This window comes from Oncorhynchus gorbuscha, linkage group LG04 (assembly GCF_021184085.1).
Source record: "Oncorhynchus gorbuscha isolate QuinsamMale2020 ecotype Even-year linkage group LG04, OgorEven_v1.0, whole genome shotgun sequence".
In the NCBI taxonomy this organism is placed as follows: domain Eukaryota; kingdom Metazoa; phylum Chordata; class Actinopteri; order Salmoniformes; family Salmonidae; genus Oncorhynchus; species Oncorhynchus gorbuscha.
Genome location: NC_060176.1, coordinates 17949134 through 18021222, shown reverse-complemented (window position 1 = coordinate 18021222; position 72089 = coordinate 17949134). Strand labels below are relative to the sequence as shown.

At 44.3% G+C, this 72089-nt stretch overlaps 1 protein-coding gene and 1 pseudogene across 4 annotated transcripts; one reads left to right on the top strand and one right to left on the bottom strand.

Moving 5' to 3' along the window:
- Positions 1–22210: 22210 nt before the first annotated feature.
- On the top strand, positions 22211–27263 carry LOC124033785 (annotated as a pseudogene). Its single transcript, XR_006838453.1, has 8 exons — positions 22211–22306; positions 23691–23887; positions 24045–24357; positions 24537–24639; positions 25258–25378; positions 25576–25773; positions 26111–26221; positions 26333–27263. The product of XR_006838453.1 is annotated as a BTB/POZ domain-containing protein 10-like (transcript).
- A 628-nt stretch (positions 27264–27891) lies between these two features.
- Positions 27892–63188, bottom strand: LOC124033784 (aryl hydrocarbon receptor nuclear translocator-like protein 1). Of its 3 annotated transcripts, XM_046346076.1 has the most exons (19): positions 63078–63188; positions 46003–46086; positions 37340–37408; positions 37008–37152; positions 36817–36837; positions 35454–35516; positions 35145–35302; positions 34915–34994; positions 34708–34800; positions 34153–34270; positions 33566–33715; positions 33140–33386; positions 30411–30517; positions 29979–30129; positions 29491–29567; positions 29211–29319; positions 28936–29029; positions 28649–28742; positions 27892–28547 (listed from the first exon to the last, which is right to left on the bottom strand). In XM_046346076.1, the coding sequence occupies exons 3-19, from the start codon at positions 37350–37352 to the stop codon at positions 28390–28392; spliced, it is 1878 nt and encodes a 625-aa protein (XP_046202032.1). In that variant the 5' UTR covers positions 37353–37408; positions 46003–46086; positions 63078–63188; the 3' UTR covers positions 27892–28389. The 3 variants fall into 3 exon arrangements, with proteins under 3 accessions (XP_046202032.1, XP_046202033.1, XP_046202034.1); XM_046346077.1 differs by lacking the exon at positions 36817–36837; XM_046346078.1 differs by lacking the exons at positions 36817–36837; positions 37008–37152; positions 37340–37408; positions 46003–46086; positions 63078–63188 and adding an exon at positions 35844–35922.
- Positions 63189–72089: the final 8901 nt, after the last annotated feature.

The window sequence follows — 72089 nt, the reverse complement described above, 5'->3', positions numbered from 1 at the left end:
CAGCTGTTCCTATTCCCCTAATCATCATTTAGTCTTCCCACACCTGTTCCCGATCCTTTCCCCTGATTAGAGTCCCTATTTATTCCTTTGTGTTCCGTTCCTGTCCCGTCGGTTCCTTGTTTAGTATTCACCATGCTGTGATTGCGTTTCGCCCTGTCCTGTCGTGTTTTTGCTGTGATTGTGTATCGCCCTGTCCTGTCGTGTTTTTGCCTTCATCAGATGCTGCGTGTGAGCAGGTGTCTCTGTCTACTACGGCCTGCGCCTACCCGGCGACCTGCAGTCTGTGGCCGCTTCTCCAGTTATTCCCCTCTACAGACTAGAGGATTTCTGTTATTCCCTGTTTGGACTTAAATAAACTCTGTTTCTGTTAAGTCGCTTTTGGGTCCTCTTTCACCTGCATGACAGAAGGAACCGACCAAGGAATGGACCCAGCGACTTCAGACGCTCGTTGCACTGCCGTCGAGATCCAAGGAGCCATGCTCGGCAGACACGAGCAGGAATTGTCTGCTGCTCGCCATGCCGTGGAGAACCTGGCCGCTCAGGTTTCCGACCTCTCTGGACAGTTCCAGAGTCTACGTCTCGTGCCACCTGTTACTTCCTGGCCTGCCGAGTCTCCAGAACCTAGGGTTAATAACCCACCTTGCTACTCCGGGCAGCCCACTGAGTGCCGCTCCTTTCTCACGCAGTGTGAGATTGTGTTCTCTCTCCAACCCAACACATACTCTAGAGAGAGAGCTCGGGTTGCTTACGTCATTTCACTCCTTACTGGCCGGGCTCGAGAATGGGGCACAGCTATCTGGGAGGCAAGGGCTGATTGCTCTAACAAATTCCAGAACTTTAAAGAGGAGATGATTCGGGTTTTTGACCGTTCAGTTTTTGGTGGGGAGGCTTCTAGGGCCCTGGCTTCCTTATGCCAAGGTGAACGGTCCATAACGGATTATTCTATTGAGTTTCGCACTCTTGCTGCCTCTAGTGAGTGGAACGAGCCGGCGCTGCTCGCTCGTTTTCTGGAGGGACTCCACGCAGTGGTTAAGGATGAGATTCTCTCCCGGGAGGTTCCTTCAGATGTGGACTCTTTGATTGCTCTCGCCATCCGCATAGAACAACGGGTAGATCTTCGTCACCGGGCTCGTGGAAGAGAGCTCGCATCAACGGTGTTTCCCTGCTCCGCATCGCAACCATCTCCCTCCTCTGGCTTTGAGACTGAGCCCATGCAGCTGGGAGGGATTCGCATCTCGAATAAGGAGAGGGAACGGAGGATCACCAACCGCCTGTGCCTCTATTGCGGAGTTGCTGGACATTTTGTTAATTCATGTCCAGTAAAAGCCAGAGCTCATCTGTAAGCGGAGGGCTACAGGTGAGCGCAACTACTCAAGTCTCTCCATCAAAGTCCTGTACTACTTTGTCGGTCCACCTACGCTGGACCGGTTCGGGTGCTACATGTAGTGCCTTGATAGACTCTGGGGCTGAGGGTTGTTTCATGGACGAAGCATGGGTTCGGAAACATGACATTCCTTTCAGAGAGTTAGAGAAGCCTACGCCCATGTTCGCCTTAGATGGTAGTCATCTTCCCAGTATCAGATTTGAGACACTACCTTTAACCCTCACAGTATCTGGTAACCACAGTGAGACTATTTCTTTTTTGATTTTCCGTTCACCGTTTACACCTGTTGTTTTGGGTCATCCCTGGCTAGTATGTCATAATCCTTCTATTAATTGGTCTAGTAATTCTATCCTATCCTGGAACGTTTCTTGTCATGTGAAGTGTTTAATGTCTGCCATCCCTCCCGTTTCTTCTGTCCCTACTTCTCAGGAGGAACCTGGCGATTTGACAGGAGTGCCGGAGGAATATCATGATCTGCGCACGGTCTTCAGTCGGTCCCGAGCCAACTCCCTTCCTCCTCACCGGTCGTATGATTGTAGTATTGATCTCCTTCCGGGGACCACTCCTCCTCGAGGTAGACTATACTCTCTGTCGGCTCCCGAACGTAAGGCTCTCGAGGATTATTTGTCTGTGTCTCTTGACGCCGGTACCATAGTGCCTTCTTCTTCTCCGGCCGGGGCGGGGTTCTTTTTGTTAAGAAGAAGGACGGTACTCTGCGCCCCTGCGTGGATTATCGAGGGCTGAATGACATAACGGTTAAGAATCGTTATCCGCTTCCCCTTATGTCATCAGCCTTCGAGATTCTGCAGGGAGCCAGGTGCTTTACTAAGTTGGACCTTCGTAACGCTTACCATCTCGTGCGCATCAGAGAGGGGGACGAGTGGAAAACGGCGTTTAACACTCCGTTAGGGCATTTTGAGTACCGGGTTCTGCCGTTCGGTCTCGCCAATGCGCCAGCTGTTTTTCAGGCATTAGTTAATGATGTTCTGAGAGACATGCTGAACATTTTTGTTTTTGTCTATCTTGACGATATCCTGATTTTTTCTCCGTCACTCGAGATTCATGTTCAGCACGTTCGACGTGTTCTACAGCGCCTTTTAGAGAATTGTCTCTACGTAAAGGCTGAGAAGTGCTCTTTTCATGTCTCCTCCGTTACTTTTCTCGGTTCCGTTATTTCCGCTGAAGGCATTCAGATGGATTCCGCTAAGGTCCAAGCTGTCAGTGATTGGCCCGTTCCAAGGTCACGTGTCGAGTTGCAGCGCTTTTTAGGTTTCGCTAATTTCTATCGGCGTTTCATTCGTAATTTCGGTCAAGTTGCTGCCCCTCTCACAGCTCTTACTTCTGTCAAGACGTGTTTTAAGTGGTCCGGTTCCGCCCAGGGAGCTTTTGATCTTCTAAAAGAACGTTTTACGTCCGCTCCTATCCTCGTTACTCCTGACGTCACTAGACAATTCATTGTCGAGGTTGACGCTTCAGAGGTAGGCGTGGGAGCCATTCTATCCCAGCGCTTCCAGTCTGACGATAAGGTTCATCCTTGCGCTTATTTTTCTCATCGCCTGTCGCCATCTGAGCGCAACTATGATGTGGGTAACCGTGAACTGCTCGCCATCCGCTTAGCCCTAGGCGAATGGCGACAGTGGTTGGAGGGGGCGACCGTTCCTTTTGTCGTTTGGACAGACCATAAGAACCTTGAGTACATCCGTTCTGCCAAACGACTTAATGCCCGTCAAGCTCGTTGGGCGTTGTTTTTCGCTCGTTTCGAGTTTGTGATTTCTTACCGTCCGGGTAGCAAGAACACCAAGCCTGATGCCTTATCCCGTCTGTTTAGTTCTTCTGTGGCTTCTACTGATCCCGAGGGGATTCTTCCTTATGGGCGTGTTGTCGGGTTAACAGTCTGGGGAATTGAAAGACAGGTTAAGCAAGCACTCACGCACACTGCGTCGCCGCGCTTGTCCTAGTAACCTCCTTTTCGTTCCTGTTTCCACTCGTCTGGCTGTTCTTCAGTGGGCTCACTCTGCCAAGTTAGCTGGTCATCCCGGTGTTCGAGGCACTCTTGCGTCTATTCGCCAGCGCTTTTGGTGGCCGACTCAGGAGCGTGACACGCGCCGTTTCGTGGCTGCTTGTTCGGACTGCGCGCAGACTAAGTCGGGTAACTCTCCTCCTGCCGGTCGTCTCAGACCGCTCCCCATTCCTTCTCGACCATGGTCTCACATTGCCTTAGACTTCATTACCGGTCTGCCTTTGTCTGCGGGGAAGACTGTGATTCTGACGGTTGTCGATAGGTTCTCTAAGGCGGCACATTTCATTCCCCTCGCTAAACTTCCTTCCGCTAAGGAGACGGCACAAATCATTATTGAGAATGTATTCAGAATTCATGGCCTCCCGTTAGACGCCGTTTCAGACAGAGGCCCGCAATTCACGTCACAGTTTTGGAGGGAGTTCTGTCGTTTGATTGGTGCGTCCGTCAGTCTCTCTTCCGGGTTTCATCCCCAGTCTAACGGTCAAGCAGAGAGGGCCAATCAGACGATTGGTCGCATACTACGCAGCCTTTCTTTCAGAAACCCTGCGTCTTGGGCAGAACAGCTCCCCTGGGCAGAATACGCTCACAATTCGCTTCCTTCGTCTGCTACCGGGTTATCTCCGTTTCAGAGTAGTCTGGGTTACCAGCCTCCTCTGTTCTCATCCCAGCTTGCCGAGTCCAGCGTTCCCTCCGCTCAAGCGTTTGTCCAACGTTGTGAGCGCACCTGGAGGAGGGTGAGGTCTGCACTTTGCCGTTACAGGGCACAGACGGTGAGAGCCGCCAATAAACGCAGGATTAAGAGTCCAAGGTATTGTTGCGGCCAGAGAGTGTGGCTTTCCACTCGCAACCTTCCTCTTACGACAGCTTCTCGTAAGTTGACTCCGCGGTTCATTGGTCCGTTCCGTGTCTCCCAGGTCGTCAATCCTGTCGCTGTGCGACTGCTTCTTCCGCGACATCTTCGTCGCGTCCATCCTGTCTTCCATGTCTCCTGTGTTAAGCCCTTTCTTCGCACCCCGTTCGTCTTCCCTCCCCCTCCCGTCCTTGTCGAGAGCGCACCTATTTACAAGGTACATAAGATCATGGACATGCGTTCTCGGGGACGGGGTCACCAATACTTAGTGGATTGGGAGGGTTACGGTCCTGAGGAGAGGAGTTGGGTTCCGTCTCGGGACGTGCTGGACCGTTCACTCATCGATGATTTCCTCCGTTGCCGCCAGGATTCCTCCTCGAGTGCGCCAGGAGGCGCTCGGTGAGTGGGGGGTACTGTCATGTTTGTCATTTATTATCATGTCTTGTCCCTGTGCTCCCCATTCTGTTCGTTTCCCTCTGCTGGTCTTATTGGGTTCTTTCCCTCTTTCTATCCCTCTCTCTCCCCCTCCCCTCTCACTCTCTCGCTCTCTCTTCTCTCTATCGTTCCGTTCCTGCTCCCAGCTGTTCCTATTCCCCTAATCATCATTTAGTCTTCCCACACCTGTTCCCGATCCTTTCCCCTGATTAGAGTCCCTATTTATTCCTTTGTGTTCCGTTCCTGTCCCGTCGGTTCCTTGTTTAGTATTCACCATGCTGTGATTGCGTTTCGCCCTGTCCTGTCGTGTTTTTGCTGTGATTTTGTATCGCCCTGTCCTGTCGTGTTTTTTGCCTTCATCAGATGCTGCGTGTGAGCAGGTGTCTCTGTCTACTACGGCCTGCGCCTACCCGAAGCGACCTGCAGTCTGTGGCCGCTTCTCCAGTTATTCCCCTCTACAGACTAGAGGATTTCTGTTATTCCCTGTTTGGACTTAAATAAACTCTGTTTCTGTTAAGTCGCTTTTGGGTCCTCTTTCACCTGCATGACAGCCGCTTTCAAGGAGCGGGACTCTAACCCGGAAGCTTATAAGAAATCCTGCTATGCCCTCCGACAAACCATCAAACAGGCAAAGCGTCAATACAGGGCTAAGATCGAACCGTACTACACCGGCTCCCATGCCTGTCGGATGTGGCAGGGCCTGCAAACTATTACAGACTACAAAGGGAAGCACAGCCAAGAGCTGCCTAGTGACACAAGCCTACCAGACGAGGCAAGTAACACTGAAACATGCATGAGAGCACCAGCTGTTCTGGACAACTGTGTGATCACTCTCTCCTCAGCCGATGTGAGTAAGACCTTTTAACAGGTAAACATTCACAAGGCAGCAGGGCCAGACGAATTACCAGGACGTGTACTCCGAGCATGCGCTGACCAACTGGCAATAGTCTTCACTGACATTTTTAACCTTTCCCTGTCTGAGTCTGTAATACCAACATGTTTCAAGCAGACCACCACAGTCCCTGTTTCCAAGAACACTAAGGTAACCTGCCTAAATGACTACCGACCTGTAGCACTCACATCTGTAGCCATGAAATACTTTGAAAGGCTGGTCATGGCTCACAACAACACCATTATCCCAGAAACCCTAAACCCACTCCAATTCGCATACCACACCAACAGATCCACAGATGATGCAATCTCTATTGCACTTCACACTGCCCTTTCCCACCTGGACAAAAGGAACACCTATGTGAGAATGTTATTCCTTCATCCTCAACACCGGGACCCCTCAGGGGTGTGTGCTCAGTCCCCTCCTGAACTCCCTGTTCACTCATGACTGCACAGCCAGGCACTACTCTGACACCATCATTACGTTTGCTGAAGACACAACAGTGGTAGGACTGCTCACTGACAACGATGAGACAGCTTATAGGGAGGAGGTCAGAGACCTGACCGTGTGGAGGAAGGTCAACAACCTCTCCCTCAACGCAATGATTGTGGACTATAGGAAAAGGAGGACCGAACACGCACCCATTGTTAAACAAAAAAAATTCATACAGAGTGAGTCCAGGCAACTTATTATGTGACTTGCAAATGTTAACTCCTGAACTTATTTAGGCCATAACAAAGGTGTTAAATACTTATTGACTCAAGACAGTTCAGATTTCAGAAGTTTTTACATTTTTAAACATGATTCCACTTTGATATTATGAGGTATTATGTATAGGCCAGTGACAAAAAAAATCTAAATTGTATCTATTTTCAATACAGGCTGTAACACAACAAAAAGTATAAAAAGTCAAGGTGTGTGAATACTTTCTGAACGCACTGTATAATAGCTTGCTGCAAGATAAATTAACCTGATGCTGTGAATACCAAGAGTAAACGCAAGTGGATGCTATGCTCTTTCACCCTCACATTGCTACCTTTACAGGAAGTGTGTAGTGAGTGACGGAACACTCTTGATGGGTCTGAACTCAGAGTGCAAATTTTGACGTCACGGCCTGGGCACATCTCTCTAAGCACATTTAGCTTTCTAATGTGTTGAAATACCAACGACTGTCTCCAAGGAAATGTTCTCCTCGCCAAAGTTACCAATAAATAGTCTGTGGATGGGTTCCATTGAGCCTTTGCTTTTGTGGTGGTCCAACAGCACTTTTTCACTTCAAGGCCTCATATACCCTTTACATGCTTGAAATAAATAAACAGCCTTGTTTCTATATTTATATGACAGCCAGAGACAGTAACTCTAGGTAATTTGAGGATAGCAAAGCTCTGTTACGTACAGCAAAAAAATAAAGACATCAATATCAAAAACTTTCATCACATCCCAGGTTTCTGCAGTTAGTAGATGAATAGATAGAGATTTAATTGAAGTAGACCCTCTTGTTCAGTGTCATGTCATGGACAACCATGGAATAGGTTCAAAAGCAGTGTGATCAGCAGGGCCCTTGGCAGACGACTGAAAGCTGAATAGTGGTGAGTGTTGGTGGAGGTGTCGTCATGCAGATGCCTGCACTGAAGGGGTGACATCAACATCAATAATGAAAGTGTCTCATCAATGACCAGGGGAGGGCTACTGTATAAAAAGGAGAGAGAGATACTCTAAGCACTTATAAAAGACTGATCAACCAGCTAGACTGGCCCCTCCAAAGCATTACAGAAAAACATATTTAGACTTTGTGGAATACACTCAGGCAGAAACTGGTAAGTAAAAGTTTGCAATAAATGTTGAAATCTGGTATTGACAATCTAAGATACATTTAATAACTGTCTTAACGTTACGTTAAATGTGTAGCATTGTTTTACCACAGAGTTAAAGAGATAGACATGTTACTGACCTTTATGGAAAACAGATTACTAGTAATGAGTTAAACAAGTTCATAGGAGATTGCTGAGACGTGTTCTTAATTTTTCAGGCAATCAATATGCTTTCCATCAAATCTTTGGACAAACTTGTTTTAATAATTGTCCTCTGCAGTTTACACACAGAGGCGAGACCAATGAGGTAAGTTGACCAACTTATCTGTCAAAATGCAATTTTGTGTATTGCGTTTCATACCGTGGTTTATTCTTCAATGGCATTTCATTGCTTTGTTGTATCCTGTATTATAAGTCACCTCAATTAAAACGGGTTGCAATGGTTATTCTCTGACCAACAGAAAGAGGTCCATCAGTGAGGTCCAGCTGATGCATAACGTGGGAGTACACAAGCAGGTGGGGGAGAGACAAGACTGGCTTCAGCTGAAGTTAAAGGATATAATTGCAGCTTCACACGCCAAAGCACAACAACATGGACAATCAGGGAAGATCCGGAGTCTGCTTCCTGATGATCTCACAGGACTGGGCCTGTATACAAGTTAAGCCTCAGTACTGAGGGTTTGTCTTCTCTTCAGTCTTACAGAAGTGTTACCTCGTTTAAAAAAAACAGTTCAAATCTCACAATGAAACAAAGTTTTCACTGTAAATGTCATTTTAGTTTTAGACATTTAAAAAATTATTATTCTAATTTTTTTATTTTATTACTGTAATTACTATTTATTTATTTATTTATGTTTTATATATATTTCCTGGTTTTACTGCATTTGAATAAACAATACATTTTGTTTATGACCACTACCTGGACTAAAGCACACAGAACAGTATATTTTTTTACATTGCTTTCCCACCTTATGTGTCCAATTACCGTTAACAGTGTCAAAAAAACGTTTGCTAATGTCTTTGATATGTCCATCTCTTTGACATTGCTTTATTTCAGTGTAAAGCACTGTTTACTTTAAATAATGTTCACAATGAGGACCATCTTGGTTACTGTTTGTACCGTTATAATCATAATGACATCACTGTTTACTACTCTTACAGATGCTTTGTAATTTCAAAATAAGAATGAATGAAAAGCACAAAATGTAAAAAAAAAAAAAAATAAAAACATTTCTATGTGAATATCATGTGAGATCATTTTTATATGCATTAATAAATATAATATTTGCAAAACAATTGTGCAGGTCTACATTTTGTGGGTTGGAAGCAGAGTTGCAGGGACTCAGGGACACCCTGAATGAGACATGAGTCCCCCTAAATGCAACAAAGTCAAACTTTGGGGGGTCTCTAAATAATGCTAATTATATATTAATTGTATGCTGTTTGTACTGCTATAGTAGTAAATATTAAAATAAAAGCTTATTCCAAATTAAATTAACACCCCCACCTCTGTGTCATGGTTGAAACAAATTTATTCCATGTATCTGAGCTAGCCATCCTGGGACAGTCCCGTGTCTCAGCTCCTTTCAGGTGTCCCAGTTTTTATTTCTACAAAAAAATGTCCTTTTGACAGCAAGACACATCAATTAATTAAGGCTACAATAGTGTATACCCAATGACATTCGCCGAATGTGTTCATGACAAGTTAAAAGGAAATAAAAAAGACGTCTTTACTATTAAGCCCATGCACGTGAAGCGCGTGCACACATATGAGGACCGAATGTTACGGTATAATTCACACCCTTGGTGGAAGTAAGACAAGGAGTTGAGACTGGAGGAAGAAGAAGAGTCTCTCCCTTCTCATGTAAAATTAGACTTTGTGAGATACCCTAGCTTACTGTATGTGCACAAACCCCTTCAGTGTCACGAATGCAAAAGATTGTCATGTGTCACTTGTATGCCGAAGGGAAGAATATTGTATGCCAGCGGAGGTTACAGTGGTTTGCGAAAGTATTCACCCCCCTTGGCATTTTTCCTATTTTGTTGCTTTACAACCTGTAAATAAAATATAAAGTCAATACTTTGTAGAGCCACCTTTTTGCAGCAATTACAGCTGCAGGTATCTTGGGGTATGTCTCTATAATCTAGTCACTGCTGCAGCTCCTTCAAGTTGGATGGGTTCTGCTGGTGTACCGCAATCTTTAAGACACACCACAGATTCTCAATTGGATTGAGGTCTGGGCTTTGACTAGGCCATTCCAAGACATTTAAATGTTTCCCCCCTTCCCCACGTGAGTGTTGCTTTAGCAGTATGCTTAGTGTCATTGTCCTGCTGGAAGGTGAACCTCCGTCCCAGTCTCAAATCTCTGGAAGGCTGAAACAGATTTCCCTCAAGACTTTCCCTGTATTTAGCGCCATCCATCATTCCATCACTGCTGACCAGTTTCCCAGTCCCTGCAGATGAAAAACATCCCCACAGCATGATGCTGCCACTATGGTGTTCTCAGGGTGATGAGAGGTGTTGGGTTTGCGCCAGGCATAGCATTTTCCTTGATGGCCAAAAAGCTACATTTTAGTCTCATCTGACCAGAGTACCTTCTTCCTTATGTTTGCGGAGTCTCCCACATGCCTTTTCGCGAACACCAAACATGTTTGCTTATTTTTTTCTGGCCACTCTTCCATAAAGTCCAGTTCTGTGGAGTATATGGACAGATATTTCAATCTCCCCTGTGGAGCTTTGCAGCTCCTTCAGGATTATCTTTGGTCTCTTTGTTGCCTCTGATTTGTTGCCTCAGTATTTCTCAAGTGGTGTCAGAAGTTCCAGAAAACCCAGCCACAGTGAGGAGTGCGTGCATGCTATAAGATGGAGAAAGGTGACGTGACGCTCGAGTTGGTGAACACTGCTTATGACTGGTTCTGGTGGATGAGCACAGAGAATGCCCTGTTTGAAGGGTCCTCTATCCGGTCATCAGGGCCTCTATCCATGAATTTCCACAGGCCTGGCAGCACTGGGCGGAGCTTACCTGGCCGACTCACCGTTAGAGCAGCTCTTCAAGGCCAAAGGTTTCTACTGGAGGTGATGGGGGGAGGCCTGTGTCCGGGAAAGGAGCTGTGCGACTGTGATACCCGCACCCCTAATATAAGGTGTGCATGTGACTGTGGCCATGACTGGGAAGTCTGCCCTGGTGGCAAGGCCTTGTGTTATCACTGCAACAAGCACAGGCACGTACTGGCTACCTGCGTGTTCCACCAGCCGTGGAGGTCCGAGGCATCGGGTGATTCGCCAACTGTTGTAGAGGCCCCACACTCAAGCACTGTTACCGATGAGGAACTGTCCACTCTGTTCTACGGTGCGCTCCTGGAGGAGAGTATGAGCTTTCTCTGTCTGCTGGTGAGGTCCCTGATCTATCTGTCCTTGACCTTCTGCTTCCTGCTGGAAGTGAGTCCGAGCTGCAGGCTGGGGTGCCAGAGACTTCATCGGAGCTGCAGGTTTCTGATGCTGTTGATGAGCTGGTGGCTAGCCAACTGCCCATGGCCAATACTGCTGAGCTGATGGATGGCAGTGGATCGGAGTCTCTGTCGGTTGCTGGTAAGAGTGGAGAGCCTCTCACACGCTATCTGCCGAGACTGATAATACTGAGTTGTACCCTAGGCCTGAAGCTGGGGAGGGGTCTGACCCTGCCCTTGGTTCTGCTGGGTTACTGGCAGTCAAAACTGAACATTTCTTTCCTGATTGACCTGACTCCCCTTCTCTACAAAAGGTGACTGTGCCAAGAAGGGTGGACACACCCTCAACAACCAAGCAGGTCAGTGAAGACCCGGGAGTGAAGCTGGTGGTCAAGATGTTCAAGATTAACAATCATACAGAGTGCAAGTTCTCATTGTTTCAGGTGATGTTGTTCATTCATGTTTACCTGTGTAGGACTACTGCAATGCAATGTCAGGACTCTAGTCAGGTAAAATCCCAGCAAGCTCCGATTATGGTTCCTGTTTCTGTACATTCAGCTTGGTTATGTAAATCCCCTGTTTTTGTGTTTAAATGCTTTTGACAGCCTTCTTTTCAAGGGAGGTTATAAACCTATAATGGTTTAGTGCTTTTTCTCCACACTTCGTGCGTCAAGGAGAATGGGGAGTAAACGTGACACTTGTCATTATGTTATACGTCACATAATCTAAATTCTTGCCTGATTATGTATGTCCAGACATTGATTAACACCTGTTTATTAGGCAAAGCACATTTATTGACTGTTAGTGATGTGGGAAAATGTATCATGTGAATATATTACCTGAATGTGTTTGCATGTCATTGGCATACCTTTTATTGAAGTTGATTAACAATTAGGTAATTGGTAGGGTTTGTGATGCGTTCTGGGTAATGGGTGTTGCTACAATAAACATGTCTTGGCTTTGTTTGGGAGACAAGACAGACAGGTAACAGGTCGGCATGGTTTGAAGCCTGGGTTTTAATTTATTATGTCTACTAGCTATATCCACTTGCAAGTAAAAAGCCTCACATAGGCAAAAAAAAAGCACATCTTCCTCGTATGCCTCCTCACTGTTAAAATCCTACCGCATAGTAAGCTTTAGTAGAGTCTGCACCAGTGAATGGGTTTGTTTGGTGTTACATTAGACAGAGCAACCTTGGATCATGAATAACTACTCATTATTATTTGTTGATCAGTCGGTCACCATTTAACCATGACACATTACCGTTTTTCATCCTCTCGAACACGGCTAATGTTTCTCAGCAACTGAGGGATCATGTCATATTGCGTGTGAAAAAGGTGGACTTTGTATCATTAATTGCAATGTTCATAAACTGCACACCACAAATGGAAGGAATCTGAAAAAATTGGAATCATTGTGAGTGCAGCTGAACACTTTTTGGGACTCAGTGATTTTACAGCAGAGGCCTGCAGGGAATCCTGTTGAAGAATGATCCACCATTACAGGCCCCCGAGCCTGTAGCGATGTGACTTGAATTGGATTGTGACTGAAGGAGTGAGATGGGGTTTTAATGGGTCTACTTTTTTATATTATGTCTGGGTTTTTTCTGCAAAGTTTTATTTTTTATTCTATTGTTCACTACCTGGTACAGTAGGTGGCGGCAATACATCTTATAGGATGTAGTCTGCCTCAAACCTCAGATAAGCAGTGTGTAGGAGGGAGATTCCTAGATTTTATAAGTGTGCAGGAGGACATGAGACAAAGGAATGTGTGTGTGTGTGTGTGTGTGTGTGTGTGTGTGTGTGTGTAAACTGTAGGGGTACCCATGGTGCTGGAGATCAGAAGTGTGTCCGGTGAGAGAAAGGCAGGTTCAGGTTGCCAGGATCAGAGTAGTGCAGAAAGTGTTGTATGCTAAGGCAGTGAAGAGAGTAGTAGAGGAAGGTGTGTGTGGGATCCTAAGAGGATCCCTGTGAGTAGGCCAAGGCCAATGGAGTGATAGAAGTAACGTGCTTCAGTAAGGCTGTTCTTTTTGGCGTTCATGGCCATGGTTGTCAATTGTACTGCAGGGATGGAATGTAAATCACAGATGATAGATGATGTGGTGGCAGCTACTGAGAAGTACTTGGGTGTAGGAGATTCTACTGCCAAAGCGTTAATGTTCTTGAATTATAGTGTCCCATCCTCCCAGACTGCTGGCCTAAAGTAGGATCAGATGGGGCCAAAGTAGTGGACTAGTAGTGAGGTTTTAATGGGCGTAGGGTTAGTTGGAAGGGCAAATTTTTTTCTCACAAAGTGTAATGAATTCATACTACAACAAGTAGTACAACAGTAGGTGGCGGTATGCACTATTGATATTTGTTTGCGGACTGCCAAGAAGAAGAAGAAAAAAAGTGAAGAATTTTGTACAGCCAAATCTCGCGAGAGCGTCTGAGTAGCAGGGACAACATCACTTTTGCCTTTTAGGGGAAAATGCCAAACCAAGATCCATTATTTTACTAACGGATTGGACTGATCCTTTGAATTCCGTGTATATGTTTTGTATAGGCTATATGCTAGAAATGCGAGAGTACTTGTAATTTAAAAGGTAAGACTTATTTTGGTGAATGTAAGTGTTCTTATGTCTGAGCTTGCTAGCTAACGTTTGACAGCGAGCAAGCTAGTTTACTGGTAGTTCCTCTGCAAATATAGCTTTTTGTAGCTAACGTAACTATTGATTGATTATCTATCAATACCCTGAACTAATGTAGCTAGCTAACGTGACATGAAACTAGCAAGGTTTTGTTTTGTCCAGTTAGCCGACGAGTCAATAGCCAACTGTTAGCACATCATGTTTGCTCAGGTTAGCCACTGCACCTATGTGAAACTAGCCACAATAGTGGAATTTTCTGTATGCCTTCAAAATAAAAGTCCCCAATTGACAGTGATGCAAACGGAAACAAATAGTGGTAATACAATTATTATTATAGTTATTTTGACAACAAAAAATCTAAAGTTAATCACACTGTGGATGTGTTAAGAGTTCGGAATTGCATTGGGGGCATACTAACATGCACGGTACAAGCCTTACCCCATTTAGTGAACCCAAGATCCATAGGTAAGGCTGTACATTGCAATATGAATGTCATATGGTCAATTCAAATTGTATTAGTCAAATATTCTGAATACATGAAATGCTGTAGTCAATGATTAGAATTCTGAATTACCATGAAATGCTTACTTACAAGCCCCTAACCAACAATGCAGTTTAAAAAAAAACACATGAGAATAAGAAATAAGTAACAAGTAATTAAAGAGCAGCAGTAAAATAACAATAGCGAGACTATTTACAAAGGGGTACCGGTACAGAGTCAATGTGCAGGGGCACCGGTTAGTTGAGGTAATATGTACATGTAGGTAGAGTTGTTAAAGTGACTATGCATACATAGATGATAACAACGGAGAGTAGCAGGGGTGTAAAAGATGGGGGGAGGGGCAATACAAAGAGTCGGGGTAACAATTTGATTAGGTGTCTTATGGCTTGGGGGTAGAATCTGTTTAGAAGCCTCTTGGACCTAGACTTGGCGCTCCAGTACTGCTTGCTGTGCGGTAGCAGAGAGAACAGTCCATGACTAAGGTGTTTGGAGCTTGGCCCCAGTGATGTACTGGGCCATTCGCACTACCCTCTGTAGTTCCTTGCGGTCAGAGGCCGAGCAGTTGCCATACCAGGCAGTGTTGCAACCAGTCAGGATGCTCTCGATTATGCAGCTGTAGAACCTTTTGAGGATCTGAGGACCCAGGCCCAATCTTTTCAGTCTCCTGAGGGGAAACGGTTTTGTTGTGCCCTCTTCACAACTGTCTTGGTGTGCTTGGACCATGTTAGTTTTTTGGATATGTGGACACCAAGGAACTTGAAGCTCTCAAGTTCCTTGGTTCCTGCTCCACTGCAGGCCAGTCGATGAGAATGGGGGTGTCTTTTACCTGTAGTCCACAATCATCTCCTTTGTCTTGATCATGTTGAGGTAGAGGTTGTTGTCTTGGCACCACACGGCCAGTCCGTCTCATCGTTGTCGGTGATCAGGCCTACGACTTGTGTCATTGGCACACTTAATGATTGTGTTGGTCGGAACAGGGAATACAGGATGGGACTGAGTACACACCCCTGATGGGCCCCTGTGTTGAGGATCAGAATGGCGGATGTTGTTACCTACCCTTACCACCTGGGGGCGGCCCTTCAGGAAGTCCAGGATCCAGATGCAGAGTGAGGTGTTTAGTTCCAGAGTCCTTAGCTTAGTGATGAGCTTTGAGGGCTCTAAGGTGTTGAACACTGAGCTGTAGTCAATGATTAGAATTCTCACATAGGTATTCCTTTTGTCTAGGTGGGATAGGGCAGTGTGGAGTGCAATAAAATTGCATCTGTGAATCTGTTTGTAGTATGTGAATTGGAGTGGGTCTAGTGTTTCTGGGATAATGGTGTTGTTGTGAGCCATGACCATCCTTTCAAAGCACTTCATGGCTGAAGACTTGAGAGCTACAGGTTGGTAGTCATTTAGGCAGGTTACCTTAGTGTTCTTTGGTACAGGCACTATGGTGGTCTGCTTAGAACATGTTGATATTACAGATGTGGAGAGGGAGAGGTTGAAGATGTCAGTGAAGACACTTGCCTGTTGGTCAGCGCATGCTTGCAGTACACATCCTGGTAATCCGTCTGGCCCTGCGGCCTTGTGAATGTTGACCTGTTTAAAGGTCTTACTCACATTGGCTGCGGATAGAGTGATCACACAGCCTTCCGGAACAGCTGGTGCTCTCATGCATGTTTCAGTGTTATTTGCCTCGAAGTGAGCATAGAAGTAGTTTAGCTCGTCTGGTAGGCTTGTCACTGGGCAGCTTTTGGCTGTGCTGTCCTTTGTAGTCTAATGGTTTGCGAACCCTGCCACATCCGATGAGCATCAGAGCTGGTGTAGTTAGATTCAATCTTAGTCCTGAATTGATGCTTTGCCTGCTTGATGGTTCGTCAGAGGGCATACAGGATTTCTTATACAGTAAGCGTCCTCCTTTGGTTACACATTTAACATGCTGATAGAAATTTGGTAAAACGGATTTAAGTTTCCCTGTATTAAAGTCCCCGGCCACTAGGAGCGCCACTTCTGGGTGGGCATTTTCTTCTTTGCTTATGGCCTTAGAGTTGGTTGAGAGCGGTCTTAGTGCCAACTTCGTTCTGTGGTGGTAAATAGATGGCTACGAATAACATAGATGAGAATTCTTGGTAGATAGTGTGGTCTACAGATTATCATAAGGTACTCTCCCTCAGACGAGTAAAATCTCGAGACTTTAATATTAGACATTGCGTACCAGCTGGTCTAAGAAGAATGGTCTTGAACACTGGGCTGTCGTCAATAAACATTTTTCTGACATGGGTGTTCCTCTTGTCCAGATGGGAGAGGGCAGTGAGGAGTGCAGTAGAGGTTGCATCATCTGTGGATCTGTTGGGGTAGTATGCGAATTGGAGTGGGTCCAGGGTGTCTGGGATGATGATGTTGACGTGAGCCATGACCTGCCTTCCAAAGCATTTCACGGCTATAGATGGGGCGATAGACATTTAGACAGGTTACGTTGGCGGTCTTTGGTACAGGATTTATGGTGGTCTGTTGAAACATGTAGGTATAAATAGACTGTCAGAGAGAGGTTGAAAATGCTGGTCAGCGCATGCTCTGAGTACGCGTCCTGTTAATCTGTCGGGCTTCACAATTCTGAGGAGTTTACACAAATATTAGCGTTGTAGCTCATATTAGGGAACTTTAACTGTGGGAAATCACCTCACTATTCAGCCTGTTGTGCATATTGAACATTAATATTGCAATTTACAGCCTTACCTATGGATGTCCGGTACTTATTGAGGTTTTGGGGTCACAGTTTGGTTCGTTTACGGTACAGCAGGAAAATTGAAATGCCAACAGTTACGGTACTGTAGTTCATTTTTGTTTTTGGCAAAAGACTCAAAACAAAAAGCAGCCTATTTGTGGCCAGAGTCCAGCTTCTGTAACAGCAATCACAATATTCCTGCATTGTCTGTTGTGACATTTATTTTGGGCCTCTCAAGTAGTCTTCAGGGGTTCAAAATGTTGGACCCATTCCGAAATGGACCTGGGGCTTTCCCACTCGATATGCATAAATAAAATGTTCAATGTAAAAGACCTGTTCCGAAGAGAACTAGACCAGTTCTGTATAGACCTGGTCGGATCTGGACCCAATCCAAGTGAGGGAGGCAGCAGCCGAAAAGTCCTTTTGTAAACTACTTTGTTAACCAGAGTTGATAAAGCGTGAGGGAGAAAGAGGTGCTGCTGTAGTAGATGGAGGGGCCTTGTGTGTGTACTGTGAGCGAGTGACACGGGGAGCAATGTGGGGAGAGGGAGAGACAGAAACCAACCATACCAAGCCGACGCGCTCTAGTAGACTAACTTCTAGCTTGTCATAGCTAAGTTATCCAATATGATTACGTTGTACCTGTCCAGACTGCATCAAACCGAGAAACGCTAGTTAGCTAGCTATGCTAATTGAGGCTGCATGCACTTTTTACCTGTCCTACAGTTCAAAATATTACTTCCATTCAGATTAAGTAGCAGCCTAACTGTTGTCGCTTGGTCGTTGTAGCATATCCTTCTCATTACACTTTTAGTTCCATGGTCCATTGATTTAAATAATCTCCTAACTTGCTTTGCCACCCTGAGGCTCTGACTGTAGGGCCACTTTGAAGACTTGTGATAGCCCAAAAACAACAAGCAACACATGCCACTCTGCATAGGCTAATCTCGATGAGCAGTGGTGACCCTTAACGTTTTATCCACAACTCTCTGTCCATCGGCGTTGTAATCTACTGTGAAGTCAAAATGTTTCCAAACTGGAGATGTCAACGATGATGGAGGATCCTCCATTTCTGCTTTATCGACCCCACCACTCGCCATTGTACCGAAGTAGTTGCCGGCTGCGCCTCACAAAAGTATAGTTTGAAATATGCCAGTTAAGATTTAAGTTTTGATTACAAGGCTCTAGTTAATGGAATAGCCTACCATGTTTTTTTTTCAGCTCAGTTTTACTCAGAGGTAGTGGCATACATCGCAGTGTAGGCGTAGCCTTTTAGTAGTTTAAAATGTATTTAGTATGTTTTCATTCAGGTTCACAGTATGGACCCAACCGAGGACCCCGTACAGAACGGTTCAGTATGAATAAGTGTACCGTTTACACCCCTACAACCTATGTACAATTGCATAGTTGGTTAGGGCTTGTAAGTAAGCATTTCATTGTAAGGTCTACTACACCTGTTGTATTCAGCATACGTGACAAACTTAGATTTGTATTGAACAATTATATTGCAATGTATACCTTACCCTATTTCATGGACCCAAGTTCCATAGGTATCAGCCTACTCAGTGACACCCACAGATGATACTTCTGAAGTGTTTACACAAATATTAGCGTTATAGCGCACATTAGTCATCTTTAACTGTCGGAAATCATCTCACTATACAGTGTTTAGTCTCGCAATAAGAGCTACGACGCTAATATTTGTGTGAACTCTTCAGAATTGTAATCTGTGGATGTCAGAGTCAGCTGATACCTATGAATCTTTGGTCCTTAAAACAGGATTAGGCTATACAGTGCATTCAAAAAGCATTCAGATCCCTTGACTTTGTCACATTACAGCCTTATTCTAAAATATATATTTTTAGGTATCATTAATCTACACACATCCATTATGACAAATCAAAAACAGGTTTAGAAATGTTAATTTCTAGTAAATAACTGGTCACATTCAGTATTTAGACCCTTTACTTAGTACTTTGAAGCACCTTTTTGTAGCAATTACACCCAAGAAGACTTGAGGCTGTGAAGCTACAAGTTTGGCACACCTGTATTTGGTGAGTTTTTCCCATTCTTCTCTGCATATCATCTCACTCTGTCAGGTTTGATGGGGAGCGTCGCTGTACAGCTATTTTCAGGTCTCAAGAGATGTTCAGGCTCTGGCAGGACCACTCAAGGACATTGAGACCTGTCCCGAAGCCACTGCTGTGTTGTCTTGGCTATGTGCTTAGTGTCATTGTCCTGTTGGAAGGTGAACCTTCTGCGGTCTAGAGCACTCTGGAGCAGATTTTCATCAAGGATCTCTCTACTTTCCTCCATTCATCTTTCCCTCAATCCTAACTAGTCTCCCAGTCCCTGTGCTGAAAAACATCCAAACAGCATGATGCCACCACCATGCTTCACCGTAGGGATGATGCCAGTTTTCTTCCAGACGTGACGCTTGGCATTCAGCGCAAAGTGCTCAATCTTGGTTTTATCAGACCAAAGAATCTTGTTTCTCATGGTCTGAGATTCCTTTAGGTGGCTTTTGGCAAATTTTAAGAGGAGTGGCCTCCATTTGTCCGCTCTACCATAAAGGCCTGATTGGTGGAGTGCTGCAGAGATGTTTGTCCTTCTGGAAGGGTCTCCCATCTCCACAGAGGAACTCTAGAGCTCTGTCAAAGTGACAATTGGGTTCTTGGTCACCTCCCTGACCAAGGCCCTTCTCCCTCGATTGCTCAGATTGGCTGGGCAGCCAGCTCTAGGAAGAGTCTTAGGGGTTCCAAACTTCTTCCATTTAAGAAGGATAGAGGCCACTGTGTTTTTGTGGACCTTCAATGCTGCAGACATTTTTTTTGGTAACCTTCCCCAGATCTGTGCCTCAACACAATCCTGTCTGACTTCTACAGACAATTCCTTCGATTTCATGGCTTGGTTTTTGCTCTGACATGCACTGTCAACTGTGGGACCTTATATAGACAGGTGTGTGCCTTTCCAAATCATGTCCAATCAATTGAATTTACCACAAGTGGACTCCATTCAAGTTGTAGAAACATCAAGGATGATCAATGGAAACAGGATGCACCTGTCTCCTCCCCTTCATCTACACTGATTTGAAGTGGCTTTAACAGATGACATCATCCAATAAGGGATCCTTGCTTTCACCTGGATTCACATGCTCAGTCAATGTCATTGAAAGAGCAGGTGTTCCTAATGTTTTGTACTCTGTGCCTGTAGAAAAAGTCTACATACACTCCTTTGAACTTTTTTCACATTCTGTTGTATTACAAAGTGGGATTGAAAAATGTATTTTTTTCTCATTGATCTACATAAAATACTCTGTCAAATTGAAAAAAGAATCCTACAAATTTTTACAAATTAATAAAATATTTAACTAAAATATAGTCTGTGCATAAGTATTCACCCGCTTTGTTTAGGCAAGCCTAAATTAGTTCAGAAGTCAAATGTGGCTTAACAAATCCCACTAAGTTATATGTGAAATAATATGGGTTGACATAAAACAAAAAAATGATGACTACCCCCTTCCTCTGTCCCCCATACATACAGTAAAAAGTTTGGACACACCTGCTCATTCCAGGGTTTTTCTTTATTTTTACTATTTTCTACATTGTAGAATAATAGTGAAGACATCAAAAATATGCAATAACACATATGGAATCATGTATTAACCAAAAAAGTGTTTAACAAATGAAAATATATTTCATATTTTAGATTCTTCAAATAGCCATCCTTTGCCTTGATGACAGCTTTGCACGCTCTTGGCAAACTATTGACTGGTACTGTATATCCATAAGGTCCCTTAGTCAAGTATTGAATTTCACAGATTCAACTACAAAGACCAAGGAGCTTTTTAAAAGCCTCTTACGGAAGGGCAGTGACTGGTAGATGGGTAACAATAACAGATCAGACATTGAATATAACGTTAAGCATGGTTAAGTTAATAATTATGCTGTGGATGATATATTAAACCATCCAGACACATCAGACTAAGTTGTCATTCTGAACTGAGCTGCATGACAGGAAGGAAACTGCTTAGGGATGTCACCATGAGGTCATCAGTGATTTTTAAAACAGCTACGGAGTTCAAAGGCTGTGATCGGAGAAAACTGAAGATGGATCAACAACATTGTAGTGACTCTACAATAATGACTTATGACAGAGTGAAAAGAACAATTTAAATACACAGAATAAAAAATATTCCAAAACATGTATGCATTAAGGCACTGAAGTAATACTGCAAAGAAAACACAGCAAAGGAATGCATCACTGAGTTAACTGCCTCCTTATGTTCAAGCATGGTGCTGGCTCCAGCATGGTATGAGGTTTTCAGGATGAAAAGAAACGGGACAGAGGTAACCACAGGCAAAATCCTAGAGGAAAACCTGTTTGTCTGCTTTACACCAGGTACTGGGAGGGGAATTCACCTTTCAGCAGGACAATAAACTAGATATGCACTGGAGTTGCTTACCAAGAAGAAGTGTATGTTCCTGAGTGGCCAAGTTAGCTTTGACCTAAATCTGCTTGAAAATCTATGGCAAGACCTGAAAATTGCTGTCTAGCCATGATCCCCAGATCCTTGACAGAGGTTGAAGAATTTTGAAAATAATAATGAACAAATATTGCACAATACAGGTGTGCAAAACTCTGAGATTTACCCAAGAAGACTAGCTGTAATCTGTGCCAAATGAGTTTCTAACATGTATTGACTCAAGGGGGTGAATACTTATCGAATGAAGGTATATTAGTGTTAACATTTTCATAAATTCATATTATTATATATATTTTTAAAGATTCTCCTTCCACTTTGACAGAGTATTTTGTGTCGATCGTTGACCAAGAAATGACACATCCATCCACAACCTTTCGCTAACTGGCCCAACGCGCTAACCGCTAGACTACCTGTTGCCCCACAATTCTGAAGTCTTTGTTTCTTCAAATTAACAAATTGTTGTCTTTTGCTATGATTATATAACAACATTTCGAACTTGTTTAGCATTACCTTGTCCAAATATGGACAGATTCCGCTATATGTATCCGTTTGCATCGCTTTCAATGGAGGACTTTTATCTTGAAGGCTACCCGCAAATTCCACTATTGTGGCCAATCCTTACTGTGGCCAGCTTCACATAAGGTAGCCACTGCCTGGCTAGCTAAACAAATATATTGCAAGCATTCTAAATCATCTGCTATTTACTATTTGGGACTGGTAACTAATTTACTGCTGGCTATGTTCTGAACACATTAGTTCGTTTGGGTGCTAGTGTCATGATTGTTAGTTAGCCACCATTAGTTTAGCTCGTATTATTCGGGATCATCGTGACATTAGCTGGCGAGCAGCTGTCAAGAGTTGGAATGCGAAAGGGAACTGATTTTAGTTTCGTATTCACTGAACGTATAACTTGCATTTATGTGAATATTTACCGCTTGTTTTGCTCTCCTGAATCAACCCAGTGAATTAATATCTAACTCGACTCCCTTCGTCATGTCAGATTATGAATGGTGAATAATCCGGGTTGGACGTCTCTGTGAACTGGTGATGGCAGCACGTCCACAGTCATATGATAGCAACTCAAGTGACACTGAGAATTGGGAACGAAAAACAACCACCTCGCAAACTCTGCAAGCACTCGAGGTGAGGCAATTGCTTTGTATTTGATAGTGTGTAAAGTGAGAAAGAACTGACACTAACCAATGTAGTTGGCATTTCTGTAGAGGCATTTCACATCCATGAGCATGTGTATAGTGCTATAGGTATAGGCCATCATATTATAGGCTAGACAGATGTTTTTCAGCATTGTCACACACTCATTTTGTAATATTTTCTTACAAAAAAAGCTCTGCATTGTTGGTTAAGGGCTTGTTGGTAAGGTTTACACCTTTTGTATTTGGCACATGTAACAAATACATTTTGATTTCATAGGGTTGACATTGTCCTTTGATTTCCAATGAAGGGATGGTTACTCTTGAACCCAACATCATAAAAGGCTACTGTTTTTATCATAACTGTAAAGTCAGATGGGCTGTCACAACGCTGCCAGTAGTCATTCTTATTTCTTTCAGTCCACTGTCATGACAGCACTATGTACACTTTATAACTACACGTTTAAGTAAAGTGTTTGCTAATGGTCTATGCCCTTTACTGGCTGTTGTGTTAGCAGAAAGGAAGTCTTTGGCATTTCTTGGGTAATTGTAAGTTCAGTTATTTAAGAGTCCCAAGAGAGACTAGCTACCTAACTTGCAAAGCAAACTCTTGCAAAAACAGACCTTATTTTTTTCCTCATTTTTAAGAACTGGTGCAGAACATGACCATGCAAGTTTGTGTATTTTGGCTTCTCTCCCAACAGGAACGTTGGCCTTTTTATACTTCCATGGCTCACTGATGTGATGTGCCCTCATATTAAGAGACTGGGACAATATGTTCAATATTTCAATACTAAATGGGAAACCATTACTCATGATTGTAGGCCTATATAGGGAAGCAACCATTTGTGATTAAAGACCCTGTTCCATTTTGATAGTGCTTTTAATGTCTGTTCCCTTTAAAAGATGTACCATTAGACAAGTGGTCTGCCTACACTTAAAGGGATTCTGCTTTTGTGTGTATATTTGTCTTTTTCCATTCTGTCCAGTTAGTCTTCTTGGGTTCGATGGCTGCTTCTATACTGTATGTCTTTCCAAATATCTGACTTTCACAGTATAGATGCATTGTTACTTATTGCTTTGAGTGTGTGACTACATTGTTTCTCTTGCTCCAGACAGTGCGTCAGGTCAGGGCGGTGTTGTTATAATTACTTCTAGAGGTAAATACTGGTTCTAGTAAAGCTCTAGCCCCGAACCATACTTTCACTGTGGTTCTGAGTGTCTCTACGGTTACAGCAGACACAGGATTTGTGACCTGCAATCTGTAATAATACATTAGGGGAGGAAGGACAACAGAGGGAGAGGGTGTGTGTTGTGTGATATCTGTGTAGAGTTGAACTGCAATTAGTATTTATTGTGCTTTCTGCTCTGGCCAGCGCTCAGTCGTGTGCATCTCGACTGGAGGCAGACCTTGTGAAGATGAGCCTGCATGGTGCTAGCGGGGGCAATGACCGCTCACGCGACCGCCGCCGCTCCAGCGACCGCTCCCGAGACTCGTCGCACGAGAGGGGAGAGGGCCAGCTCACCCCTTGCATCAGAAATGTCACCTCGCCTACCCGCCAGCACAACAGTGGTGAGTAGAACGTACTGAGAACACTTTCACAAGTCTCCTAAAATAAGATTTCTAAGAGAACATGTTGGATTCTAATGTTGGCATGTAATAGGAGTAGTCTGTGAGAAAGGTCAGTTGTCATGCCAGTGAGTTAGTGCCTCTCTCCCTCCACCTCCAGACCGTGAGAGGGACGGTGGCTCCAGGCCCAGCAGCCCCCGTCCTCAGAGGATTTCCCCCAGCGGCTCCAGTAACAGCGGGCTGGTCAGCAGCCGTAACAGCAGCCTGTCCAGCACTGAGGGCTGCTTTAAGAGCCTGGGGGTGGGAGAGATGGTGTTTGTCTATGAGAATAGCAAGGAGGGACTGGGCACGGGCCTGGGTACCCGCAGCATCCGGACCTCAGGCTCCGAGAGGGTCACTCTTATAGTAGATAACACACGGTTCGTGGTGGACCCTTCAATCTTCACAGCACAGCCAAACACCATGCTGGGCAGGTAGGGCTGACCTCATTGTTGTACTTTATTATGGTAAAATCATCAATCTGTATCAAGTTTTATTTTACCAGTGTGGTTATATGAGGCTATTTCACCTACATTTTTTTTTTCCTTTAGCTTTTTTATTGTATGAACGTTGAACAACACTGAAATGTGACCTGCTTTGTGGTTTCTTGCAGAATGTTTGGATCTGGAAGGGAACACAATTTCACACGGCCCAATGAAAAAGGAGAGTATGAAGTCGCCGAAGGCATCAGCTCTACGGTGTTCCGAGCCATCCTGGTCAGTCAATAGCACTGTATTACCAAGTACAACACTCCCTTTTACTAGCTTGGTCAATTATTGACTGTTTTTACTTGAAGAAAACAATTCCTTGATCTAGCGTTGCAGTTGCTAACCTTTGCTCTTCTGAGCCACAAGGATCAGCCTGCTACTCATAGTCATCCTGAATTGATTAACTAATTTGTAGCCAAAAACATTTACTCAAGGCTACAGAGTCAACCTCAGACTGTTATTATAGAATAGAGTAGATGCCATGAGTTGTCCACTGAGGCTATGAGTGTCTGGAGAACAAGTACAAGAATCAGTACCAGTGGTTGTAGGCTGCTGATGTGAATATGGAGGAATGGATTGATTCAAATGTGGGCTGTTGACAAACAGGGATCACTCTTAGAGGCATAGCATTGGATTTGAAAGATGTACCTTTTTATCTTTGCATTTGCAAATCGAATCCATGCCCAGCTCAACCGGCAGTAAACTGATGCCCAGCTCAACGTACTGTAAGGGAGACGGCATTGGCCATTTTGACCATTTTAGGAAGGGGGGGCTGATGTCTGTGAGTGAGGCAGTCTCTGTAATGGCTGCCTCTTGTGTTTTCTCTGTTTACTCTCTAACTGGCAGGATTACTACAAGTCTGGAATAATCCGTTGCCCCGATGGAATCTCCATCCCTGAGCTGAGGGAGGCATGTGACTATCTGTGCATCACCTTTGACTACAGCACCATCAAGTGCAGAGACCTCAGTGAGTACACCCCCTTTTTACCCTTCTTGACCTGGTTGGCTCAGTGAACATAAATCATGAGCCCTTGGTTTTCATATCCCTTATTAGTGATTTAATTAGGTTTCCATAAGACTGATGAAAATGTTCTGGGAAGTTAGCGTGTTGGTTTGTGTCTCTGAACTGCTGTCTACTGACTGACCATGTCCCATTGTCCCTAGGTGCCCTCATGCATGAGCTATCTAACGATGGTGCCCGGCATCAGTTTGAGTTCTATCTGGAGGAAATGGTTGTGCCTCTGATGGTGTCCAGCGCCCAGAGTGGAGAGAGAGAATGCCACATCGTGGTGCTCACTGATGATGACGTAGTGGACTGGGACGAAGAGTACCCACCACAGATGGGAGAAGAGTACTCACAGAGTGAGTGAATCCACACACACTCTCCACCCACCCCTATTTGACCTAGATATTTTGTGTGTACGTTATGTGGGCCGTTTTTAAATGTTTGTAGTTCTGTCCTTGAGCTTTTTCTTGTCTATTAATATTCAGTATTATTTCATGTTTCATGTTCTGTGTGGACCCCAGGAAGAGTTTCAGCTTTCGCAAGAACTAATAGGGATCCTAATAAGATACCAAAAACGTGATCTTCCTAATTAGTAATCCCTGCTGTGGATTAAACTGTTGTTCACTTACCCAAAGGGACAAATTTAATTGACACTGCTTAAAAAGTTGTTGATAATTTATTTTCTCTCTGCAGTAATATACAGCACAAAACTATACCGGTTCTTCAAGTATATAGAAAATCGAGATGTTGCCAAATCAGTTTTAAAGGAGAGAGGACTGAAGAAAATAAGATTAGGCATTGAAGGTAAGATTATGGTTTTATCATGTATTTGCTGGGGTTCAGAGCAAAAATTTAAAGATTTTGATTCAGCATTGCAAACTCACTGGCTCTGTTGGCTGCACCATGTATTGGTAGGTTACCCCACGTATAAAGAGAAGGTGAAGAAGCGTCCTGGTGGCCGTCCTGAGGTCATCTACAACTACGTCCAGAGGCCCTTCATCCGCATGTCCTGGGAGAAGGAGGAGGGCAAGAGCCGCCATGTTGACTTCCAGTGTGTCAAAAGCAAGTCCATCACTAACCTGGCTGCAGCTGCTGCAGATATCCCCCAGGACCAGCTGGTCAACATGCACCCTGGCCCTCAGGTGGACGAGTTGGACGTCCTCCCTAACCAGTCCCCCAGTGGACCCCAGTACAGCTACAACAACGATGCTGGTGACCCAGACGCCCCCTCTCCCGCAGTCTGAGGACTGCCCCCTCCCTGACACTTCCCTTCCCAGCGTACTGCAGCATGGAGCGAGAGGGGGATCAATATAGAGGGGGATCATAACCATATTGCCTTGGCACCTCCTCCACAGCCTTAGAGCCTCAAGGATCTGGTCGACTGTAAAAACCCTATAAGGGACAAGACTGGCAAAAGGGCATATTTCTTTTTCTTAAAAAAAATACTTGACCAAAGGAATTTATTTTTCTGTTAATTGTTTGAAATAAATTTAGCAAACCCAATTATTTTGTAGCTATTATTATTATTTACAGTGGTTATCAGGCTGTGCACTGTGTGGTGTTACTGTGCTCTCCCCCTGAGTTTTATTTCACGTGTGGTTCTGGGCATACTTCCTGGATGGCAAGACTAGTGAATACTGTATCTGTTTGGGGGATAGGTGCAGATCATGATGCCTGGCCATGGAGAAAATCCTCTGATTTCATCACCATTCAGTGGAAATTACTGTTGAATTCCCCTCAGATATACTTTGAATCATGTAATGGTTGGGTTGGTTGACATCATAGGATTGGTAATGGGATTCTGTGCTCCCTGGATATTCAGCATGACATAAAGACATTAAAATCACTACATTGTATGGTGTTTTTTTTATTCCTATCATTGTGCTTATTATCCATTAATAGCACTTGAGTTGAAAGAGGTTACTTTCACCTTATCCCTCTACATAGAGCCCCTACACTTTCAAACTGAAAGTTAAAGTAGCCTAATACATGTGCAATACCTAGCCTGCAATTGTGGTTTGAGTTGACCTGATTTCAGATCAGGAGGAAAGTTTTCCTTTTATGGGTCATTTGGATAGTCTGCCTGTTGCTAGGGAACAACTATTTCCCAGGGGTCAGTAGTAAAGCACATCCTGTGTGTGCCTCTGGCAGTGAGGTGGTCCAGGAAGGTGAGTGGGTGATGAGAAATGGTGTGCCCCCATAATATGCAAACATCACAAGTGGTGTGGACAATACCAACCAGTCTCCTAGCAACTCTGGCAGAGGAACTAGTCTGTGATTTGTCACATTTCATCTATTGTTGGCAAGCAAACGGATTACTCACTATTCCCACACAACATATTGTAGCAAAGTACCTTGGATTTCTGCATTGTAGCAACAATGTAAAATCCCGTCAGCTGATTTAGCAGTGATACTGTGCCACTGGATGGTAACTTGATACAGACCGCCCTGTTTTGTATTTTTGAAAATGGAAATAAGCAAGAGGAAGTTTTATTTTTTAAATAATTCACTACTGATACAATACACTTGTACATATACATATTTAGAGAAAATTAGAATAAACAAGTATGATACAATTTTCTTTAGAAATATTGACATGTTTTTTTGTAGTGTAAAAACACAAAAAACAATGCCATTATAAAAGAGCTGGGTTCAATGCCTGTGAGGATGAATGGACATAGAAAAACCCAGATAACTGGTACAATAATACTACAGGGGTAATGAGGCAGTTTCACTTTTCCCCAACCGCACTGAGGTGGACTGTACATCATGGCCGATCCCAGGCCTAGTATTCCTTCCTTTTCAGGGCCCGCCTGCATTCAGCCTTACTGTGAGGCTACAGTCACATTAGCCCTGTTGATATGGCTCTCTGGTACTGGTCACAAACTGACAGAATGTGAATACTGTAACACCCAGCCCTTACTCTACCATGTTTAGCCCAATTAGGAGGCCTTGCCTAAGCCTGACAGTCCTCACAGTGGCCAGGGCAGGTCACTGAAGTCCACTGGGCCTCCCAACCCTGCGTCTGCCTCCAGAAGGCTCATGATCACAGCCATGGCTGCCTCGTCATTACTCGGGCTGCTGGAGCCTGGCTCATCCATGATGTCAATGCCAATGTGAGAGTTATCGCCTAAACAGGGTAAGGACAAGGGTTAAATATCTATGATTTTATGTGGATAGTTTCATTAACTGTAATCAAGATTAGATTTCATAGCGGGGAAAAATGCATACTTAGATTGGAGTTATTGGAGTACGGATAGCCTACGGAGTCTGGTCCTGGTATCAGCCCTGCTGAGGGATGTTCTGTGGTTCCACTGTTCTGTATCTGTGAGAGAATTGACATTCAGGAATCACCATTGCATCCTGAAGTATGAGCCACTAACAGACATTAAAAATATCCACCAGATGTGCTCATTACTGACTTCACATGGATGAGCAGTGGATTGATTAGCAGACTTCCTCCCAGTTGGGAGGGGTTGAAGTGGAAGAGAATGGGAAGGACAGGTCAGAGCTCTTACCTTCTTTCCCCCTGGGGACGACATGTCTGGGGGTGGAGTGCTGGTGAAGTTATGAGGACTGGAGCCACAGCTGGAGGGCGAGGAGCCTCTTATCCTGGAAGAGTAAAGAAAACACAGGGTAAAAACAGAAGGACACAGCCCCATACCGTTTGTCACACACAGACATTTTCATTATGCACTGGGGGTCGATGACCATGGTATGGTAATGACCATACAGGCATGCCAATTTATGTTTGACAAGACAATCATAACACAATCCACATGGTTCCTCTCACCTCTGGATCTCCATCACCTCTTCTGCGATTATCCGGCCGATCTTTCCCGCCCCTGCCCTTGTGCCGCCGGGGATGCCAGGCACGGTCTGAAGGGCCCGCTTGCCAGTTCCTGCAACCAACAAACGCAAAAGCTCAGTCACATTTTGGAAAAATCAAACAATTACTTAGTCACAGTCATGCCAGGCACAAAGAAAATGTATGTCAACTCATCAAAGTACAGTCACGCTTCATCCAAGCGGGTGAACTGCTGTGTGAGAGCACAGCAGGAGGGCAGGCTTACCGTCTGTGAGTACACTATCCATGCTCTGGGGGGAGGCGGCGAGCTGAGGATAGATGCCATCAGATCCTTCAGGCACACTGAGACAGAGAAAGGGAGAGAGAAGAGAGAGTGAGCGTCATCACTGAGCATGCTCGTGACTTCACACCTCATTGGGCAGCTTATTAACATTATTGCATAGATAGCCCAACAGCTCTAGAAAGACACAGTAATAAATATGCAAGAGTTCCAATAATACACGCTTTGTTCTCTGAGGCAAGCCAGACAGCTATATGAGTTGGACATTGATTTCATGTTGAAACAATAGTGGTGGTGATAAAACAACTTTGACATAGTAGCCATTGTAAATGTAATCAACTGTTCTTCCATTCATTATCCAACTTTATTAGGCTATGACCCTAATATAATGAATACAGTGTAATATTATGCATTGACTAGTTAAATGAGGACTGTGGAAGAAAGTCCTAGCAGAAACAGGTGTAGCTACTTACCAGACAACAGTGTTGGTGGAGACAATGTACTCCACCTCTTTGGTCCAAGGGTTCATAAAACTGAACCAGCGACTCCTCAGCGTGATAAAGGAGCCGTCTTTTATTTTGAACTTGTAGCAGTTGGTATTGATCTTCTCCCTCATCTGGAGCACTGAGAACAGAGGTGGCAGCCAGGGGGTGAGCTCAATAAGGCATGATATCTGCACACTTGGCCTCTGTGACATGCCAAATGGTAGCCTGCCAGGTTCTATATTAATTCATATCAGGGTCTACTCGCTATGTGACAAGCTTAGCGCAATACATTTTATATGACAAAATGACCAGACATTACAAAATTATTCATGTAAGGCCTGAGACTCAGGGATGTATCGCTGAGTCTAAAACTTTGCTCTTTGGTGTTATATTGGTGTCCTTGTTCGATCTGATACATACCTTGTCTATGACATTCCGCAAGGTGCCCTATGTCATCTTGATGAAAGTATTCATAAAACGATGTACCCAGCAACTCTTGGGGTAGATAAGCCAAAATGGCAGTGGCCCTACAAAAGAGAACAGTATTAAGCACAAGTCCTGACTATCAATGCTGGCCAGTGGTATTTAGGACATTTTTAAGGTTAAGTCTGGACCACATCTTTTTTTATTGTATACAAATAAAATCATATTCTCCTCCCTGCTTTGCATGTTTGATCATAATCAATGCCATGACAATGCAGGGCTGGGCAGTATACCCTATTTGACTATATACCGGTATTGATGTACGGACCGGTTTCAGTTTTTATTTTAACTTCTATAACGGTATTTCAATGTTTGGTTTGTTAAATGTAATACGCAACTCTGGCGAGTGTAATGTCTGTTTTTATGGTTTACTCCGTTTGCTTCTTGAGTCGTGCTGCTAACCACACCAAGCCTTGCCCCGTCACTCAAGAAGAGAGCAATTGCTCGACCATAGTCACAAGAACTTTCTTGCCGTTCACTCCGCAAGGTCAGATGGATGCAACAATGTTGGTGACATGCTACTTTCCACGAGCGTTCTATAATTACTCTATTCGTTTGTGTATCTTACTGTCTGCAAACTACTGTTTGCTAGTTGGTCTTTTCTTAGCAAGGCGTTGCTCAAATAATTTGTGTTAGCCGTTAATGATTATCGATAGTTAGCTGGTTAGCTAGCTAAATGTAATAAGAGTCAGAGCAAACGTATCTAGTTAGCTGTTAATGATTATCGATAGTTAGCTGGCTAGTTAGCTAAATGTACTAAGAGTCAGAGCAAACGTATCTAGTTAGCTGTTAATGATTATCGATAGTTAGCTGGCTAGCTAGCTAAATGTACTAAGAGTCAGAGCAAACGTATCTAGTTAGCTAACACTGCCTGGTACTTGTGCCGGTGTAAGCCAAGAAAAGCATGTTGTGCAACGGTATCTTATCAGAGGAATAGGCAAAGCATGAATATGTTGCTTCTTCTTCTATGATATAATGGCGGTCCGCAAACAAACGTTAAAGGTGCATGCCCTCACCTACTATGCTGGAGTGTGTGGTCAATCACGGTTTACAACATTAGCTCCACATTTCTAAATCCTCCTACCTAACTCAATACTTCTGAGAAAATATAAAAGAGCCCTACTAAATTCTAATAGACCCTCCCCCATCCCCAAAATCCCATCCAAACCCAGTCCAACCTCAATGGCCTTACACTTCAATCTTTCCCTCTCCAACTCTTTTGGCTAACTGGTCTACAATTTCATTCCCTTCCACACCGGAGTTGAACTACTACAACCAGTCTCTCAATTCTCCATAATAACATTAATACCTCCAATAGTAGATCACTCCTATTATATTTGCCAGATGATATACAGACAGGAAATCTGAGCATACTATAATTCTGACAGGTTGTACGCCAACTGTTAAACTGAGTATATGTAGTCATCTACATATCTGCACATTAAATTCAGGAACGTAAATGCCTGCTCCTGTGGGCGCACAGGAGCAGGGTCCTTGGATCCACCTGTGAAAAGCGGTAAAAATGCATAAAAACTTCTACCAATGTAATTGTGAACCAGTTTCCCTATATCCTTGACTTCTGACCAATCATTCCTTTTTTTCTACCAAGTTTAGATCAACAACAGGCTATGGGAGAAACCATGGAGAAACATCCCCTATCACCACAGAAGAGCCAACCTCCAACTCACTCAAACCACTAATCAGCAAGCTTTCCAAATGCCCAACCAAAACCACTGCCTTGTCTACTAGTATATTCCCAACAGTCAGCTAGAACAGTAGCAGTGGGATGGTAAAGAATATGTTGGCTAGCTAGCTACATGAAGCATGAAAACATGTCATGTAACACCTAATTAGAGTCACCTGGAAACAGTGATGAAAACTTTGGTTCTCACCCTATCGATAATTCCTCACTGTTGTCATGTCAAACAACAATGTATCCAAGGTGCTGCCCACTATATACCAACTATAGAATTAGAATAATCATTATATTTCCATGATTTCAATGGTTCAATTAGCTAGGCTTAGATATCATGCTGCGTGGCACAGTGTGGAAATGATAATACAAGTGCAGGAAAAGCAGAAATGGATAAATGCTGAAAATCACTTTTGTCTGGATTAAACAGTAAAAAGGGATAAAGCCCATTTGAAATCACTTATAATTTATGCGTTGCCACCCTAGGGTTATTACTCAGAAAACATTTAGAACTTTTATTATTCAAAAACATAAAATACTGTCAAATACAGTTTAAAATAATAATATTGTGATATGATATTTTGTCCATATTGCCCAGCCCTATGACAATCACATAGCACCCTGTGACATTATCTAGAAATTCCCAGTGTACCAAACAGTATTAGTGACGTGGTGAGGTTATGGGATTGTTTTGTCAGGTGGCAGTGGAGTATTTGTTGTCAACATATCTACTCTGAATCCTGTCTGCCCTCTCGGCCTCCATTACACCTCCATCTGGAATATTTTGCTGATGCTGTATTTGGACATTGACAAAAACATCACTCACACATAAGCTGTCACTCTGCAGTAAATCCAGCTCTGGACTACCCACGAGGTCCAGCCAGGTGTCAGAACGTCACTGTACAGGGGCCAACTGGCACATCCTTTGCTACATGTTTGTATGTCTGCATGCATGCCATAAAACATCTCTCACCTCTGATCAACAAAGACAAACTTCCCGTCGATTGCATGACGAGAGACATACTCAGTGGGTTTGACACGGATCTCATTGTTCATTGGCTGAGGGACAATGTGGGGATGCAGCTGTCCAATGGCCACCAGGCAACTGAGGTTGCAGCCCTCGTTGTCTGGTTCATTGTCATCATCTAGACCCATCTTGGTGGGTGGCCAGCTCTTCAGGTAGCCAGTACTGTGTATTGTGCAGAAGCTCTTACGGTCAGCTGCGGATACAGTGGTTGGATCATCATCAACTAGCTCTACTCTGGAGCTATCACTGACATCAATGAGTAAGTAGTATATTGGTATGAAACCAAATGAACTGTTAACTAAAATTAATCACAGGAGATTAAAAAACACCCTTGAGTAAGTTACGTAAGGAAAAGACAGGAGGCTAAAGTACCTTTCTTCTTGGAGCAGGTAGAGGGAAAGTCCTTGTCCTCCATTTTGATGAGGGGCCGATTGCACTTCATCCTGCAGAAGAAGGATCGCCTGGCTCCAGAGCAAAGTCTGGATGGGCCGGGGGTGATGTCTGTCTTTACTGGGAGGCCAGCTGAGGACAAGACACAAAATAGCATTTAACCTATGCTGCAACGACAGGAACAGTATCACCCATGATCCTTAATATATACTGTACCAAGTCGTACTCTGGCAAATAAAGCTACAATATATATATTTTTGCTATTACAAAAAAATTGCTGAATTTACATAAATGGTTTGACTGTTTATATTTACCCTAAACCCAGCGTGTCTTGATATAAAAATAGCGTACATATATACCCTACATTTAGCTTCGTACATTTAAATAATGAGGAACACACAGTACAGGGGGATACATTGAGTGTCACTGTGCTAGCTATGTAGGGGACAGCAGGCTGATGATTACAGTCTGCTTTTCTACTCTATCAGACACGGTGTCCCTGATTTCCTTGTTCTCCACCCCCTGGGCACTTAGAGAAAGGCTGGTAACTAGAGGCCAGGGTGCATTACTTTTGGAATCGATGAGGCGCTCCCGTGGCGCCGTGTCCGATGAGGACAGCTGCTCCTTGACTTTGGCAATGTCTTTAGGATGCAGGTAATCAAACAGGCTCTGACCAATCAGGTCATTCTGCACAGAGAGGGAGAGAGTGCCATAAGATAAGACCACGTTACATAAATGAGGCCCATAAAAAAATACAAAATAACTAACACCCTTGCCTTTTGTGAACTAGCACCTGTACTTGACTTTTTCTGACTAGCACAGACTGCTGATAGCTACTTTATTGTGGAAAAATGTACTGACTGATATGTAGTTGTATTAGTGCATTCATCTTAAGACTCTGGATTAGAGTGTCTGCTAAACGACTAAAATGTAAACATTGTAAAGTAAATGTCTCTAAAATGTAAACGTCTGTAAAGTAATACCAGGTTACAGGGGGTCTCCGATCATCAAAACGAATGAATAAATGTTATATTCATGTCATCAGGGTAGCTTATGAGGGTAAAAATGACTACAGTATCACCATTTAATGGAGAAAAAACTGCAACATATTGGAAAGGACGTACTTGGCTGTAGTTTAGGATTTTGTAGACTGACTCGGAAACAAACAGTATCTTCCCTCGATCGCAGCCAACAACAAACAGAAAACCATCAGATGCCTGTGGAGAGGGAGAGACGAGAGAGAGAAAGAGAAATACTGAGTCACACATGCATAATTATTGTGAAATGCACTCTGAGGACACCATACAGTCTATGGAGGTAAGGACACCCACCCTCAGTATTAAGTGCTTCAGTTCGTCGTCTGACAGGAAGGCTGGTTTGTAGTTAGCTTCAGTGTAGGGGTTAGCGGCACCTGTGAGTCAGAAAAGGCTTGTATGTAAGACAAATGAATCAATATGTCGTTTGTATTTCTCTGATGTACTTTATTGATCAGCTGCATGGTGGTGGTTGTCATCACTGTACTGTTCTGGCAGCAGTCCTATTAAAATCCTTCTCGTCTCACCTCTTAAGGTCTTCATGTGCTGGACAGCCATGCGCAGGACTGTTAGTTTGTCCAGTTTACGGGACATAGCGTTGCATGTAGGCACTAGTGCGGCCAGCTCGTCTATGAAGCTGTTCATCTTGTCCCTGCGTCTCTTCTCAATCTGACTGTGGGCCTCTCTACCATCCAAACAATACAAAGAGCATTTAACACAGACAAACAAATAAACACATCCATAGTCTGCCTGTATTTACAGAAACATGACTAATCTCTCATTTTTATTCCATCGATTTTTATGTCATCCTATGGGAGATAGAAACATTTGGTTACCTGGCATTTTTAATCCGGCCTTGATGATCACCAAGTCTATCATTGTCTGTGTCCATGCTATCCCTTTGAGGAGGAGCAATAACATTAGTACAAATAAATATAGTAAAACAAATATTTTACAACAAATATTAAATAATGATGTTACAGTATGCAATGTAATTATGAATAAAGCAAATTACTAAAGTGAGAAGTCGTTTGAAATTTGTATAATTCAAAAAACATGGAGAGCCTTTACTTGACATGAAACATCAACATTACTAATGCAAGCCATTCAAATATTTTCTTACCATCTTTGGTAGAATCTATATGAATAGTTATTAGAAATGTTCCTACAAAATTATGAACCTGGTTTCTTTGAGATCTTTCTTAGTGTAGATTCAGGTGAAATACCTTGTGCCCCTGATATTGTTCACAGCTGAACTCCTACTCTGTCATCCCACTCAGCCTTACTGTCCTTTCACAAACAAGAAATTAAGCCATGACATTTTTTATTTAACCTTTATTTAACTAGGCAAGTCAGTTAAGAACAAATTCTTATTTACAATGGCTGCCTAGGAACAGTGGGTTAACTGCCTTGTTCAGGGGCAAAACAACAGATTTTTACTGTGTCAGTTTAGGGATTTGATCTATCAACACTCTAACCACTAGGCTACCTGCCACCCCTAGAATGGTGGCACATATCCTGTGCCACTTCAAGACTTGTCAACTCCATACTATAATAGCATTCAACAGCCTCAAATAAAGGTTATTTCAAATATGATTGGCTCTACAAAATTGACCCATAGGTATTCACACAGAGTTGTTGTCTTAAGTCTCACAAAGTGAAGTAAAAACAAATCTGTGCCTTTAGTGAATGAGCTACAGACAACAATATAATGTACCATCCATCATACATCAAATCAGGGTGCCCTCTCTATTAAATTAAACCCCGATCAAACTAAATACCAGCAAATACATTTTTTAACACAACTGTAATACATTCTTGGTGCTTCAAGATTGTTACTGCAGCACCCCTTCATGCTTTGATGTTTATCCTAATTCTAGCTATTCAAATCTACACTATAGCATGACTGGCTCTCCCATATTCACAGCGATCCATAGTGTACATACTAACTGACCAGTCACTCTCAGGGTACTGATCACCATAGCGCATTCCTTTTGATTGACCTAAATTAGGGATGAGGAATACATTAGTGTCTAACCTCTAATTCTAGGGGTAAATGCTAGAACAGTTTGTGTAGTTTGATCAAAGAAGAAGCCAATCCTGACCAAACAAGGCTCCCACAGGGCCAACTAATCAGACACGGGATTGGGTCCTTTACTACAATGTACTTTAACATTCATAATTTGATTTGATACTTACTCAAAAGAAAATCCATCAATTCTGTGAAAGCAAGGAAGTTTGTATATTACAATTCAAATTAAGTACACTGATTATTCTGATTTAATCTAAATCAAGGTTATGCTACCATTTGTTCCTAATTGGTTGTTCATTTCTAGGTAGGTGGTTATCTTGTCAACTTTAAGTGGAAACAGTTTTGATGTCAGGCTTACTGGTAGTCTGTGGTGCTGCTTTTTCTCTTGCGTGTGTAGTCCATGCCGGGTGTGCCGATCGAGCTGATTAGATCAGTGGAGCCGGGAGACATGAACTCGTTCATCGTGGAGGAAATGTCCATTCTTTGGTCTGCCATTAGATCATCTATAGAGAGAAAACACACTGATTTCAGCACTTATTATTATCCATAAGACACAACAAAAAGGTCAGTTGACGTGAAAGCGACTTCAATGAAAGAACACAAGATATTCAAACCTCAATTCCTAGACAAAGACAATTGATCAAAAAGTGAAATAAACTGTGGCTGTTTTAAAGATGGTGTGATACTCACCACAAATATTCATAAGGCCAGTTATCCTCAAAACATCTCACTCAGTTTCTTTCCAGCAGTGACCCAGATCTGAAAGGCAAGTCAGTGAAGAGTCAGACATCCTCTTTATATACAAGGCATGAGGAAACCACAGCAGCATCACATAACAAAGCCCTCTGAACCGGAGCAGCTGCCGTATGACCTGAACGTGGTGCTGATGTATACCGTAGATGGTCCATTCGGTAAAGGGGATGTAAGAGGACCGATTGATTTCTCTATGGTCTTACATAAGGTGAAAGCTATAGCAGAGTCTCAAGCCTCTCTCTCTCTCCCTTAGGCAACAATCAAGAGAATCTTTGAGAAGCATCATTCACTTGACCTCCAGCTAAAATGAACAAGAAGAATGATAGAATTTATTTTGTTGTCAATGAAAACCTTGGATTACTAAAAACGGATGCTTTGGAATAGTGTTCATAACATAATGCAGCATATGTTACATAAACCTAGGTGTCAGTCAGAGACATGATTTAGTGAGATTAGTCCTTAATATAAAGGCTAATTTAGATAAAACAATGCCAATGTTACAGAGGAAGACAGATTGTCAGGAGGGGTCACATTTCCTAAAGAACCCATATCTGCATTGATCACTGTTTATATAATCCAACCAGTATGGCCTTTTATAATATTTAATATGGCCTTTTCCTAACCTCACTTAGATAGATTAAATTAGTCTCCTCTGCTAACCCATCACTTAGCGCTCCTGGTAGTTTCCCACGCAACGTCCTCAAATTACAAAACATTGTAATCCTGGTCAATTTGCCTCGATAGATGAGAAAGTCCATTTAAACCAATTAAAATATAGATATTTTTTGCCATCCTGGGGTCATCCACTACTTATAAAACCTATTTTCAACCTTTATTATTCAGAACAATAAAATACTATCAAATACCGCCATACCGTTTAAAGAAATTGACTATTTTGGTCATATCACCTAGCCCTACCCTCACAGATTGCATGTTTCCTAGGCTTTGTAAATAACCTATTAACAATGCTACTAGCACTTTCAGGTTTACAGTAAATGTAATCCGACACACTCAAATTAGTATGATATGTTACGTTTGGTATGGATACATAAGACAGATGGTTACTTAAGGTAAAAACAAAAGTATATCGCGAACATCTAGCAACCCAATGGCTGCGAGTTCGAATCTCATCACGGTCAATTTTAGCTAATTAGCTAATTTTCAACTACTTACTACTGTTTAGCTACTTTGCAACTAGTTAGTATGTTAGCTAACCCTAACCATTTAACCTAACTTTAACCCGAACCCCTAGCCTAGCTAAAGTTAGCCACCTTGCTTGAATATGTAACATATCATGAGTTTTGCAAATTCGTAACATAGTGTAACGACCCTGGGTTTATAAGCACGGAAATTGACTCTGCGGCAAAGTCGATAGCGCGTCGGGGCTAGAAGGTCGAGGGTTCGAGTCCTGCTTCCTGCTGTTTCATTACAATATTGTATTGTTGTTTTGCAAATTCGTAACATATTGTACATCTCGCAAATTTGTCAAATATAATACAAAATTGTCATTCGTAACATATCATACGAATGAGTAATGGACATTCATAAATTAATACATACCATATGAAACTTATCATTTCATACTAAATGGAGTGTCTCGCGTTTACATACAGAATAATTACAAAATGCTCCCAGACCAAGTTGCACAAAAATACCTTAAAAAGCACAGCTACCTCAGGTCACTGAGGCTTGTCCTGCTCCTGTAATCAGACCAGAACTAATGCTCTGCTCCACTGTGCCTGAAAGTCTTTTCACTGTAATTAGATTCTCCACTGGCCTATTTTTCCCCAGCTCTTTTCCCTATCCGTTTGATGTGACAGTTTCAGAGTTTAATTACATCGAACCGCACCATAATTACACCCCATAATTTCTTGCCTGCAGCAAGGAACTTTGTTATTGTCACCGTCACCATAGACAACTACACTACAACCTGACCCTTCACTCTGGTATATGTCACAACAGACATCCGAGCTGACCATGTAATCCACCGGGCAAAGAGGACTTGCTATACCATTCATCATCAATGGGTTTTTTTTACATGGTTTTTTGTAAGCTGAATAAAACAGTACTCCTGAGAATAAGCCTTTTTTGTAAATGTTCATTTTGTCACCTAAGCCAAAGGAAGGCTAAAAGACCTACACTGAGTGTACAAAACATTAAGAACACCTGCTCTTTCCATGACATTAACTTACCAGGTGAAAGCTATTTTTGATTGTCACTTTAATTCCACTTCAAATCAGTGTAGATGACGGGGACAGGTTAAAGAAGGATTTTTAAGCTTTGAGACAATTGAGACACTGCCATTCAGAGGGTGAATGGGCAAGACAGAAAATGTAAGTGCCTTTGAACGGGGTATGGTAGTATGTGCCGGTAGGTGGAGTCAACACAGGCCAGCATCCCGGTGGAACGCTTTCGACACCTTGTAGAGTCCATGCCCTAACAAACTGAGGCTGTTCTGAGGGAAAAGGGGGGGGGGGGGGTGCATCTCAATATTAGGAAGGTGTTCATAATGTTTGGTATGCTCAGTGTATACTCAAACACAAAATCTCTCACGCGTACTGACTAAAAAAGGAGAAAAAGGAAACCCTGCGTTAAAGTCAGCTTAGCTAGTTGTGACAAATCTCTGGTTTCCCGGATACAATGGTGCAGGAACCTCTTGAATGGTTGCCAATTAGGGAACTTTTCCCACTACACATAACCCACGGATAGCATGCAGGTCACACCTCTCCTCACGCCACCACTCCACTGCTCATCAGTCTAATGAAAATACTTTTGTATCATTTTACCATCTCCATGGCATTCATATATTCAGTAACACTCAACACCATCCATGTTACAACACTAGAAGATCACTAAGGTGGATTCTGATCATGTCTAATGTTTTAATGCACATGACCTCTGTGGTAACTAAGAGTCAAAAAGGTTTATGTTTAAGCTGTGCGGAAACAAAAACCTTGATCAGATGAGAAGAAGCAGGGAAGAAGCAGAACCAGGAAGCAGTAACAGGGTCAGGGTGAACATAGTGTGTCTGTCATGCAGGTGAAAGAGGACCCAAAAGCGACTTAACAGAAACAGAGTTTATTTAAGTCCAAACAGGGAATAACAGAAATCCTCTAGTCTGTAGAGGGGAATAACTGGAGAAGCGGCCACAGACTGCAGGTCGCTTCGGGTAGGCGCAGGCCGTAGTTGACAGAGACACCTGCTCACACGCAGCATCTGATGAAGGCAAAAAACACGACAGGACAGGGCGATACACAATCACAGCAAAAACACGACAGGACAGGGCGAAACGCAATCACAGCATGGTGAATACTAAACAAGGAACCGACGGGACAGGAACGGAACACAAAGGAATAAATAGGGACTCTAATCAGGGGAAAGGATCGGGAACAGGTGTGGGAAGACTAAATGATGATTAGGGGAATAGGAACAGCTGGGAGCAGGAACGGAACGATAGAGAGAAGAGAGAGCGAGAGAGTGAGAGAGGGAGGGGGAGAGAGAGGGATAGAAAGAGGGAAAGAACCTAATAAGACCAGCAGAGGGAAACGAACAGAATGGGGAGCACAGGGACAAGACATGATAATAAATGACAAACATGACAGTACCCCCCCACTCACCGAGCGCCTCCTGGCGCACTCGAGGAGGAATCCTGGCGGCAACGGAGGAAATCATCGATGAGTGAACGGTCCAGCACGTCCCGAGACGGAACCCAACTCCTCTCCTCAGGACCGTAACCCTCCCAATCCACTAAGTATTGGTGACCCCGTCCCCGAGAACGCATGTCCATGATCTTATGTACCTTGTAAATAGGTGCGCTCTCGACAAGGACGGGAGGGGGGAGGGAAGACGAACGGGGTGCGAAGAAAGGGCTTAACACAGGAGACATGGAAGACAGGATGGACGCGACGAAGATGTCGCGGAAGAAGCAGTCGCACAGCGACAGGATTGACGACCTGGGAGACACGGAACGGACCAATGAACCGCGGAGTCAACTTACGAGAAGCTGTCGTAAGAGGAAGGTTGCGAGTGGAAAGCCACACCCTCTGGCCGCAACAATACCTTGGACTCTTAATCCTGCGTTTATTGGCGGCTCTCACAGTCTTCCCCGCAGACAAAGGCAGACCGGTAGTGAAGCCTAAGGCGATGTGAGACCATGGTCGAGAAGGAATGGGGAGCGGTCTGAGACGACCGGCAGGAGGAGAGTTACCCGACTTAGTCTGCGCGCAGTCCGAACAAGCAGCCACGAAACGGCGCGTGTCACGCTCCTGAGTCGGCCACCAAAAGCGCTGGCGAATAGACGCAAGAGTGCCTCGAACACCGGGATGACCAGCTAACTTGGCAGAGTGAGCCCACTGAAGAACAGCCAGACGAGTGGAAACAGGAACGAAAAGGAGGTTACTAGGACAAGCGCGGCGACGCAGTGTGCGTGAGTGCTTGCTTAACCTGTCTTTCAATTCCCCAGACTGTTAACCCGACAACACGCCCATAAGGAAGAATCCCCTCGGGATCAGTAGAAGCCACAGAAGAACTAAACAGACGGGATAAGGCATCAGGCTTGGTGTTCTTGCTACCCGGACGGTAAGAAATCACAAACTCGAAACGAGCGAAAAACAACGCCCAACGAGCTTGACGGGCATTAAGTCGTTTGGCAGAACGGATGTACTCAAGGTTCTTATGGTCTGTCCAAACGACAAAAGGAACGGTCGCCCCCTCCAACCACTGTCGCCATTCGCCTAGGGCTAAGCGGATGGCGAGCAGTTCACGGTTACCCACATCATAGTTGCGCTCAGATGGCGACAGGCGATGAGAAAATAAGCGCAAGGATGAACCTTATCGTCAGACTGGAAGCGCTGGGATAGAATGGCTCCCACGCCTACCTCTGAAGCGCCAACCTCGACAATGAATTGTCTAGTGACGTCAGGAGTAACGAGGATAGGAGCGGACGTAAAACGTTCTTTTAGAAGATCAAAAGCTCCCTGGGCGGAACCGGACCACTTAAAACACGTCTTGACAGAAGTAAGAGCTGTGAGAGGGGCAGCAACTTGACCGAAATTACGAATGAAACGCCGATAGAAATTAGCGAAACCTAAAAACGCTGCAACTCGACACGTGACCTTGGAACGGGCCAATCACTGACAGCTTGGACCTTAGCGGAATCCATCTGAATGCCTTCAGCGGAAATAACGGAACCGAGAAAAGTAACGGAGGAGACATGAAAAGAGCACTTCTCAGCCTTTACGTAGAGACAATTCTCTAAAAGGCGCTGTAGAACACGTCGAACGTGCTGAACATGAATCTCGAGTGACGGAGAAAAAATCAGGATATCGTCAAGATAGACAAAAACAAAGATGTTCAGCATGTCTCTCAGAACATCATTAACTAATGCCTGAAAAACAGCTGGCGCATTGGCGAGACCGAACGGCAGAACCCGGTACTCAAAATGCCCTAACGGAGTGTTAAACGCCGTTTTCCACTCGTCCCCCTCTCTGATGCGCACGAGATGGTAAGCGTTACGAAGGTCCAACTTAGTAAAGCACCTGGCTCCCTGCAGAATCTCGAAGGCTGATGACATAAGGGGAAGCGGATAACGATTCTTAACCGTTATGTCATTCAGCCCTCGATAATCCACGCAGGGGCGCAGAGTACCGTCCTTCTTCTTAACAAAAAGAACCCCGCCCGGCCGGAGAGGAAGAAGGCACTATGGTACCGGCGTCAAGAGACACAGACAAATAATCCTCGAGAGCCTTACGTTCGGGAGCCGACAGAGAGTATAGTCTACCCCGAGGAGGAGTGGTCCCCGGAAGGAGATCAATACTACAATCATACGACCGGTGAGGAGGAAGGGAGTTGGCTCGGGACCGACTGAAGACCGTGCGCAGATCATGATATTCCTCCGGCACTCCTGTCAAATCGCCAGGTTCCTCCTGAGAAGTAGGGACAGAAGAAACGGGAGGGATGGCAGACATTAAACACTTCACATGACAAGAAACGTTCCAGGATAGGATAGAATTACTAGACCAATTAATAGAAGGATTATGACATACTAGCCAGGGATGACCCAAAACAACAGGTGTAAACGGTGAACGGAAAATCAAAAAGAAATAGTCTCACTGTGGTTACCAGATACTGTGAGAGTTAAAGGTAGTGTCTCAAATTTGATACTGGGAAGATGACTACCATCTAAGGCAAACATGGGCGTAGGCTTGTCTAACGGTCTGAAAGGAATGTTATGTTTCCGAACCCATGCTTCGTCCATGAAACAACCCTCAGCCCCAGAGTCAATCAAGGCACTGCATGTAGCACCCGAACCGGTCCAGCGTAGATGGACCGACATAGTAGTACAAGATCTAGATGAAGAGACCTGAGTAGTAGCGCTCACCAGTAGCCCTCCGCTTACTGATGGGCTCTGGCCTCTTACTGGACATGAATTAACAAAATGTCCAGCAACTCCGCAATAGAGGCACAGGCGGTTGGTGATCCTCCGTTCCCTCTCCTTAGTCGAGATGCGAATCCCTCCCAGCTGCATGGGCTCAGTCTCAAAGCCAGAGGAGGGAGATGGTTGTGATGCGGAGCAGGGAAACACCGTTGATGCGAGCTCTCTTCCACGAGCCCGGTGACGAAGATCTACCCGTCGTTCTATGCGGATGGCGAGAGCAATCAAAGAGTCCACATCTGAAGGAACCTCCCGGGAGAGAATCTCATCCTTAACCACTGCGTGGAGTCCCTCCAGAAAACGAGCGAGCAGCGCCGGCTCGTTCCACTCACTAGAGGCAGCAAGAGTGCGAAACTCAATAGAATAATCCGTTATGGACCGTTCACCTTGGCATAATGAAGCCAGGGCCCTAGAAGCCTCCCTACCAAAAACTGAACGGTCAAAAACCCGAATCATCTCCTCTTTAAAGTTCTGGAACTTGTTAGAGCAATCAGCCCTTGCCTCCCAGATAGCTGTGCCCCATTCTCGAGCCCGGCCAGTAAGGAGTGAAATGACGTAAGCAACCCGAGCTCTCTCTCTAGAGTATGTGTTGGGTTGGAGAGAGAACACAATCTCACACTGCGTGAGAAAGGAGCGGCACTCAGTGGGCTGCCCGGAGTAGCAAGGTGGGTTATTAACCCTAGGTTCTGGAGACTCGGCAGGCCAGGAAGTAACAGGTGGCACGAGACGTAGACTCTGGAACTGTCCAGAGAGGTCGGAAACCTGAGCGGCCAGGTTCTCCACGGCATGGCGAGCAGCAGACAATTCCTGCTCGTGTCTGCCGAGCATAGCTCCTTGGATCTTGACGGCAGTGTAACGAGCGTCTGAAGTCGCTGGGTCCATTCCTTGGTCGGTTCCTTCTGTCATGCAGGTGAAAGAGGACCCAAAAGCGACTTAACAGAAACAGAGTTTATTTAAGTCCAAACAGGGAATAACAGAAATCCTCTAGTCTGTAGAGGGGAATAACTGGAGAAGCGGCCACAGACTGCAGGTCGCTTCGGGTAGGCGCAGGCCGTAGTTGACAGAGACACCTGCTCACACGCAGCATCTGATGAAGGCAAAAAAACACGACAGGACAGGGCGAAACGCAATCACAGCATGGTGAATACTAAACAAGGAACCGACGGGACAGGAACGGAACACAAAGGAATAAATAGGGACTCTAATCAGGGGAAAGGATCGGGAACAGGTGTGGGAAGACTAAATGATGATTAGGGGAATAGGAACAGCTGGGAGCAGGAACGGAACGATAGAGAGAAGAGAGAGCGAGAGAGTGAGAGAGAGAGGGGGAGAGAGAGGGATAGAAAGAGGGAAAGAACCTAATAAGACCAGCAGAGGGAAACGAACAGAATGGGGAGCACAGGGACAAGACATGATAATAAATGACAAACATGACAGTGTCAGCTCAGCTGGATACGCATGGTTAGCTTACACAGCACTATGATACTGTCTGCCGTGCAAGAACTTCACCCTTTCATAATGTTCTTAATGCTATGTCACTGTTGCGTTCCTATTTAAGCCACTCCCCTGACGTGATCCCATCGTTCTGTCACGTTCAGATGAAACAGCGTGTTCTGTGCACTCAGCAGCATCATCATAGCGCTGTAAAGGCTGTCTGTAATTCCCTTCTATTGTGTGCCGTCCTGGAAAGCTCAGGTTTGGCTCCTGTAATGACATGGCCTATGTTCGCTATGTAAGTCAAGCTGTCCGTTTCTCAGTAGGCTCCTATACTCAGAACAGAGCATTCTAAGAGCCAGTCTAGAAAGATAGACAGGAGACGTTAACACTTTGGTGGAATAGATGGTTAGAAGACATGTTTTTAAAAAAAGCAGAAATAAGACTTGAGTTCAAGTTAATAAGATGCAAGATAACAATATTGATGAAACACAGAAAGCTGTGAGAAAACCACCCTCACACATGACTGTGACTGACTGACTGTGCTCATAACTTACTTCATCCCTAACTGTTCTCCCCGCCAACTGCTCATGTGGTCTTTTTGAAGTGAAACAGCAAGAAGCTGTGCGTCACAAATGTCAATGGTGATTCACTTCAAACGAAGGTCGTGAACCCATTTCAGAGCGGCTGTCAATTCTTATGAAATCACACAGAACCATGTGCGTCCACATACCTGGATGGGTGGTGCAGGAAGTGGAATGGCCTCCTTATGTCAGAGCTGGGCTTTTTCTAACAGATGCACCGACCAGCACAGTACCTGGAGAGGGATCAGATAGGACAAGAGGTCAGGTCACAGCGTAAAACACACTGGCCAGCTGGGAGTGGCGACTCATCTAGGCCTATGATGTAAGAGCGAGTGGTGCTCTGATTAAGTGGCTTGTTCAGAAAGCTCAGATGGGCGACAGATGGGAGGTGATCTGGAGATAGTGTGAGTAGAGGAGATGGCTACAGATTCTCCTCTATGCCAAGCCCCAACAGGATAGTATTAGCAATGGGATCGCAATCACTGCCATGCTAAATCTCATGCCTATAAGACTAATCATACTGCAGTAGTTCTCCACAAAGTACAACATTTCGAACGCCACACAGTATACTATGGACAACAGACAGCCCAGTCAGACAGCTAGGCCTATATATGTTTATGTTTCCCAGACTATCATGGCTCTATGGGGAGATTTATACAAAAGAGACCACTTCTCAATCCTTTTAGCATGTGCTCTTATGGCTCCACACACACACCCCTTATTTATAGGTCAGTGAGACACATGCACACTTCTCCGCACCATAAACAGAACAACTTTCTGTTTCGACTTTTAACCTTCCTGCTCATATCATCATTGGAGTACAAGGATAACAGCAATGCCTTCTTTTGATTTGGAATGTTTACACCTATAGCTGCACTCAGCTACTCTCATAAACAACTCCAGAGGAAAATATCAAGCATGTCAGCAGAATGGACAAAACACACGCACAAAGAAAATGAGACCATTTTGGGTAAAAATACATTTAAAAAATCAGCAACAGAGATTAACAAGTATTGTGCGTGCCTAAGGGAAAGGGCAAAGGAGACAGCTGGACAACCATTCACAATAGCGTAACAAAACATTTCTGACCGGTCAGCTCTAGGCTTAGGTGGAAGCTTTTGCTCTACCTAGCCTACTACGCTTGTGTCATCCTTTTACTTTGTGAATTATTATTTCTGTATTATTACTCTATTATTGGTTGAGAAAACCTATTGCTTCAAATTATTGGGTTAGGTGGGTTAAGTGACATGAGCCTTACTCTAACACCTAAAGCAGGGATCATCAAATAGATTCAGCGCGGGCAGATTTTTTTCTTGAGCGGCTGGTCGGCTGGCATAGTTAGGCTACAAATAATTTGTAGAATGCAAATCTCACTGCAAGAAGCCCAAACAGATATAATATTTGACATAAACGTAATCATATGAAACTGCTTACATTTGTATATGAGCACGTCTCTCTCTATTATGCATGGGAATACTTGGGAACAGATTTCCTCAATTCAAATCACTTGGAGATGGTTTCCTTGTGTTTTTACAGCATGTAATGAATTTTGTAAAAAATCCAAATAACTTCACAGATCTTCATTGTAGGGTTTAAACACTGTTTCCCATGCTTGTTCAATGAACCATAAACAATTCATGAACATGCACCTGTGGAATGGCCGTTAAGACACTAACAGCTTACAGACGGTAGACAATTAAGGTCACAGTTATGAAAACTTAGGACACTAAAGAGGCCTTTCTACTGACTCTGAAAAACACCAAAAGACCAAAAGAAAGATGCCCAGGGTCCCTGTCCATCTGCGTGAATGTGTCTTAGGCATGCTGCAAGGAGGCATGAGGACTGCAGATGTGGCCAGGGCAATAAATTGCTATGTCCGCAATGTGAGACGCCTAAGACTACGCTACAGGAAGACAAGACGGACGCAGTGGCAGACCACGTGTAACAACACCTGCACAGGATCGGTACATCCGACACCTGCGGGACAGGTACAGGATGGCAACAACAACAGCCCGAGTTACACCGGGAACACACAATCCCTCCATCAGTGCTCAGACTGTCCGCAATAGGCTGAGATAGGCTGCAGACTTGTTTTCGAGTTGCTGTGCGTTTTGTTGCCAACCTATTTTGCTACCTGACAACTTTACGGTTTTTACTTTTTAATTACCGTTTATATATATATTTTTTTCCCTCCGTCAGGACCTCCAACAGCCGAAGCTAAGTAGTAACATTAACATGATGCCTTCTGATTGCAGTCGCTGTACTCATACAGGAGAACGATCGCCTTACGGTGAGGATAGCTGTGCTACAAGCCCAGCTTCAGACGCAAGGGTAATTTCTGTGTAGGAAAGGATGAAACGGCGTCTGTGCCACCAGTAAGTACAGATAGTAACGTTAGTATAAATCCCCTCGCACGTCCCCGCAGCCGGACAACTTTCTCACGGTTTCTGGAGGGAAATGCTGTAGGAATGCTCATTCAGCCGACAAACTTTCAACCGGTTTTCCCCATTAAGCAACGAGTCGGAGTCAGAGGCCGAGCCTTCTCTTGTCTCTACTCCTCCCGTTACGGGGTCTGAGACGGCGAAGCTTCCCACCATTAGCTCTGACAAATTGAAAACTCTAGTCATTGGCGACTCCATTACCCGCAGTATTAGACTTAAAACGAATCATCCAGCGATCATACACTGTTTACCAGGGGGCAGGGCAACCGACGTTAAGGCTAATCTGAAGATGGTGCTGGCTAAAGCTAAAACTGGCGAGTATAGAGATATTGTTATCCACGTCGGCACCAACGATGTTAGGATGAAACAGTCAGAGATCACCGAGCGCAACATAGCTTCAGCGTGTAAATCAGCTAGAAAGATGTGTCGGCATCGAGTAATTGTCTCTGGCCCCCTCCCAGTTAGGGGGAGTGATGAGCTCTACAGCAGAGTCTCACAACTCAATCGCTGGTTGAAAACTAGTTTCTGCCCCTCCCAAAAGATAGAATTTGTAGATAATTGGCCCTCTTTCTGGGACTCACCCACAAACAGGACCAAGCCTGACCTGCGGAGGAGTGACGGACTCCTTCCTAGCTGGAGGGGTGCTCTCATCTTATCTACCAACATAGACAGGGCTCTAACTCCTCTAGCACCACAATGAAATAGGGTGCAGGCCAGGCAGCAGGCTGTTAGCCAGTCTGCCACTAGCACAGTCAGTGTAGTCAGCTCAGCTATCTCCATTGAGACCGTGTCTGTGCCTCGACCTAGGTTGGACAAAACTAAACGTGGCGGTGTTCGCCTTAGCAATCTCACTAGGATAAAGACCTCCATTCCTGTCATTATTGATACCTCACATCTCAAAATAGGGCTACTTAAAGTCAGATCCATTACATTTACATTACATTTAAGTCATTTAGCAGACGCTCTTATCCAGAGCGACTTACAAATTGGTGCATTCACCTTATGACATCCAGTGGAACAGTCACTTTACAATAGTGCATCTAAATCTTAAGGGGGGGGTGAGAGGGATTACTTATCCTATCCTAGGTATTCCTTAAAGAGGTGGGGTTTCAGGTGTCTCCGGAAGGTGGTGATTGACTCCGCTGTCCTGGCGTCGTGAGTGTCATGTTTTGTCTTAGATTGTCTTGTCATTATGCTTTCCCTTCTGTTCGTTTCCCCCTGCTGGTCTTATTAGGTTCGTTCCCTTTTTCTATCCCCTCTCTCCCCCCCCTCTCTCTCCTCTCTCTATCGTTCCGTTCCTGCTCCCAGCTGTTCCTATTCCCCTAATCATCATTTAGTCTTCCCACACCTGTTCCTTATCTTTTCCCCTGATTAGAGTCCCTATTTCTTCCCTTGTTTTTTCCTGTCCTGTCGGATCCTTATCTATTGTTCACCGTGCTGTGTCTATGTATTGCCCTGTCGTGTTGTGTTTCCCTCAGATGCTGCGTGGTGAGCAGGTGTCTGAGTCTGCTACGTTCAAGTGCCTTCCCGAGGCAACCTGCAGTTCTTGATCAAGTCTCCTGTCTGTTCTCGTCATTACGAGTAGTATTATGCCTTTTGTTTGTAAAGTAACCTTACTGGATTAAATACTCTGTTTTCGCCAAGTCGCTTTTGGGTCCTCATTCACCTGCATAACAGAAGGATCCGACCAAGGAATGGACCCAGCGACTACAGATGCTCGTAACACTGCCGTCGAGATCCAAGGAGCCATGCTCGGCAGACACGAGCAGGAATTGTCTGCTGCTCGCCATGCCGTGGAGAACCTGGCCGCTCAGGTTTCCGACCTCTCTGGACAGTTCCAGAGTCTTCGTCTCGTGCCACCTGTTACTTCCTGGCCTGCCGAGCCTCCGGAACCTAGGGTTAATAACCCACCTTGCTACTCCGGGCAGCCCACGGAGTGCCGCTCCTTTCTCACCCAGTGTGATATTGTGTTCTCTCTCCAACCCAACACATACTCTAGCGAGAGAGCTCGGGTTGCTTACGTCATTTCACTCCTTACTGGCCGGGCTCGAGAGTGGGGCACAGCTATCTGGGAGGCAAGGGCTGATTGTTCTAACAATTACCAGAACTTTAAAGAGGAGATGATTCGGGTTTTTGACCGTTCAGTTTTTGGTAGGGAGGCTTCTAGGGCCCTGGCTTCCCTATGCCAAGGTGATCGATCCATAACGGATTACTCTATAGAGTTTCGCACTCTTGCTGCCTCTAGTGACTGGAACGAGCCGGCGCTGCTCGCTCGTTTTCTGGAGGGACTCCACGCAGTGGTCAAAGATGAGATTCTCTCTCGGGAGGTTCCTTCCAGTGTGGACTCTTTGATTGCTCTCGCCATCCGCATAGAACGACGGGTAGATCTTCGTCACCAAGCTCGTGGAAGAGAGCTCGCGTCAACGGTGTTTCCCTGCTCCGCATCGCAACCATCTCCCTCCTCTGGCTCAGAGACTGAGCCCATGCAGCTGGGAGGTATTCGCATCTCGACCAAGGAGAGGGAACGGAGGATCACCAACCGCCTGTGCCTCTATTGCGGATTTGATGGACATTTTGTCAATTCATGTCCAGTAAAGGCCAGAGCTCATCAGTAAGCGGAGGGCTACTGGTGAGCGCTACTACTCAGGTCTCTTCATCTAGATCCTGTACTACTATGTCAGTCCATCTACGCTGGACCGGTTCGGGTGCTACATGCAGTGCCTTGATTGACTCTGGGGCTGAGGGTTGTTTCATGGACGAAGCATGGGCTCGGAAACATGACATTCCTTTCAGACAGTTAGACAAGCCTACGCCCATGTTTGCCTTAGATGGTAGTCATCTTCCCAGTATCAGATTTGAGACACTACCTTTAACTCTCACAGTATCTGGTAACCACAGTGAGACTATTTCTTTTTTGATTTTTCGTTCACCTTTTACACCTGTTGTTTTGGGTCATCCCTGGCTAGTATGTCATAATCCTTCTATTAATTGGTCTAGTAATTCTATCCTATCCTGGAACGTTTCTTGTCATGTGAAGTGTTTAATGTCTGCCATCCCTCCCATTTCTTCTGTCCCCACTTCTCAGGAGGAACCTGGCGATTTGACAGGAGTGCCGGAGGAATATCATGATCTGCGCACGGTCTTCAGTCGGTCCCGAGCCAACTCCCTTCCTCCTCACCGGTCGTATGATTGTAGTATTGATCTCCTTCCGGGGACCACTCCTCCTCGGGGTAGACTATACTCTCTGTCGGCTCCCGAACGTAAGGCTCTCGAGGATTATTTATCTGTGTCTCTTGACGCCGGTACCATAGTGCCTTCTTCCTCTCCGGCCGGGGCGGGGTTCTTTTTGTTAAGAAGAAGGACGGTACTCTGCGCCCCTGCGTGGATTATCGAGGGCTGAATGACATAACGGTTAAGAATCGTTATCCGCTCCCCTTATGTCATCAGCCTTCGAGATTCTGCAGGGAGCCAGGTGCTTTACTAAGTTGGACCTTCGTAACGCTTACCATCTCGTGCGCATCAGAGAGGGGGACGAGTGGAAAACGGCGTTTAACACTCCGTTAGGGCATTTTGAGTACCGGGTTCTGCCGTTTGGTCTCGCCAATGCGCCAGCTGTTTTTCAGGCATTAGTTAATGATGTTCTGAGAGACATGCTGAACATCTTTGTTTTTGTCTATCTTGACGATATCCTGATTTTTTCACCGTCACTCGAGATTCATGTTCAGCACGTTCGACGTGTTCTACAGCGCCTTTTAGAGAATTGTCTCTACGTAAAGGCTGAGAAGTGCTCTTTTCATGTCTCCTCCGTTACTTTTCTCGGTTCCGTTATTTCCGCTGAAGGCATTCAGATGGATTCCGCTAAGGTCCAAGCTGTCAGTGATTGGCCCGTTCCAAGGTCACGTGTCGAGTTGCAGCGCTTTTTAGGTTTCGCTAATTTCTATCGGCGTTTCATTCGTAATTTCGGTCAAGTTGCTGCCCCTCTCACAGCTCTTACTTCTGTCAAGACGTGTTTTAAGTGGTCCGGTTCCGCCCAGGGAGCTTTTGATCTTCTAAAAGAACGTTTTACGTCCGCTCCTATCCTCGTTACTCCTGACGTCACTAGACAATTCATTGTCGAGGTTGACGCTTCAGAGGTAGGCGTGGGAGCCATTCTATCCCAGCGCTTCCAGTCTGACGATAAGGTTCATCCTTGCGCTTATTTTTCTCATCGCCTGTCGCCATCTGAGCGCAACTATGATGTGGGTAACCGTGAACTGCTCGCCATCCGCTTAGCCCTAGGCGAATGGCGACAGTGGTTGGAGGGGGCGACCGTTCCTTTTGTCGTTTGGACAGACCATAAGAACCTTGAGTACATCCGTTCTGCCAAACGACTTAATGCCCGTCAAGCTCGTTGGGCGTTGTTTTTCGCTCGTTTCGAGTTTGTGATTTCTTACCGTCCGGGTAGCAAAAACACCAAGCCTGATGCCTTATCCCGTCTGTTTAGTTCTTCTGTGGCTTCTACTGATCCCGAGGGGATTCTTCCTTATGGGCGTGTTGTCGGGTTGACAGTCTGGGGAATTGAAAGACAGGTTAAGCAAGCACTCACGCACACTGCGTCGCCGCGCGCTTGTCCTAGTAACCTCCTTTTCGTTCCTGTTTCCACTCGTCTGGCTGTTCTTCAGTGGGCTCACTCTGCCAAGTTAGCTGGTCATCCCGGTGTTCGAGGCACTCTTGCGTCTATTCGCCAGCGCTTTTGGTGGCCGACTCAGGAGCGTGACACGCGCCGTTTCGTGGCTGCTTGTTCGGACTGCGCGCAGACTAAGTCGGGTAACTCTCCTCCTGCCGGTCGTCTCAGACCGCTCCCCATTCCTTCTCGACCATGGTCTCACATCGCCCTAGACTTCATTACCGGTCTGCCTTTGTCTGCGGGGAAGACTGTGATTCTTACGGTTGTCGATAGGTTCTCTAAGGCGGCACATTTCATTCCCCTCGCTAAACTTCCTTCCGCTAAGGAGACGGCACAAATCATTATCGAGAATGTGTTCAGAATTCATGGCCTCCCGTTAGACGCCGTTTCAGACAGAGGCCCGCAATTCACGTCACAGTTTTGGAGGGAGTTCTGTCGTTTGATTGGTGCGTCCGTCAGTCTCTCTTCCGGGTTTCATCCCCAGTCTAACGGTCAAGCAGAGAGGGCCAATCAGACGATTGGTCGCATACTACGCAGCCTTTCTTTCAGAAACCCTGCGTCTTGGGCAGAACAGCTCCCCTGGGCAGAATACGCTCACAACTCGCTTCCTTCGTCTGCTACCGGGTTATCTCCGTTTCAGAGTAGTCTGGGTTACCAGCCTCCTCTGTTCTCATCCCAGCTTGCCGAGTCCAGCGTTCCCTCCGCTCAAGCGTTTGTCCAACGTTGTGAGCGCACCTGGAGGAGGGTGAGGTCTGCACTTTGCCGTTACAGGGCACAGACTGTGAGAGCCGCCAATAAACGCAGGATTAAGAGTCCAAGGTATTGTTGCGGCCAGAGAGTGTGGCTTTCCACTCGCAACCTTCCTCTTACGACAGCTTCTCGTAAGTTGACTCCGCGGTTCATTGGTCCGTTCCGTGTCTCCCAGGTCGTCAATCCTGTCGCTGTGCGACTGCTTCTTCCGCGACATCTTCGTCGCGTCCATCCTGTCTTCCATGTCTCCTGTGTCAAGCCCTTTCTTCGCACCCCCGTTCGTCTTCCCCCCCCCTCCCGTCCTTGTCGAGAGCGCACCTATTTACAAGGTACGTAAGATCATGGACATGCGTTCTCGGGGACGGGGTCACCAATACTTAGTGGATTGGGAGGGTTACGGTCCTGAGGAGAGGAGTTGGGTTCCGTCTCGGGACGTGCTGGACCGTTCACTTATTGATGATTTCCTCCGTTGCCGCCAGGATTCCTCCTCGAGTGCGCCAGGAGGCGCTCGGTGAGTGGGGGGTACTGTCATGTTTTGTCTTAGATTGTCTTGTCATTATGCTTTCCCTTCTGTTCGTTTCCCCCTGCTGGTCTTATTAGGTTCGTTCCCTTTTCTATCCCTCTCTCTCCCCCTCCCTCTCTCTCCTCTCTCTATCGTTCCGTTCCTGCTCCCAGCTGTTCCTATTCCCCTAATCATCATTTAGTCTTCCCACACCTGTTCCTTATCTTTTCCCCTGATTAGAGTCCCTATTTCTTCCCTTGTTTTCCGTTCCTGTCCTGTCGGATCCTTATCTATTGTTCACCGTGCTGTGTCTATGTATTGCCCTGTCGTGTCGTGTTTCCCTCAGATGCTGCGTGGTGAGCAGGTGTCTGAGTCTGCTACGTTCAAGTGCCTTCCCGAGGCAACCTGCAGTTCTTGATCAAGTCTCCTGTCTGTTCTCGTCATTACGAGTAGTATTATGCCTTTTGTTTGTAAAGTAACCTTACTGGATTAAATACTCTGTTTTCGCCAAGTCGCTTTTGGGTCCTCATTCACCTGCATAACAGTGGGAGTTTGTTCCACCATTGGGGGCCAGGGCAGCGAACAGTTTTGACTGGGCTGAGCGGGAGCTGTACTTCCTCAGTGGTAGGGAGGCGAGCAGGCCAGAGGTGGATGAACGCAGTGCCCTTGTTTGGGTGTAGGGCCTGATCAGAGCCTGGAGATCCCTTACTTCAAAGGCAATTATAGTCAATGAACTGATCATAATCTTGATGTGATTGGCCTGACTGAAACATGACTTTAGCCTGATGAATTTACTGTGTTAAATGAGGCCTCACCTCCTGGCTACACTAGTGACCATATCCCCGTGCATCCCGCAGAGGTTTTGCTAACATTTACGATAACAAATTTACATTTACAAAAAAATAGACTTTTTCATCTTTTGAGCTTCTAGCCACGAAATCTATGTAGCCTACTCAATCACTTGTTTAAGCTTACAGGCCTCCTGGGCCATATACAGCGTTCCTCATTGAGTTCCCTGAATTCGGACCTTGTAGTCATAGCAGATACTGTTCTGATTTTTGGTGACTTTAATATTCACATGGAAAAGTCCACACACCCACTCCAAAAGGCTTTCGGAGCCATCATCGACTCAGTGGGTTTTGTCCAACATGTCTCTGGACCTACTCACTGTCACAGTCATACTCTGGACCTAGTTTTGTCCCATGGGATAAATGTTGTGGATCTTAATGTTTTTCCTCATAATCCTGGACTATCGGACCACCATTTTATTACATTTGCAATTGCAACAAATAATCTGCTCAGACCGCGAACAAGGAACATCAAAAGTTGTGCTATAAATTCACAGACGACACAAAGATTCCTTGATGTCCTTCCAGACTCCCCTGTCTACCCAAGGACGCCAGAGGACAAAAATCAGTTAACCACCTAACTGAGGAACTCAATTTAACCTTGCGCAATAACCTAGATGCAGTTGCACCCCTAAAAACTAAAACCATTTCTCATAAGAAACTAGCTCCCTGGTATACAGAAAATACCCGAGCTCTGAAGCAAGCTTCCAGAAAATTGGAACGGAAATGGCACCACACCAAACTGGAAGTCTTCCGACTAGCTTGGAAAGACAGTACCGTGCAGTATCGAAGAGCCCTCGCTGCTGTTCGATCATCCTATTTTTCCAACTTAATTGAGGAAAATAAGAACAATCCGAAATTCGTTTTTGATACTGTCGCAAAGCTAACTACAAAGCAGCATTCCCCAAGAGAGGATGGCTTTCACCTCAGCAGTAATAAATTCATGAACTTCTTTGAGTAAAATATGATTATTAGAAAGCAAATTACGGACTCCTCTTTAAATCTGCGTATTCCTTCAAAGCTCATTTGTCCTGAGTCTGCACAACTCTGCCAGGACCTAGGATCAAGAGAGACACTCAAGTGTTTTAGTACTATATCTCTTGACACAATGATGAAAATTATCATGGCCTCTAAACCTTCAAGCTCCATACTGGACCCTATTCCAACTAAACTACTGAAAGAGCTGCTTCCTGTACTTGGCCCTCCTATGTTGAACCTAATAATGGCTCTCTATCCACCGGATGTGTACCAAACTCACTAAAAGTGGCAGTAATAAAGCCTCTCTTGAAAAAGCCAAACCTTGACCCAGAAAATATAAAAAACTATCGGCCTAAATCGAATCTTCCATTCCTCTCAAAAGTTTTAGAAAAGGCTGTTGCGCAAATCAACTGTAAATTTCGGTGTTCCTCGAGGTTCCATTTTAGGACCACTATTGTTTTCACTATATATTTTACCTCTTGGGGATGTTATTCGAAAACATAATGTTAACTTTCACTGCTATGCGGATGACACACAGCTGTACATTTCAATGAAACATGGTGAAGCCCCAAAATTGCCCTTGCTAGAAGCATGTGTTTCAGACATAAGGAAGTGGATGGCTGCAAACTTTCTACTTTTAAACTCGGACAAAACAGAGATGCTTGTTCTAGGTCCCAAGAAACAAAGAGATCTTCTGTTGAATCTGACAATTAATCTTAATGGTTGTACAGTCGTCTCAAATAAAACTGTGAAGGACCTCGGCGTTACTCTGGACCCTGATCTCTCTTTTGAAGAACATATCAAGACCATTTCAAGGACAGCTTTTTTTCCATCTACGTAACATTGCAAAAATCAGAAACTTTCTGTCCAAAAATGATGCAGAAAAATTAATCCATGCTTTTGTCACTTCTAGGTTAGACTACTAAATAAACTTCAGTTAGTGCTAAATACGGCTGCTAGAATCCTGACTAGAACCAAAAAAATTGATCATATTACTCCAGTGCTAGCCTCTCTACACTGGCTTCCTGTCAAAGCAAGGGCTCATTTCAAGGTTTTACTGCTAACCTACAAAGCATTACATGGGCTTGCTCCTACCTATCTCTCTGATTTGGTCCTGCCGTATATACCTACACGTACGCTACGGTCACAAGACGCATGCCTCCTCATTGTCCCTAGAATTTCTAAGCAAACAGCTGGAGGCAGGGCTTTCTCCTATAGAGCTCCATTTTTATGGAACGGTCTGCCTACCCATGTCAGAGATGCAAACTCGGTCTCAACCTTTAAGTCTTTACTGAAGACTAATCTCTCCAGTGGGTCATATGATTGAGTGTAGTCTGGCCCAGGAGTGGGAAGGTGAATGGAAAGGCTCTGGAGCAACGAACCACCCTTGCTATCTCTGGCTGGCCGGTTCCCCTCTTTCCACTGGGATTCTCTGCCTCTAACCCTATTACAGGGGCTGAGTCACTGACTTGCTGGGGCTCTCTTATGCCGTCCCTGGAAGGGGTGCGTCACCTGAGTGGGTTGATTCACTGATGTGGTCATCCTGTCTGGGTTGGTGCCCCCCCTTGGGTTGTGCCATGGCAGAGATCTTTGTGGGCTATACTCAGCCTGGTCTCAGGATGGTAAGTTGGTGGTTGAAGATATCCCTCTAGTGGTGTGGGGGCTGTGCTTTGGCAAAGTGGGTGGGGTTATATCCTTCCTGTTTGGCCCTGTCTGGGGGTGTCCTCGGATGGGGCCACAGTGTCTCCTGACCCCTCCTGTCTCAGCCTCCAGAATTTATGCTGCAGTAGTTTATGTGTCGGGGGGCTAGGGTCAGTTTGTTATATCTGGAGTACTTCTCCTGTACTATTCGGTGTCCTGTGTGAATCTAAGTGTGCGTTCTCTAATTCTCTCCTTCTCTCTTTCTTTCTCTCTCTCGGAGGACCTGAGCCCTAGGACCATGCCCCAGGACTACCTGACATGATGACTCGCTTGCTTGCTGTCCCCAGTCCACCTGGCCGTGCTGCTGCTCCAGTTTCAACTGTTCTGCCTTATTATTATTCAACCATGCTGGTCATTTATGAACATTTGAACATCTTGGCCATGTTCTGTTATAATCTCCACCCGGCACAGCCAGAAGAGGACTGGCCACCCCACATATGCTCTTGCTAATTCTCTCTTTCTTTCTCTCTCTCGGTGGACCTGAGCCCTAGGACCATGCCCCAGGACTACCTGACATGATGACTCCTTGCTGTCCCCAGTCCACCTGACTGTGCTGGTGCTCCAGTTTCAACTGTTCTGCCTTATTATTATTCGACCATGCTGGTAATTTATGAACATTTGAACATCTTGGCCATGTTCTATTATAATCTCCACCCGGCACAGCCAGAAGAGGACTGGCCACCCCTCATAGCCTGGTTCCTCTCTAGGTTTCTTCCTAGGTTTTGGCCTTTGTAGGGAGTTTTTCCTAGCCACCGTGCTTCTACACCTGCATTGCTTGCTGTTTGGGGTTTTAGGCTGGGTTTCTGTACAGCACTTTGAGATATCAGCTAATGTACGAAGGGCTATATAAATGAATTTGATTTGATTTGATTTGGACTGAGGGTTTGTAGGCCTGTTGTAAGGCAGGTCCTCACCAGACATCACCGGCAACAACGTCCCCTATGGACACAAACCCACCGTTGCTGGACCAGACAGGACTGGCAAAAAGTGCTCTTCACTGACAAGTCACGGTTTTGTCTCACCAGGGGAGATGGTCGGATTTGCATTTATCGCAGAAGTAATGAGCATTACACCGAGGCCTGTACTCTAGAGCGGGATCAATTTGGAGGTGGAGGGTCCGTCATTGTCTGGGGCCGTGTGTCACAGCATCATCGGACTGAGCTTGTTGTCATTGCAGGCAATCTCAATGCTGTGCGTTACTGGGAAGACATCCTCCTCCCTCATGTGGTACCCTTCCTGCAGGCTCATCCTGACATGACACTCCAGCATGACAATGGCACCAGCCATACTGCTCGTTCTGTGCGTGATTTCCTGCAAGACAGGAATGTCAGTGTTCTGCCATGGCCAGTGAAGAGCCCGGATAAAATAAAGGTAAAATAAAGGTAAAATAACAACTCAATGTTTATATCCCAGGACAAATTAGCTAGCAACAGCAAGCTAGCTAAATACGACAAATTAGCTAGCAAGTGCAAGCTAACTAGTTAATGCCTATCCCCAAATTAATATAATTGGTTCAGAGTTTCTTTTGAAATTTTAACTTGCGTGTTGTGATCGCGTTTGGTGTGGGGGAACAAAATAAATTTATGCACAATGGCGTACGATGGCGGTTTGGGTTCCGTGTTATGTTCATATAAATATTTACACATAAGCTTGCTGAAAATAAACGCAGTTGACAGTGAGAGGACATTTCTTTTCATAAGTACACACATATACATATACAGTGCCTTGCGAAGGTATTCGGCCCCCTTGGACTTTGCGACCTTTTGCCACATTTCAGAATTCAAACATAAAGATATAAAACTGTATTTTTTTGTGAAGAATCAACAACAAGTGGGACACAATCATGAAGTGGAACGACATTTAAAACTTTTTTAACAAATCAAAAACTGAAAAATTGTACAGATGACTGTGGTACCTTCAGGCATTTGGAAATTGCTCCCAAGGATGAACCAAACTTGTGGAGGTCTACAGTTTTATTTCTGAGGTCTTGGCTGATTTCGTTTGGGTTTCCCATGATGTCAAGCAAAGAGACACTGAGTTTGAAAATAGGCCTTGAAATACATCCACAGGTACACCTCCAATTGACAAAAAAAATGATGTCAATTAGCCTTTCAGAAGCTTCTAAAGCCATGACATAATTTTCTGGAATTTTCCAAGCTGTTTAAAGGCTTAAAGGCACAGTCAACTTAGCGTATGTAAACTTCTGACCCACAGGAATTGTGATACTGTGAATTACAAATGAAAGAATCTGTCTGTAAACAATTGTGGAAAAATGACCTGTGTCATGCACAAAGTAGATGCACTAACCGACTTGCCAAAACTATAGTTACTTAAACAAGAAATTTGTGGAGTGGTTTTAATGACTCCAACCTAAGTGTATGTAAACTTCCGACTTCAACTGTAGTAACCAAAAAAGTGCAAAACACATAAAAATATATTTTATATTTAGATTCTTCAAAGTGGCCACCCTTTTCCTTGATTACAGCTTTGCACACTCTTTGCATTCTCTCAACCAGCTTCATGAGGAATGCTTTTCCAACAGTCTTGAAGGAGTTCATACATATGGTGAGCACTTGTTAGCTGCTTTTCCTGCACTCTGCGGTCCAACTCATCCCAAACCATCTCAATTGGGTTGAGGATGGGTGATTGTGGAGGCCAAGTCATCTGATGCAGCATTCCATTACTCTCATTCTTGGTCAAATAGCCCTTACACAGCCTGGAGGTGTGTAAGGTCTATTTGGCCCAAGCAAGTATCTTCTTATTATTTGTGTCCTTTAGTGGTGGTTTCTTTGTAGAAAATCGATCATGAAGGCCATTTTCTTCTGAAAAGTTGAAGTTGTGATGTGTCTGGTACTTGAACTCTGTGAAGCATTTATTTGGGCTGCAATCTGAGATGCAGTTAACTAATGAACTTATCCTCTGCAGCAGAGGTAACTCTGGGTCTTCCTTTTTCCTGTGGCGGTCCTCACGAGAGCCAGTTTCATCATAGCGCATGATGGTTTTTGCGACTGCACTTGAAGAAACTTTCAAAGTTCTTGAAATTGTCTGAATTGACTGACCTTCATATCTTAAAGTAATGATGGACTGTCGTTTCACTTTGCTTATTTGAGCTGTTCTTGCCATAACATGGACTTGATCTTTTACCAAATAGGGCTATCTTCTGTATACCAACCCTACCTTGTGTAGCTCAGTTGGTAGAGCATGGCGCTTGTATCGCCAGGGTAGTGGGTTCGATCCCCGGGACCACCCATACGTAGAATGTATGCACACATGACTGTACGTCGCTTTGGATAAAAGCGTCTGCTAAATGGCATATATTATATTATTATTATTGTCACAACACAACTGATTGGCACAAACGCATTAAGAAGGAAAGAAATTCCACAAATTCACGTTTGACAAGGCACGCCTGTTAATTGAATGCATTCCAGGTGACTATCTCATGAAGACGGTTGAGATAATGCCAAGAGTGTGCAAAGCTGTCATCAAGGCAGGATGGCTCAACAGCAAATTTGCAGAAAGAGCAGGATATACCAAGGGAGAAGAAAGGAGAAATGTTTTTATGCTTAGAAAACTTGGGGGGCCAAATAAAAAACCCTGCGGGCCACCAGTTGAGGAACCTTGACCTCAAGTAGTCGACATCATACAAGGTCTTTCTCCTTTCTTCTCCCTCGGCATATCCTGCTCAAGCATGTTGCACAATATTCCTGACTGACTTGAATTTCTTAGCATGTTCTTTGAGAGCTACTGTAGGCTCAGAGAAACCTCAGTGAAAACACTGAGAGGAGCATCATACTGGCAGGGCAGGCAGATATGGTCAGGTTATGGTCATATACACTGTAGGAGTGTTCAAATTCGATGCCTTGTTTGCTTTTCAATCCCCCCCTTGAAACCTAAAATTGGCTTTGGGTATGAGGGCAACATGAAGAAAGAAAGACCGAGAGACTTCAGAATAGAAGTGAAAAATCAAGGAGTGTGTAATTTTGGGTAGCCAACATAAAAGCTACTGCGAGTTGCACAGCTCCAGTGGAAACAACCAAGCACCACACATAATGCAACATGTTGCAACTCGCTAAAGTAAAGGATGATTACCAACATTTGATTAAGTAGCCAATAGAATCCACTTTCCCTGTGTTAATATGCAGTACTGACAGGTAAATATTTCCTAAAACAAAAACAAGACCTGTCTTATAGCCTACTACTGTCCACCAAGGAGTTAGTAAAGACAACGCAATCACAATTGAATTTTCTCTGACCCCAATGACCTCTATTTACCTTCATGGCATATTATGTCAAATTAAAACCAAGTAGCATCATCTATGTCATTACTGTCACATTACTGATACACTTGTTGACTTTTTCAGGAATAGCTGTTTCATATTTTAAGAATAGCATGAAGAGTAATGTCCTTCTAAAAGTGAGCATTGGAATGTGCATTCCCTGGACATGGTGTACTGTAGCCATTTATTCGTCAGGAATAGACCACATATTGAGACTCTTTTTATAAATAGCTTGCCCAACTTATGTAGATTTTTTATCGTTTTTCTTTTTTACAGCAGTCTGCAATTAATGGTGTACTTTTATGAGCAGACGGATTTGCTCAAATTATAACAAAATAGTATTTGTTTTCACTAACATTGGAGCTTGGAAGAAATACTCGGCTATCATTAGACTATTCTGCACTAGGATGTGTCTAGCATATAGGCCTATTGACAACGGCAAATCATGAAACATAATCGGTTACAAACGGCAAGAAATCTGTCAGTGACTGTCACATTGATTTGATATTTTCTGAAACAGAACAGAATCCAGTGCAGTATGTTTTCATTACATTGTATTAATATCAGCCCAACATCCGCATTGCATTGCTCATATAGAGGAGAAACATTGTTGCTGTTAATTAAAGGATGACTATACAGGCCTATAAAAGGCAAATGATTGTAACAGGTAATCAACCGCCCGTCACTAGATGTTTTATGCAACACAGCTATGACCTCGTTTAATCCGAGCCGTGGTAGGGAAGTTCAGGCAAATCACGCAATGTACAAATAGAAAAAAATAGCCTCCCAATCAAATAAAATGACATACGGTCATTCCAGATTTGTAAATTAGGTTAGACACCTACAAATCGCATTTTTTCCCGGCATTACATGCCACTGTGTGCCTCTAAAAGTTACACTGTAAACCGATGACTGCACCTCCTCGGGAATGGCTTTAGACAGCCAATTGAAACCATAATACGAGTAATGAAATGCACACAGTATACCAAATTCAATGTTGAATTAAGGAAACATGATATAGTCCTTTTGCATAATATATAACAAAGTATGTGACTTACGTGTGGAAAAGCTGCACATGTGTACTGAGGCGGATTGGAACGACAATAGGCAGGAGGAATACACTGACCTACTTTCTTCCTCCTGTGATGATCGTTGCACCACTAACCCAGTTTATGAACCAATTGGGTGCTTTCGAGATCAAGGCATTGAGCTTCTAGCAAATAGAATAACTCGGTGTATTTATGGACCAATGAACATGGGGAAGACAATATAGGCTATATCCAATGAAATTACATGAAGCATCAAATGAAGCTACAGAATAACGCAACGATTCAGCCAATGGCAAAATAGAATACAGTCAGCAGGAATATATATTGTATTACAACACATGTGGGCAGTAAACTCGAATCTTTGTGCTGGACTCATCTGTGGAACTCTTGTAATGGACCAAGTCAATAATGTGTGTTACAATGCATAGATGTGTAGCCTATTTATCCCAGGAAGATAAAACATTCAGTGTGACATGTAGGATCACCGCATAGCAAACAATTAACACAAACAGTATGTCTTTGACATTTTATTAGAAATAGTTACAGTATTTACCTAATCATTACTGTTCTATTTCTTTAGGAATAACTTGATATACTACTCTGTAACAATCTTGTGAGTATGTAATTATTCAGAAATAATTTGTTTGTGTATTCTTGGAAAACATCATTATAATGCACTAAAGCATTGTAATTCAATGTTGTTACAATGTATAGTTACAAAAATAAAGAACCATCACTGCCTGTGTCTAAGTAAAATATGTTTCCATACCAACAGCCAAATTGAAATATGAGTCACAAACAGTACATTCTTACCACATCTAATTCAAATACAAGTACATACGAGACAAATACCTTCAGATGAAATATGGAAAGTCAATGTTACCAAAAACAGAGAAACAATGAATATTCAAAGATCTGGCATGGTTTTATAACATGTTGATGAGTGGGGGTTCTTAACTTTAGGGCTATTTCATGTTTCCTCCACAGATGGGCAGCAGAGTATAACGTATAGATGTGAAGAGGGTGGCCAGTTGTCATTTCACATTTACATACATATATGGCTGGCTGGCTACAGTATGTCTCCTTAAACAACTATGCAATTTGCATATATAGGCTATTCAAATGCAATAGAGATGTTTCATGTTCCCTTGGGATGGTTTCAGATGCATTGTAATATGACGTTTTCTGAGGCTTGCTGAGATTTCTGTTAAGGAAAAGTATTCATACTCTATTTTAATTGACATAATAGGGGATTGTGTTAGGCAGATCTCAGGTAATACAGTAGACTTCTTATATGGTAATCCCCAAATATGTCTCCATTTCAGACGGACTGGATCAGAATTAGCCTATTGGAGATGGGCAGGTCAGTGGTACTTGTGAAATTGTTAATAAATGGCAGATTTGGTTTGGCATATCCACTGACATCCACAGATTCTCCTTTTGATCTCATCACTGTGGAATATGATGACATATTAAGTTGCACCTGGTGATCAGTTCAAAGTGTATCAGCTGCTTGGAAAAGGTGCTTGTATCCCAGCTTGACTTGACGTCTGCTGCATCACTGAAGCATTTATTTTCATTCGCCCCATGTGAACCCTGTCCCTGCATACCCCCCCGGCTCTCTCCCTGCCACACAAAGGGGGAAGGCATCTTGTCATCTCCTGCCCATAAGCGAAGCAGCTACAAAAGCTCTTCGCGAACAGAGCCTTGCTGTTATCACCCAACCTGCAGCTGCCACCCAGTCACATATTCAGCAAAACATGGGCAAAAAGAAGAGATTGTGAAGGGCTTTATTCAGGCTGCCATTGCAATGAGGGCATGAAAGCCCCTGTTCCCCTGCCCGGCGGTAAAGGGGACTTGCTGATCCCTCAGTTGCTGTTCCTGTCATTTGTGCTGCCTGACAGTCTCAGGGGATTTGTGTCCCATCCGTGATGATTCAGCATGTCTCTCATGTCTTTGAGTCCAGACGCTCCTCGTCCCAAGAGGCTTAGGCAGACTGCAGTGGATGAACTAATGTACTTTTTCAAGAATTAAGAGCTGTAGTGGTATCATAATGCATCCTGTGTTTAAACCAGATTTTCGGTGCTCTTTCCCGTCTCCCTTCCCCTCTCTGCTCAGGGCAGTTGAAGGGGTGGTGGAAGAGTGTGAACTATGTGTGGTGTGTCACACAGTTTAGCTTGGCGATGTGAAGCAGCAGAGCGGCAGGACGGGCATAGAGAGACAGCTGCGTCCAGTCAGGTCATGCAGACAGAGAAGGTTCAGGGGGAGGTAGTCAGATTTCTACACCTCTTACCTGACTCACCTCTCAGTGCGTTATTGTTCCTTGACAGACACAGCCCACAGTAATATCGTATCATGCATAAAGCTTTTTCTATGTGAACAAACCCAGATGAAAACATAATGCTAGATATGAGTAACTGCAATTACCACTCCGGTCATGTGAATGGTGAAGCTGTGTGGGGTTGTATGGCATAGGCCATGACCTGCACTGTGAAGACCTTCCCCTAGTAACGGCCACCCCGATTGCACTTTTTTCTTTTATTTTCTCACAAGCAGCTTGTATAGGAAGTGATTGTGAAAGGAAAGTGCTTGACAAAATGTTCTGGCTGCTGGAAGAAAACAAAAGGTCCCATTGCCAGACCTGTCACGTGCCAGTGAGCGCAACCTTCTGATAGGCTGTTTCCATTTTCTATCAATCAACCTTTCACCTTCTTGTGATTGAGGGGTCTCGTTAGGTGAATTCCCTCTCCAGTTGCATGCCTGTGCATTTCTCCTCCAGACCTCCATAAGGAAGAGTGTGGGAGGGTATTTAGCAAATCTTGGGATTCTCTGTTATACAAGATTTATATAACGACTTAGGAGCTTGTCATGTTTATCCATCGACTAACTAAATGTTGGTGTTATAGTGAACGTAACATTCAAATTGCAGATTGTGTTTGCTGTTTGTTATTAAGTCCGGGTTTCACAGCTCGTGCAGGTGATTTGTGCTCATCATGCATGACTGGTCTGCTGGAAAACCGGCTCGCGTTCAGCGTTGCTTTCTGTGCCACTGAACTCACACTCCTGAACTACGACTGTAATGTGAGAAACACTCATACGGTGTGCTTGTTGTTCCACTTTGGACAGTAGGGTGAGGGAGGAATGGGTTTTTATTATACATAACTCACCACGTATCTGGGGTGATGAGGGAGTCTGTTGTAGGGCCCAGATGTTGGATCAGCCATATTAAGTGTAGTGAGTAACAGGAGGCAGCAGGATCAGGTGCAAAATAGTATCCAGTTAATTCACAGTGAAAATGTTGTACAGCTGACGAAATGCAATGGATATTTACGTAGGTCTAGAAAGATATTTACAAAATAAACAGATTTCAAATACTGTCAAAACACTGAATGAATCAGGCTTATCCCAAGCCAGCTATAGCAGATTGGAGTATACCAGCCTATTGCCCCTCAGCTTCCCCACAACTCACGTACCTGAGCTAAAACAGAACTGAAGTACACCTGAAAACAGGTATCTTTATACAAATGGTCTCTATCATACGGACCAAACCATTAACCATGTATACTCTTAACCAAAAACATTCATTACATTATGCAACAGGCATATTCAATGTATCCACATTTAAGTAGAAATAGTGTAACATTCTTGTCATGTTTTGTCATATATTGTCTTGTCATTATGCTTTCCCTTCTGTTCGTTTTCCCCCTGCTGGTCTTTTTAGGTTCGTTCCCCTCTTTCTCTCTTCCTCCCTCTCTCTCTTCTCTCTATCGCTCTGTTCCTGCTCCCAGCTGTTCCTATTCCCCTAATCAATCATTTAGTCTTCCCACACCTGTTCCTTATCTTTTCCCCTGATTAGAGTCCCTATTTCTTCCCTTGTTTTCCGTTCCTGTCCTGTCGGATCCTTGTCTAGTGTTCACCGTGCTGTGTTTGTGTATCGCCCTGTCGTGTCGTGTTTCCCTCAGATGCTGCGTGGTGAGCAGGTGTCTGAGTCTGCTAAGTTCAAGTGCCTTCCCGAGGCAACCTGCAGTTCAAGATCAAGTCTCCAGTCGGTTCTCGTCATTACGAGTGGAAATTGTTTTATTTGATTGTATTTTTACTTTACTGGATTAAAGACTCTGTTTTCGCCAAGTCGCTTTTGGGTCCTCATTCACCTGCATAACAATTCTAGGAGTAAACTCAAAGCAGGAACACTTTTAATAAATGTATATATTAATATACATGTCATAGTACTGCAGGACAATAGGCAGCAAGGTAGGACTATTACTAGTTGCACCTTCAGAGTCCAAAACGTGTACGCTTATTTACAGCGGTGTTCTATAATATTGGACCGTTGGCTTTTATACTTTTCGAATTCTCAAACAATTATTCCAACTGTGAACAAATCCAAATGAAAAGAGGACGTGTACAGTACGTGGAGCCGCGTTGGTTGGGAATTTTGGCGAGCTGCGCGTACCTGCGGATGCTGTTTGAGCCGCATTGGTGGGTGATACATTTTACCAGTATTATAATTGTCTTTGATTTGTCTAGAAACATATCTGATATCTGATATCTAATATCTGATAATGGATACGATCGTACTATTCAGGAATGTATATACATTTACATTACATTTAAGTCATTTAGCAGACGCTCTTATCCAGAGCGACTTACAAATTGGTGCATTCACCTTATGACATCCAGTGGAACAGCCACTTTACAATAGTGCATCTAAATATTTTAAGGGGGGTGAGAAGAATTACTTTATCCTATCCTAAGTATTCCTTAAAGAGGTGGGGTTTCAGGTGTCTCCGGAAGGTGGTGATTGACTCCGCTGTCCTGGCGTCGTGAGGGAGTTTGTTCCACCATTGGGGAGCCAGAGCAGCGAACAGTTTTGACTGGGCTGAGCGGGAACTGTACTTCCTCAGTGGTAGGGAGGCGAGCAGGCCAGAGGTGGATGAACGCAGTGCCCTTATTTGGGTGTAGGGCCTGATCAGAGCCTGGAGGTACTGAGGTGCCGTTCCCCTCACAGCTCCGTAGGCAAGCACCATGGTCTTGTAGCGGATGCGAGCTTCAACTGGAAGCCAGTGGAGAGAGCGGAGGAGCGGGGTGACGTGAGAGAACTTGGGAAGGTTGAACACTAGACGGGCTGCGGCGTTCTGGATGAGTTGTAGGGGTTTAATGGCACAGGCAGGGAGCCCAGCCAACAGCGAGTTGCAGTAATCCAGACGGGAGATGACAAGTGCCTGGATTAGGACCTGCGCCGCTTCCTGTGTGAGGCAGGGTCGTACTCTGCGGATGTTGTAGAGCATGAACCTACAGGAACGGGCCACCGCCTTGATGTTAGTTGAGAACGACAGGGTGTTGTCCAGGATCACGCCAAGGTTCTTAGCGCTCTGGGAGGAGGAAACAATGGAGTTGTCAACCGTGATGGCGAGATCATGGAACGGGCAGTCCTTCCCGGGAGGAAGAGCAGCTCCGTCTTGCCGAAGTTCAGCTTGAGGTGGTGATCCGTCATCCACACTGATATGTCTGCCAGACATGCAGAGATGCGATTCGCCACCTGGTCATCAGAAGGGGGAAAGGAGAAGATTAATTGTGTGTCGTCTGCATAGCAATGATAGGAGAGACCATGTGAGGTTATGACAGAGCCAAGTGACTTGGTGTATAGCGAGAATAGTAGAGGGCCTAGAACAGAGCCCTGGGGGACACCAGTGGTGAGAGCGCGTGGTGAGGAGACAGATTCTCGCCACGCCACCTGGTAGGAGCGACCTGTCAGGTAGGACGCAATCCAAGCGTGGGCCGCGCCGGAGATGCCCAACTCGGAGAGGGTGGAGAGGAGGATCTGATGGTTCACAGTATCGAAGGCAGCCGATAGGTCTAGAAGGATGAGAGCAGAGGAGAGAGAGTTAGCTTTAGCGGTGCGGAGCGCCTCCGTGATACAGAGAAGAGCAGTCTCAGTTGAATGACTAGTCTTGAAACCTGACTGATTTGGATCAAGAAGGTCATTCTGAGAGAGATAGCGGGAGAGCTGACCAAGGATGGCACGTTCAAGAGTTTTGGAGAGAAAAGAAAGAAGGGATACTTGTCTGTAGTTGTTAACATCGGAGGGTATATATATATATATTTTTTTGTTCTTTTTCCCAGACAGCCATAGGCAAATGTCAGCTCCATGATGTCATTAAACATTCATTTTAGTTGGAAATTAAATATCATACAATTTATTTATAACACATGTTTTATACATTTGTACATAAATTGTATTGAATATTCTTTTAAGTGATTTTTAATGTTTTCCTAATTGAATAATTCAACATGACGCCTGAATGTATCAACTTGCCTTAGTGACAGCTGAAAAATGTATTTACCATGAAAAATAAGATAATTCCACCCATCCATTTTGTGAGATTATGATAACAACCATATGATTTCCCTATCTAAAACAAATAATTCAATGTAAATTATACACAATATACTAATTTACCTCGAAAATATGGGTTGTGATGGAAATGACATGTGGAAATGAAAATGTGGATATGGATATGACATAACATTATTTTATTGCAAACATGTTGAACAACAACCATTATTAAACATTTAATTAATATAAGCCAAAGTAAGATTCCAAAACACTGGAACTAGCACCTTTTCAACATAAGAACTATGTTTTAGCTACACACAGACGTAACAACTAGAAATTCTAGCACAAATATATTGAGGGATGAGTTCATTGAGAGCTACACATGTTTTATTTAATGTATGATTTTATGTCCTGCTTTGTATGTACTGTATAGTGAGTTTCCAAGGGCATCTACGGTTTAGAAAGAGAGCTAAGTTGCTCCCAGACCAATGTATCCATCTCCATGTGCCTTTTGGTCACTGGATGGGGCTCAGGGACAATTCCATGCTTATGCTGGGGTCTGTACCATATGATGTCGTCTCTCATCTGCCAACAAAACAAAACGGTTGGGGCCAATGCGACAAGAGCACCACTCCCTACGTGAACGTCTTGCACGGTGCCAGGGTAAACATCCTGATCATACTCCACCACACTACTTTCCGATGAATGCTTCACTTATATCTTCAATGGGCTGGACGGCGATGTGAGATGTGTTGGACTTTCAATCTTGGTCTGCGTCTGTTTTTTTCAACCAGAATCAGTCTGTGGGCTGAAACAGCTGCAGTGATGTGGAAAGAAACAGAAGTATCTTCCAAGTTATCTCTCCTGGACTGTCGGTGACGATCTGGAAACACAGGAAATTCAAAAATATGTAATGATAGCATCGTCTATCATCGTCTATGTTTGTATAACAAATGTGAGATTTGACATAAAATGAGCCATAACTATTACCTGGTATATCGTCATTGTCCCACGGATTGTCTCCAGGTGATCTGGTAGGAGGGCCTCCATGCTCGCTATCTCCTTCTCTGAGATATATAACTGCTTGGATAGCTGACTGATAATTTTGACATTTCCTCAAATACAGGTCTTCCATTTGGGAGGTCCTTGCCTTGTGTCACAATTCCATCTGCTCTTCGTTTCACAGCTGCTCCTACCTCATCAGCTTGGCCTTTTCCATCTCTGGCTTCTAGGAAATTCCATGTGAGTCTTTCACTTAATTTTAAAAAAAATGTTTAACCTTTACTTAACGAGGCAAGTCAGTTAAAAACAAATTCTTATTTATAATGACGTTCTACTCTCTGGAAGCCCATTTCAAAGGGAAGGGTAGAGAGATGGTATACATTTTTTTTTAGAGCTGTACTGGGTTGAAGGCCCATCACTCACAAAGTGTTCAGCAGTAGCCAATGGGCAGAGCTCAAGGAAGTAGGTCAGTGTTTTTGAGAGATGGGCCCAGATAGCAGAGGTGTCATGCCACATAGAAGAGTTCAGTGAGCAAAGTGAAACTGTATCATTTGTGGCATATCCAACACAGGTGTGGAGAATCTGCTTGTGAGAATCACAACTATCTGGATTTCACTGGTGTATTTACTTCTGCAAATTCAATATGCATGATGATCTCCTCTTTCCCCAGAGTATCTTTTAACTTAAAGGATCGGACCCTTTTTTTTCCTAAAATTACATACCCAAATCTAACAGCCTGTAGCAAGGATATGCGTTTTCTTGATATCATTTGAAAGGAAACACTTTGAACTTTGTGGAAATTAATGTAGGAGAATATTTTTTATTTTATTTTACTAGGCAAGTCAGTTAAGAACAAATTCTTATTTTCAATGATGGCCTAGGAACAGTGAGTTCACTGCCCTGTTCAGAGGCGGAATGACATATTTTTACCTTGTCAGCTCTGGGATTCGATTTTGCAACCTTTCGGTTACTAGTCCAACACTCTAACCACTAGGTTACTTGCAACCCCAACACAACACATTAGATCTGGTAAAAGGTTACATACATTGAGATAGGATTCTAGGTATAATTTAGATGTTGTCCACAAGATGGAAGCTGTGTGCAAAGTTTCAGGCCGATCCAGTGAAGAATTATCACCACACAATATTTTATATCAAGTCTGCCAGGAGTTTGCTCAAATTTACATTTACATTTAAGTCATTTAGCAGACGCTCTTATCCAGAGCGACTTACAAATTGGTGCATTCACCTTATGACATCAAATGTGCCTAATTTGTCAATGTATCCATTTTCAAGAACATAACCATAGAGAATATACAAAAATGCTATGGTAATAGGAAATGTAAGTTTACACACTCCCAGGAATGTCATACATAATGGATCATTAGCTTCCATACAGAAAAGACACTAACCTTCACACATCTAGACGGCCGGGTGGGGTGGGTGTGAAGCAAGAGACAGCAGTGGGGTCAAACTGTACAACCCAGTTCCTACATTTGAATATAAAAATAGATTTTTTTCAAACAAAACTAGACTACATTTTTTTCTCTGGGACTCTCAGGATGGCAAATCAGAGCCAGATTACTGAATGTAAGTACATTATTTACCTTCAGAGGTAATGTGTCAAACCACTTGCCGTGATAAAAGTGTTTTGTTGTTGTGCACTGTCCTCAAACAATAGCA

What these genes read in the sequence shown, in the direction of transcription:
- LOC124033784 (XM_046346076.1), bottom strand. An exon ending in GCGCCTCATCGATTCCAAAA is followed by an intron (nt 33,716 to 34,152) that starts GTAATGCACCCT and finishes TCTTGTCCTCAG; the next exon opens with CTGGCCTCCCAGTAAAGACA. An exon ending in GGATAGTGTACTCACAGACG is followed by an intron (nt 29,320 to 29,490) that starts GTAAGCCTGCCC and finishes TGTTGGTTGCAG; the next exon opens with GAACTGGCAAGCGGGCCCTT.